The sequence below is a fragment of the Simochromis diagramma genome, unplaced genomic scaffold, assembly GCF_900408965.1.
Source record: "Simochromis diagramma unplaced genomic scaffold, fSimDia1.1 OVJJ01000816.1, whole genome shotgun sequence".
Classification (NCBI taxonomy): domain Eukaryota; kingdom Metazoa; phylum Chordata; class Actinopteri; order Cichliformes; family Cichlidae; genus Simochromis; species Simochromis diagramma.
In genome coordinates this window covers 2,171,745-2,243,833 of record NW_024386908.1, presented here as the reverse complement: position 1 = coordinate 2,243,833, position 72,089 = coordinate 2,171,745, and the positions used below count along the sequence as shown (strand labels likewise).

The window sequence follows — 72,089 nt, the reverse complement described above, 5'->3', positions numbered from 1 at the left end:
ACAGCTGTTAAATGGAATAGTCCAAATCACCAAAGTAAACTGGACCCGGGCTTGTTGCAGGGATCTGAAGTTAATAAATGTGAAGTGCATACACTCACGCTTAGGACCATATAATAATAATAAATATGTGCGTGATGAAAGTTGGGCAGCACGCTAACGTCCTTACTCCACTCTGTATGCTCGTATGGGTCTGACCCTTTCACTCCTTTGATTTTTAACTCGTACTTTTTGTTTGCCTTTTCATCAAGTCTGTCTTTGTACGGACCTGCCGTGTTCTCCGTCGTTTTGTACATAACTTTTTGGGGGGCAAATAAAATTGATGCTTGATGCAGTATTTTGATTTTGTTGCCACGGGTACCCACAAAGCAATGCGCGAAAGTCACGTGGTCTGTCAATCTCTATAGTAATCATCCACAACTATTTTCAGTTGCGTATGATAAAGGATTCAGAAGGTTTATTCATGCGGGCCCATGTGACAGAATATGCATCTTCTTTATGTTTTCATATTTTAATTTATATTTAATTGTGTTGTGGTTTGCAGTGTTTTGTGTTGTTTCACTTTAAATTTGTTTAAAGGGAAAAAGCTGAAAATTTAAATACTTAAAAGTTGAAATGTAAATAGTTGGTTTTTGTATTATATGATTTATTTATTACATTTTACGTGGAGTGAATAAATAAAAGTATATTTACGGTGGCCCCTAGAGACATTGCACGTAAAAACTCCAAAACACGTACAAAACTCAACAGAAGTGCTCCAGGATGCTAGGCGCAGTGTTGAGCTCTTGTTACCTAGTGGCTACATAAGCCAGGAAGTACCAACGACCGGATTTGGTGTGTGGTAGTAACAGGTAAATTAACTTTTTTTTTTTTTTTTTTTAATTATTTGAATATATATCAGTGCTTGTGTATAAATACACAAACAATACACATATGCTTTCAATTGACTAATTTAAGTGATCTAGGTGAGCGGTCCCCAACCTTTTTTGCGCCACGGACCGGTTTATGCCCGACATTATTTTCACAGACTGGCCTTTGAGGTGTCGCGGATAAATACAACAAAATAAAACTAGTACCAGTACCGAAAACAAGATTTATTCATAACACACGTGAAAAGACCCAGGAAAACCGAGTTAACGATAAAAACGATAACGAAATAACGTTGAAAACCGATAAAAACCCTAAAAACCAAACATTTCACACCTGAGCCTCAACCGCCTCAACTCTCGCAGCCCGGCATCAAACGACTCACGGACCGGTACAGGTACGAGGCCCGGGGGTTGGGGACCGCTGATCTAGGTAGCTCTGTTTTGGAAGTTCAGTTAACGCTAGAAATGTGTTTTGGAGTTTGTACGTGCTTTGTCTTTAGGGTCCACCGTATATATTTATATATAAACATATATAAATAAAACCACTTTTTTTTTTTTTTACATTAGTAATTCCTTTTGTGCATAATTTTTTTTTTTTATTGTTGTTAATAATAAACTAATTAAAGCAACAAAACGACCTGAAGAGCCGGTTGGGAGCCGAAAGAGCCGGTTCTCTAAAAAGAGGCGGAAATCCCATCACTAACCTGAATCAAATGATTAGTTCATATTACCAGGCCTCTGGAGAACTTCAAGACATGTTGAAGTTCTTTCTAAATGGAGGTCTGTGGTGTGGCGGGTCGTGTGTGCAGAACAGCTGGCTGTTTTACCTCAGTGAGGGGTTTAATAGTGTCAAACTGCATCACCGCCCCACTCACCTGTGGCTGTTGTGCTGGGTCGCTGGTTGTATTCTCCCCCAGGTCCAGTAGCTGCCCTCAGATCTGCCAGTTTTGCCACAATCTCAGCTTGGGCCTGCTCCAAAGATTCGGGCTGGAGGCGGCGGCCCAGGTTCCTCTTGGCCCAGGACGTCGCTATCTCAATTGGGCCTCTCCAGTCCTGTTTAGGGAACTCAAAATGAGCTTTTACTTCCTCTTCTATGCTCTCAGTATAATGATCATGGAGGATCAGAATGACTGTGTGAGCCCAGTTTCTAGCATTTCCCTCAATCAGGGTCTGTGTCTTTCTGTTGGGGATGGCTGGCTTAAATGTCTCTTGAAACATTCTTCAGATGATGCACTGCTTTAATCAGTCTATGAATAATGCGGACCTTAGCAGAAAAGTCTGGATCATCTGATGGTATTTTGTTAACAGGAGGTCCAGCTCGCTCAATTCGGGTGGGTTTTACATACCAGTTGTTTTGAGCTGGTCTCCTTTCAAACCCGTGTCCGGTCCAACTTCCCTGTCGGGCACCATAGTGGTCTGCAGCCAGCTGCTCTCTCTCCTCCGGCTCTGCTGCCGTGCTTGGAAGAAATCTCCCTCACCGTTTTGTTGTCCTCCTCTGATGACCAACGCATAGGTTCTCCGTCTGTCCTGGGATGGAAAGCTGTTGTGTCGTGGCAATCAACGTCACATTAGAAAGGTATAGAGATTGACAGACCACGTGACTTTCACGCATTGCTTTGTGGGTACCCGTGGCAACAAAATCAAAACACTGCATCAAATGCTAATATTTCCAGCACCGGTAATCATTAATTCTGCGGTTGTAATCCCTACTTGCATTTTATTTGCCCCAAAAACAGTTATGTACAAAACGACGGAGAACAGGACAGGTCCGTACAAAGACAGACTTGACTTGACTTGAGGAAAAAAATCAAAGGAGTGAAAGAGTCAGACCCATACGAGCATACAGAGTGGAGTAAGGACGTTAGCGTGCTGCCCAACTTTCATCACGCACATATTTATTATTATATGGTCCTAAGCGTGAGTGTATGCACTTCACGTTTATGAACTTCAGATCCCTGCAACAAGCCCAGGTCCAGTTTACTTTGGTGATTTGGACTATTCCATTTCACAGCTCTTGTTACATTTTTTCCCTTTATCTCCTGTACAGGCAAACGCAAACCTGTCGTTTCAGGTTGTAGTATTACACAACATTTTCAGATCTAATAGAAATAAAATGAGCATTTCGTAATTCATTCAATTTATTGTCTTTATTTAGAACTGGCATTATTGTTTTGGAGTTTGTACATGTTTTGGAGTTTTTACGTGCACTCTCTGTGATCTTGCGTAAATACAAGTCACCTGCTATAGTGTCAACAAAGGCACTTTGAGGCAACATCTTGTTTCCATTTGCCTTAGACCAGTTGTAACCCAGAGGGGGAGTACCTTGTGAGGATCTACATCTCATCCTGAGGTTGTTTCCTTCCTCTGCTTCACCATCTATGTAGCATACTGGTGTACTTGGCCTCTCCATTACGAACAGGTTAAAATTTTTCATACCAAACTCAGGTAACCTCTTCACCTTGCATTGGTAAGTTCCCATATCTGTCAGCTTCAGGTCAAGGATTCTTAATGATGCGTCACCATCTTGGGGATCAGGAGAGGCAAAGTGGACCCTATTCTTTAACTGCTCATATAGATTACTGTATATCACACCTCCAGTATACCAGATAATGATCTTGTCATCCTGCTGTTTATCTGAAGGCACAATGTTCCACGCTATTTCCGTATATCCCAAGTTCTCAGATTCAAGGACAAACTCACAATTAAGGGTAACACTGGAATCTCTTGCCACATAATGGTTTTTTATGTGTGAGGTTATTTCTAGAGCACAGACTGAGTCTTTGGTCAGGGAGTACAATATTCCCATGAAGATCAAAAGCCATAGCCCAAACTTTATGTTGAAATATCTTGTCCTCAGTGGCATAGATGAGATGCAGCAGTTCTTTTGCTGAAACATCATTCTGTGGTTCACTGCATGGATCAAACTCGAAGTGAGCTGCCAGCGTGATGAAATGTTTCTGCTCAAATGGATTCTGTCAGGGTCCTGAGTCTGTTGACAAAGTGCTTTTGGTTATAGAGTTATATTATCACATGTTTCGGTCTAAGTTTTGTTATGTTTGAGAGATTTTCTAGTTCTCGATTCTGATTCTGTGCTCCTTCTGTTTAGTGTCCAGTCATCCCTGCCTGTGTGTTCCCCTTGTTCTCTGTCAGTGTCGTGTCTCTGAGTTCTGTCAGTGTATTTCCTGTTTTACTTTGAAAGTCTGTCTCATGTTAGTGTATTCTGTTTTGCTTACCTTGTCTCGTCAGCTTTGATTTCTCCCAGCGATGTTTCGCTCCTGTCATCCATTCCCTGATTGCCCCTCTGTGTATTTAAGCCCCGTGTTTTATTGTGCTTGTTGTCGGTCCATCTGCGTTTGTCTGCGTTCTCTGCCGCTCTTTGTGTAACATTGTCCTCATGTTTTCAGGTATCCCAGTGTTTAGCATTTTGTTTTTCAGTTCAAGTGAGGTTAGTTTTCCCAGTTAAGGTTTCGGTAACTCCCCATTAGTTATTGTTTTTGTCACTTTTGCAAATAAACGCTCACTCGCATCACAGCTTTTGCCTGGACTTGGGTCCTTCCTTCCACAAACACCACACGACTGCCGTAGCAGCTGTGACAGTTTCGTTGCCAGTTGCTCTCCCGGACTTCCCCAACTATCACTGAATAATACACCAATGATAATGGATGTGGCAATGATGATCGCCTGTTCCATTCACACCAGATCTCTTCAAAGATGGCTATTTCGTGTGCATCTGGAGAAGGTCGACCTTGGTTGCTACACAATCAGGTGGACGCTTAGTCGAGGGATTCTAGCACAAGCATTTGGGAGCTCTTATCTAGGGAAATTCCTGCAGAGTTTTTCTGTGTAGCTAAACATGCAGAATACAACCAACTAAATGACGATCAGTGGCTGCTAGATTTAGCATTTTTAACCGAACTGACCAACATCTGTCCTCAAAGCTGCAGCGACATGATTTGGCAAACTTGAAGAACAGGAAGGCGTGTGTGCAGCTTGACGGTGCACGCTACACAGAGCAGATCAGGAACTGTCTGTCAGAGTTTAACAAACACTTTCAAGACTTTGTTTTACTGGAGCCAGTTACTACATTCATGTCCTCCCCTTCTCGGGAAGATGCTGAGGTTGATTCACTCGCATCAAAAATTTAAACACTGTTTTATCTGAACTTCTCAGGAGATTTTGACACTACAGGCTGACATTTAACTTAAGGGGTCATGGAAAGTTCTGGAACTTACAGAGGAAAAGTACCCCAACATGAGGAAATGTGTTACCTCCTTGACTGCATCATTCAGTTCCACTTATTTATGTGATTCAGCTTTTTCCCACATGAAGATTATTAAATCCAAACACCGTTCCACCATGATGATGTTAATTAACTGTCCGGACCATGCATCCCTGGCTGAGTCCATTCAGTGCAAGTCATCAGAGTAATGTAATGACAAGAAATGTACAGAGTTGTATTGTTCAATATGGGTTCATACAGTTATGCAAGGTACATCAGCATATATTGTACACATAAAGAATACTCAATATGTTTGCAAATAAATCTATGTTTTGCATTTTTATAGTAGGGTAGGTAATTTTCACTTGGTCATTTTACGAGTAGGTCGCATGCTGAAAAAGTGTGTGCACGTCTGCTGTAGAGGTTGCAAACAAAAGGGCACAGAAATAACACGGTCGGTTATTTGTTGGCCGGATTCAGAGGAGTCTACGAACTGGGACAGCCTTCGTCGCATCGCTGTCACGTAATCAGTCTACAAATGTGTCCTCGGGAGGATGCCTACGTTTTGGGACACAGCTTATACCATGTCTGATGCCATACAGCAAATGCATGCAATTGATTTGATTGCTAATGGGTAATCGCATTAAACATTTTACGTATTTAAATTTAAATAGATGTCAACCTATATAGCCCTCCACCCTTCCAGTGAATGGGTTAAATGCAGAGAGCGATTTTCCCCACGGGGACCAATAAAGTACACTTTCTTCTTCTTCTTTCTTCATTTAATATTACTCCAGATCCATGCCAGTTATTACAGTAGAGTTTAAAAATAAAGAAGTACCAGTTTTGTTATGCCTTACTGTTTATTGTGCCAGTTTTTTATCCTTATTTGTCCTTTGGTATCAATAGGGTATTTCTCATGTGACCTAGTTACTGCAAACCAACACTGATATTTGTTAGTACAATACACACGATACACACTTCTACACTTTTACCACACTTTCATAAACTGAATGATTCTCTTTTTGAAAGGTAAGACACTTGATGTGATGTTTTAGGAAACACTTATTTAATTCACTTCTTCACCAAGAACAAGAAATGGACTTGAATAAAGTTCCTGTCCTCAGAGGACACTAAAAACATTTGTCCATGCAGTATGACCTTGTGGAGGAAGTCACCACACCTCCCTCTGCTGGCTGGATTTATCACACCCATTCGTGGGCTGTCATTAACCATTTGTTGGCAGCTTTCTGCAGTCAGTGTTGCTAAAGGTCACCTAAAAAGTAAAACCTAAAAGGGCACCGACAGCTTGTCACGATTTCTAATGAAAACACATCATGCAGTACACAAATATCAACAAAATATTTTACCAGTATGCAAATGAATGGGGCCAAAAGACACTAATTAAATAACCACAGCGCTTTCTTACTTTATGTACACAGTATTTTGTTGGTTTAATTTTCATTACCATCAACCAAACTTTGTCACTCACATGTTACTCAACACCACAGCTGAAGCTGCAGTAAATCTGGTGATTTTCTTTTTCTCTCTTTAAAAAGTTGTGAAAAGAATCAGTTCAGTGTATTATGATGTATTCCACTATTAATGTTCATGCTCAGAGCTTAAATAGCATAACTGCAGCATTTTCTTTTCTGCGTCACATACTTCTATCTAAAAGCCGACCAGTTAGTTTCAAGCTTCTTTCAAATTGCTTTCAAATTTAGAAAACAAGCCTAAAAGTTAACATCAACCTCAAGAATCCTCTTTTGTTCCCCTTTGGCCTACATTCACACCATGCTTGAGGGTGTTTGATGTTTCTGTTTTGCTTTTGGAAGTGCCGTATCTCCTGTAACCTGAGCTTCCATGTTTTCTTTTTTTTTTTCTTTGTTTTGTTTTTTACGTATGAACCTGTAAACACGGGAGTTTCCACAGACTTTGTTTTGATGAGAAGAAACTTAAGGGAAGTTTCCTCAGTGGAAGGTAAAAAGGGATGTCATGGCAAACTGAGAGAACATAACAATTCTTTGAATAAATGCATACCATGGAGGAAATGATTGTTTTATCCCATGCTGAATTTATAAGTTTGCTGATGTACAAAGAAATGTTTATAGTAATTTCATTTAAATGGAGAAAAAGACAGAATATCAACGAACAATCCAGAAAAATAACACATTTTAAAAGTTATAAATTGATTTGCATTTCACTGAATGAACAAGTGTTTCCAAGAATAACATGTCTTAGTACTTAGTGGAGAGACCCTTGTTGGCAAGCAGAGCAGAGAGATGGTTTTTTAGTTGGTCACACAGCTCAGGAGGGATTTTGGCGCTTTCTCCGAACCCAAACTCTCTTAAATCCTTTAGATTTCCTGGATACCGCTTGGCAACTCGCCGCTTTAGCTCTTTTCACAGATTTTCTATAGAACTGAGGTCTACAGACTGTCTAGGCCACTCAGTGGCCGCAATGTGCTTCTTTAGACACTCCTTTGTTGCCTTGGCCACTGATCCACCCACCACCCGTGTTCTGGCTCAGTTTTTTGGCCAAACCTTTATAGCACCTGTGCCCATCCATTGGCCTCTCAATGTGGCAAAGTTGTCCTGTACTCTTAGCAATAAAATAGCCCAAAGCATCATGTTGCCACCTCCGTGCTTACAGGATGGATTACAGATTACAGTCAATGGAATTAGGGCTGCCACGATTAGTCGACGAGTCATGATTACGTCGACTATCAAAATCGTCGATGACTAACTTAACAGTCGACGCATCGTTTGAAGCTTTGTAAGATCCTGTAAGACGCAGGACTAAGTAGTAGGATTTAAGAGTGTATGAACGGACTGAAACAGAAGATGGCAGCACTGCATGTACAAGGATGCCAGCTGCCGTTAAACGCCGAAGAAGAAAGCAGTATCGAATATCATACCTGTGTCCACATTTCAGGGGCCGCATCCTTCTGAGACTGCATTTCGCATTTCTAGGTCGATTACATCACAGCGATGTGACGAAGGCTGTCCAAATTCAAAAACTCCTCCAAATGCGGCCAACAAATGTGTCCTCCTTTTCGCTGGATTTGAAGGATGGGGCGGGGGTATCCTTCGTGGCCCAACCCTATCCCAGAATTCATAGCGCGGTCCAGCCAATTCCAGTTTCCAATAATGGCGGCAGCTGCTTAGTTTTAATATTAGTCTTTCTGGGTCACAAAACAGACCTTTTAAGATATTTTTGGGCGAGAAAGTAGTCGTGTAAACTTCAAATATCTGCTTGGTTAATCAATACATCATATATTTGGAAAAGTGCTCCGACGTTTTCGGACTAATCGCACAAATAATCGGTGTCTAGTCGACTATCAAAATAATCGTTTGTGGCAGCCCTAAACGGAATATAATCTTGCAGTGCCTTTAAAGCATAGCGTCTTACCAGTAGTTTTCTTGGTGACTGTGGTCCCTACTACTTTCTGATCATTAAGAAGCTCTTAGCTTCTCACCAAGCTTCTTAATGATGGTATTGTAGTCCATTTCAGCCAAGTTTAAAGTCCCTGACAGCCAATCGTGGAACTGAGAATTCTGGCTGGGTTGTAGGGGATCAAACTACTGATTTCACTCAGTGACATGCAGGTCAGTTTATACCTTTTCTTTAATGTGGTTTTTTTTTTGTTCTGGATTTTTGGTTGCTATTCTGTCTCTTTTCATTATAATTATACAATAAAAAAAAAAGAGAGGCTTTATTTCCATTTGTTTGGAAGTGAGCAAGCTTATAAATTCATAAATAAATTCAGCAGGGGATAAACAATAATTCCCAATTTATCACAGCATAAACCAAACCCACTAAAATCCCCAAACCAACTTTTGCCACAGAGCTCCTCTGTTATCCATGCATGATTAAGGCCATGCCAAAACGGACTAGCTGACATTCTCCTTCATTATAATGAACATGACACATTCACCATCATGCTGCCAGAAAAAAAACCTCACCAGAATATCAAATATGTATTAATCCATGACCAAAAATAGTCCTTCAAATGTCCTTTTTCTTTGTTTTTCTTTCTTTTCTTGTTCTTAAAAACTGCAGCACCCAGCTGTTACAGGAAGGCTTTCAATGCTAATACAGGTTAAAAAATAAAGTGTGGACTCTGATTTGCGCTGTAACTTTGCATGCATGAGTGTTTTGCACAGAAAAAAATAATTTATATACAGTATTATGTACTAAAGTAGTCTTCAGGAGTCGTTCTCCAGATGTCTTGAAAAAGCCCACCTTTGAAAGATGGCTGTTCTATTTTCTGTCAAAATGATCCCACACTGCTTCAATAATGTCGTTCCAACCAGCAACGCCTGCAGTTGTGTGCTTTGTGTTTACATTTAAATAAGTGTATTTATGTCAATTCTCTTGGTAAGATTATCGTGGTAGTGCTTCTTTGGACATATCTGGTTGTTTGTCATGTTGGCCTTGTCTCACTTTGACATCAATTTATGCTCCTCTATTTGTAAAAATGTTGTTAAAAATAAATACATTTTATCTCAGGTTGTTCTTCTGTTTGCTTGGGACTTGTGGCCGATGGATGCCTTTAATGATGTTTCTTGGTCACCTCTAGAGGGGGCATAACACAAACAACTGTAAGATTTGTCAGTGGAGTCAGTCAAGAATCACATATTTGCTTGGCCTTGATTATTCTTCCTTTGGCTGAGATTTCTGAGGTTTAGTTATGATATAGATTTTGCTGTGTGAGCAATGACAGAAACCTACTTTCTTAAACTACACTAAAAGTCTGTGGGATGGCTGTCTGATGTATACATTACCTGACTTGACAGGGTTTGAGACAGAAAATATGGGATGAGCTTGTAAAATGTGCAAGAGAAGCATTAATGAATTAAAAATGCTCTCAAACCATTTGTGTGTTCCTTAGTTAACTTACAAAATGGTAAAACTCTGCCTATATTAGCTGTTAAACCAGTTTAAATTTACACATAGTAAATTTAAACAGGTACAGCGGTCCCTCGTTTATCGCGGGAGTAACGTTCGAAAAATAACCCGCGATAGGTGAAATATGTGAAGTAGCCAGCTTTATTTTTTACAGTTATTATAGATGTTTTAAGGCTGTAAAGCCTCTCACTACACATTTTATACAATTTTCTCAGACAGGCATGAACATTTTCACACTTTTCTCTCTTGTTTAAACTCTCAAAGTTCAAACCTTCGTAAAAAAATAAGTCCAGTATTATAGAATGAAACCAAAGATCAAACCCTGTTTTAGGTCCAGAACATGGGAATAGAGCAGCTGCCAGAGAATTCAACATTAGTTAATCAATGGTACGAAAGTAGAGGAAGCTGAGTAAAGTTTGACTTATCTGACTGTTTTGTTTCGCTTAATGCACCTTATAATCCCGAAAAGTAACGTCTACCTTCCTTTAGCATGTCCAGAAGTCCAACTTTTTGTGCGATGGTTATCATCTTCCTCTGCCTTTTGGGAGCTACCGCAGGCGCCTTTGACGGTGCAAAACGTTTCGTCGACATTGTTGTGTTTGTTGGGGAGAAAACTGACAAACATACAGTGCAGCACTTCAGAGTCACACTGCTAGCGATCGAAGAGTTATGTACATTTGACAAGCTGAACGCATTCTGTACTGGACAGAAGACATGGCAGTAGATTGATTGACAATGGTCTACAGCCAATCAGGACGCAGAAAACAATACACTGTTAAAAAAAAACAAACATGCAAAGTTGCACAAAAAAATCCACGAAACAGCGAGGCCGCGAAAGGTGAACCGTGTTATAGCGAAGCACCGCTGTAGGTGTTTAAGAAAACTGCATGTAATCTTCTGCAAAATCCACAGTCACACATTGAGGCATCTAGAGGTCTGTACACATGACAGAGAAAACAATGATTTTGATATAGCTCACAGCTTTTGCCAAACATGAAAGACTTTTGAAAATAAGCATTTTGATAGTTTTCAAAGCGCTCAAGAAGCAAAACTGGTAAAAAGCAGTTTAGATGTTAGATCATTCAAGGCTCCCCCCCTGAAGCCTCTGAAATATTTAGCTCAAAATGGACACACAAAGTGTTTTGTGAGGATTTGGATAAGGCCAGAATGGTGCAGCACTGGGGACAGTTTATTTGCTTTTCATAAAGTCAGAATCAAATCTAAAGTCTCCACTGGTTCAACGTTGTATTTGAAACCACCATAATTGAAGTTTATGTTTATGTTACTTTACTTTAAATAAGGGTCCATGATTAGTGTTTTCATGTCGTCTGGTGATCTCTGGTAAGAAAACAGACTGCAGGGCCCAGAGCTAATGTTGTTGTGTAATCCCTGGAGAGCTGAGTAATGAGCATGGACTTCAGTCAGCCTTTAGTTCTGCTGCTCCTGAAACACTGACTGCAACAATAGCCTGTATATCACAAATGGATGCATGTTTTAGATGTTAACTAAAATGAAGTTGTGTAGTTTAAAAGTTTAAAATATTTAATTGCTATACTTACCGTAGCTATATCACAAATTGAATTTCTCCAACAGGTTTAGCCTTCTGCTGCCTCCTCCACCACCACACACCCTACACTATCCTCACTGGTCTCTCTAATCCCCAGTCACAGACGGCTGGCTACCACAATCTGAAATAGGATAAGATGCTGGTATTATAGAAAACACGCTGTCTAGTTCCTATACCAAACAAGCTGACACCATCTGAGTTTAAGAAACTATCAATCAGTTACTCTCACATTGTATGTGATCAAAGTGCTGGAGAGACTCCAGGTGAAAACATCTCCTGAACCCTTTTCATTTTTTTATACAGAGCAAATCGGTGAATGAATGAAGCAGCCATCCACATCCTGCAGAGAGCTTATGCTTATTTATTTTAGGTAGTAACAGCTGCACGGTCCAGGTCAGCGGTCCCCAACCCCCGGGCCTCGGACCGGTACCGGTCCGTGAGTTGTTTGGTACCGGGCCGCGAGAGTTGAGGCTCAGGTGTGAAATGTATGGTTTTCAGGGTTTTTATCGGTTTTCAGCGTTATTTTGTTATCGTTTTTATCATTGAATGGGTCGTTCCTGGGTCTTTTCAGGTGTGTTATGAATAAATCTTCTTTTTTTGGTACCGGTACTAGTCTTTTTTTGATTTCTTAAGTTATTTTAACTATGTGGGTAACCCCCTCGCTCAGTTTTTTTCTTAAGTGTATTTTACTAGGTGGGACCACATCCTCGTTTTAAAGTTGACAGTATTTGTAGTAGCTAATGGCTGATGGCATGAGTATGAATTGCAGTTGCAGTTTGAGGAAGGCCTCAGAGGGGAATGGTGATGGCTCCTGGCTAAACTATCTCCAATTAACACAAGAGAGAGAAGCAGCAGGAAAACATCAGGAAACACGTTGACCATCTCATGGATCACTGACTACCAGACAGACAGGCTGCACTGTGTGAGATTGGGCTGTTTGATTTGGTGATGTGTAGCTCAGGAGCTACACGGGCAACTGTGGTGTCTCCATTCCTGTTCACCTTGCACACCTCAGACTTTAAGACTCGTACCACTGACAGAAATGAGCAAGGCACTGGTGTGGTTGACGAGTTGACAATGACATTTTTTTTTTTTTTTTTTTTTTTTTTGTAACGTTATTAGCTCATCCAGCAGGCATGTCCATCTTTTAGATACAGTCTGTGGTTTAAAACTACAGAGAATGTGAAAAGCTAGATGAATTAATGACATAAACTGAAGTTATACACACGCCGTTTTTAATCGATCCTTTCCCCCCTTTTTGTTCTGATTTGATCTATAATTGTGCTTTCGTTTGTTTTCACGTGTTTTTACACACTTATTACGAATTTTAATTTCATGCACAGAAAAAAATAACATATTCATCCAACAATTAACTTGTGTAAGTTATAAATCAACAAATCCATTTTTGGATCACATATTTAAATGTGTTCATTCTATGTAAAATCCCATGTGGAAAAGGAACAACGGAGGTTTGTGTTTCATGTGTTTTATATCCTCTTGCATTTAAATGACCTGAGAACAAGTAGATGAATGGATGGATGAATAGACGGATGGATGGGTGAATTTAGTGTTAGAGGTAACGGGGATCTTGATATATTTTCTGGAATGGATAACCCATCATTTGACCAAATGCACTGAATGATGCACTTGGCTCATTTTTAGGTATTCTCTCTCAGTGCCCCATCCAATGACCTCTGGCTGCTTATGGACTTTGAAAATATAATGAGCACCCTCTCGAGCAAACTAAATGCCAGGATCACCTGAGCTGCACTTTAGATTCATTTAATTTGCCAAGTAAAAATGACACATTGTGGAAAAAATGCACAAAGATGAATTAAAATGACCCCAAGACTGAAAGTAATAAATGCAAAGAGAAAATGCCCAAAGAAAAGCAGAACAGAAAAATTCTGTTAAGTTCACAGAATAGAGCCATATCTGTACTTTGAACAAAACTTATTTTGAAAAATAAGCTAATTATGATGTGACTGGTTGCATAAAGGCAACATGTTGCTGTTTGGCAGGTTTGGTTTTTGATCATTTGATTATAGACGAAGGTATGAAATTGAAAATGTCTCATTGCAGCTTGAAGAGACGACTGATGAAATCACTTGAGAAAAAGAACATGCAAAACCTGCAAAAATTGAAAAAGGAATGTTTTTCATTTGTTTTTTATTATTCATTGCATCTTTAAAGTTTCATTGAGCCTTTGCTGTTAAATGTCATCTTTACACGTGCCAAGTCAGCGCTACCATATGTAGAAGCGTCACTGTGCTCCTTTCAGATTAATCCTGTGGATTGAGGTCAAATGACCCAGATCGGGTGTGTTTGATGTCGGCCGTTTTGTACACACAAGAACATTTTAGAGAAAGACTAAAACCCTCACATCACAGAAAAAACAAAGGTCCCTGTATGCAGTAAATCAACCCTCCACTAATTTCAAATTTCAACTTGAGTTATTTAGTCATGTCTTACGTTCTTCTTTTTAGAATAATGGAATTCCAACATTTATCACGAAAAACTAGATATTATTTGATATAAACTTTTACAGATTATTCATAAACTGACATTTTTGGATTCCTTCCTCAGATTTTGGGTATATTTTTGAGGCTTTTCATCAGTACCAACACTTCCACTCCCCTCAGTCGTGACAGATATCAGCTTCTTCAGACACTGCCATTTTTAATGCCCATTGACTCTGGAACTGTTTTTCTATTGTCTCTTCAATTTGATCCACTAGTGTTGCTGATTTCAAGACCTTTGCATGTACATTTTCTGCAGTGAGCATACTTTTGTAACGTTTTGGGATTTTGTTGCAATTCTAGCTTCTATCTGGATTTTGTAAGATTGTCTCTCTTACAGGCTGCACAGAAAAATGAAGGGAACACTAAAACAGCTTCTAGGAGCCTGGTGAAAGCAATGTTAAAGTTGAAAATCTTTACTGATACAGAACAAAATGTTTTAACAAAAGTTCAAATCTGAAATCACAGACCAAGCCTGTTCAGTTGTGTTCATATATGCCTGACAGCCCCTGAGCATGTTTCTGATGAGACAGTGGACGGTGTCCTGGGGAATCTCCCAGAATATTTGGCAGGGTTGACACACTGAGGCCTTTCCCTTAGAGAGAGAGCAAATAGTTCAGTCATTTGGGAGGGTTTTAGAGTAGAGCCGTTATTGGTCCACATTGAAAGGAGGAACCATCTCAACTACCCCTGCGATCTGGCCCCCAGATAAGAGCAAGAAACTCCGGTCACACGAGGCCAGGCATTGCCCTTTGCCAAGAATCCAGGGCCCACTGCATCAGCATAAACTCTCGATGATGGATTCCGTCCCACCACCGTCGAGTACTTTACGGTGGCACAGACCTGTGAGCACTAAATGCCACCCTCATGGATTCCTACTACTACCTGCAGGAACAAAGCATTAAACACACATCTGTGATGTATTTTATTTGTCTGCTAATTTGAAATCCAAAGGTTTGTACATATGTTTAATTTTTGGAAGACCAAAAGCTGCAACAAGCGTGTTTCTAAAAAATGTCATTATTGAGCATGACTTAATTATCTGTGTGCGCACTGCACTGAGCAGAGGGTGAGGACTTGGCAGTGCCTGCAAGACTGTTGGGCACATGACTGCTGTGAAGCCACCTCCCTTATCACGGCCACCACAGACTGCTTTTCTTTATAATCAGCATTTAAGTGTTAGCCTTCAAAGGGCCATAAACTTAGTCAGTTGACAGTTCCCAAAGAAGATCAGCCATAGAGTCAATTGGAATCTATTTACTAGGGGTGCAACGACATTCGTATCGATATTGAACCGTTCGATACAGTGCTTTCGGTTCGGTACGCATATGTATCGAACAATACAACATTTGTAATTTATTTTATCAATTTTCCTTCTGACGATGCTGTCTGTGTTGAGCGCTCAGTGAATCTGTGTTCGACTACTCCGCCTAGGCTGCACTGTCGAGCGCAGATCCACTGAGCGCTCAACACAGACAGCATAGTCAGAAGGAAGAGCGCAGGGCAAGCTAGCGAGACAGAAGTTAAGCTCTACTTGCAACAGGCAAATTGAACCTCATTCAGATCTGGCGTTTGGAATTATTTTGGTTTTCATGTGACGTATGACCCTGAAGGTAAGCGAGTCATGGACTAAAGTAAAACAGTATGTTGGATGTGCCACGCAATGCTCAATTACATTGGTGTGAACTAGTGTGTTAGCGCAGTTAGCTCGTTAACGTGTTTGCCGTCTAGCCCCATGCACGGAGCGATCGGCGGTAGCTCGTTAACGGAGATTTGCCGTGTTGTGGCGTTAAGGTCATTTCAACGAGATTAACCTGAAAGCACTAGTGGGAACACAACGAATATGACTGCACATTTACGCCGACATCATCCTAGTGCAAAGACAAAAACAACAAGCATGCTACTAACTTTAGCCGAGTCATTTAGACAGCTGTTAGCACATGATTCTCCTTATGCTGCTGAGAATATAGCCCAGAAGAAGCGGATAGTATAGCTTTTATTTTGGAAAGAGCCATTTCTCTGTAATAAACTCTCTTTTCCAAAGATGAGTGATTCCTCAATCAGATACAGGGCTTGCAATATCGCTAGCACGACGTCCAGGAGCTAGCGATTTTTTCAGTCGGGCTACCAAAATCTATCTCTGCCCTGCCCATCGGGCTATTGTAGGAAAAATATATGTCAATGCTTTTGCATTCTTTCAGAAATGTAGCTGGGTAATTATGTCATTGGCATCGGTGAGCCACTGTCAATATGTGACATATTGAAGTCGCGTTTGAATTTGCGCTTGTTTTTTTGCTTTCACTTTGCAATCGTGCGAACTGTGTATAGAGAGCGACAGCACTGATCTGTGAGTGATGATAATTTGTGCACCAATTCCTCTGACATCGTCTTATTAATCGTTAGTTTAATATGCAAACATGACAAGTGAAATCTCCCGCAGCAAGCTTAAACATGTGAGAGGTTGATCGCGCAGAGAATCGCTGAGCTTATGTGAGTGAGCGTGTAAAAGCATTTCAGTTCTGCTGAGCCAAATAAGACAGGTCAGGGTGAAGAAGTGACAGCCAAAGAAAAGCTTACCACAAAACAGAGAAGTTATGACAAATCAGACTATAAGGCAAAAAGAAAGTGCAGCTTTATGGTTTCATGGACAAAAGAATTTCTGTGGCTGCAATATGACGAGCTAAATAACCAGGGCTGCACATAAGTGGTCCGCAGGTGCGCATTCGCTGTCAAAATAAAAAACACGCACAAGGGTTAGGGTTAAATTTAAAAACTGTACTTTTGAGTTAAAATATATATTTATAATTTTAATAAATGACAAATTAAAAATGCATGAACATTTTTTTGTATCGAAAAAATATCGAACCGTGACACCAAAGTATCGAACCGAACCGTGAATTTTGTGTATCATTGCACCCCTACTATTTACTCTAGATGATGAGATGAGATAGCCTTTATTTTTCAGTTGCAGGTCTTTTGCCCACAACCGAGATGACAGACCTTGCCGACCGTACATACAATACATAAACATCACATTGGGGAGACAGGTCGGGCTAGGTAGCGAGGAAAAAAACATCAAAATGTGTTAGTAAATACCAGTATGTGTATCATAGGTTAGTACTTACTGTGCTATATCATCATTTTCGAATGCTTGCTTACAGTCAGCTTAAGTTGTATCAGGTAACATCCTCTGGTTTTAAATGTTAAACCATACAGTGGTAAATGGTAAGATAATGAACTGTGCTCATTTGTGTCTTTTTTAAATGATCTGTTCCCAAACTTTCTGTCAGGTCCCTTTCATCACTGCAATTTTTAAAAAAGCCAACCAAACCTAAAAACCACTGTATGCTGTAACTTCTGTTATTGGCTCTACAGTTCACCTGTCGTCATTTTCATTTGCACCTTCATTCAAATGGACATGCACGAGCTTTCTTTTTTAAAATTTTATTTTTAGGATGTAGAGCTCTTCTCTTCTTCATTCCATGTCTCCTCCATCAAAGTGACCTTTAGACTGACACCATCTGTAAGTCTTAAGAAGTCAAAGTCCCAATTCCTAAAATGCGTCTGAAGGAAAGAGGGCGCACTGGTGTTATCCTTAGCAAAACTCTTTTTCAGCACTACCAGTTATAAAAGAGGCGTGACTTGTAGCTAAATGTATAAGTGTATAAGTAATAATTATATAAAATGATTTAACATTTCTGTTACCGGTGGTAGAACAATCCAAATATCGATAGTAGCAATACTGATGGTGTTGGTATTGAATTGATCCAAGCACGATAGGATCAATACTTTGTTTCTGTCCCACTGAATTGTGTTAAGTAAATTATTTTAGGGGGAATTAAAAAATATACCTCACGCATTCATTCTGAAAAATGCCACTTGCATCTTTTTGTGATGTCATGTCTATTTTATTTGTAGCCTGTAGCAGTTTGAACAACAGAGGTTCACCCGAAGTGTTTTAGAGACATGTACATTTACATTCCAGAGCTTCAAAGAAACAAAACCCTGTTTTAGAATACATGAATAACTGGGAGGAGTGTTTTATGCTTTGTTGTGTTGTCTATTGTGGATTTAGTGGTCATTAAAATGTGTTCAGAAACTGATGATAACTCATGTAATAAGTCCTGCCACTCTGATCTCCCCAACACAAGCTGCTTATGATGATTATCAGTATTGGTACTGGCAATACTTACTTCAGTACTTGGCATAGATCATGCCAATATTTGCAGTAACCCACAGCACTACTCTTATCCTTCTTTGTGTGTGTCTGTGTGTGTGTTTGTAATAAACACACCAATGTATAACATCCTCATTTTTTCCTTACATTACACAGAGGAAATATAATTAAAGCTAAATTCATAAGAACAATGCCAAGCTCATCTGACAGAGATAAAGTGCAGCAGTAGACCAGACAGACATTTTCAGAAGCAATCCAAGTTCAAGTTCAAGGTTCTTTATTTGTCACATGCATAGTTATACAAGTATAACACACAGTGAAATGTAGCCTGACACGCTCCTTGACATGTGCAAAAAAAAAATTGGGGGGGGGGGTAGAGGAAGAACATTATATCCATATGAATTTAATATAATTAAATTAAATTATAACTAATTATTAATTATAATTAATTATTAAAATATTATATAACTATTAAATTATTATATTAAAGACATGTACTTTGTTTAAACGCTTAAAACGCCAAAATCTATTGTCTTTTTCTCCGCTGTGGTGTTTCCACGCCACTCCAAATCAGGGTCTAGGGATGGTGACAAAAAACAAAAAAGCAGGCTGCTCGGATCACGATCTAAAACGGAGACGGGGCAGGCAGCGCCGCCCTCCTGTGGTGCGCAACAGCTCAACGTCAGGCAGCGGCTCACTCAGGAAATTCAAATAGCGATCTGTCCACAACACAGCCGCACGCATCTTTATGCTCCAAGGTCATCGCAGCCGGCAGCCCGCGGAGGACACGCACGCACAGCCTCCTTCAGAAGGTAAAGTAACATCCAGTGGCCGGTTGTCATTGACTGCAGTGAAGGACGCGCCGACGTTGCCGGTGAGCCCGAGGATTAACCGAGCGATGCAGGGATGAGTGTGCGCTGCGGTGAATGAGCGCTGTAGCCTGTCAAGACAGCGGCTTGCGGCGCTGCAAGTGTCCCAGTCGGATGGGTGACCGCATTTTATGATGCGTTCAGGAGCCTTTGAAGAGAGGAGAGAAGGGAAACCCATCTGCCGCTTTGCTGTCAGTTGTCGCAGGTGGAAGAGCTGAGGTGCACAGTCCTAAAATATATTTGCACTGATTTTTGGGCTGTTTTGAAGCATCCGGTTTAGTAGGCCGTGAGCATTAAGACTGGCTTCATCCGGTCAATATCCGGTCTCTATCAGCAGCATCATATGATTAGGCTGCAGTGCTGAGGAATCACTCTCCGGTTCCTGCGCCTTTCCAGCTATAGGCATTTCTGATCGAGTCGAACTTTGAAAGAGAAAAAAGTGTATTATTATCTTAGGATGTCACAAGTATTTATGTCCACGTCAGGTCTGGTTCACTCCTGCTCAGTTGGTGATCTGTATGAATAACTTCACATTCTGCATGTGATGAATACCCTATGTGTATTTAGCTTAAATGGCAAAAAGCTTACACGACCCCAGTTTTAGGTTTGAATAGAAGTGAAAAAAATGAAGTCTGTAGTTTGTAATCTATGATCCTGTCGTGCAAGTTGGCTGTGACAGAGCATCTTAGCAGGTTATCAAATATGTGGTTGTAACAGCGCCCTCCGTGGTGAGATGCTAAAATGCTAAAGCACAGGCAGAGTTGTAAACTGAAGATCATTAAGTTCTAGGTGGCTTACAGTAGCTAGTATAAACCGGATTTATCAAACCACTTGTGGCCATAGGAGCAGAACTGAAATGTTCTGAGTCGAGTTTCAGTTTGTTAAATGTCTCATGAGTACAACTTTTCAGTCACAATTTGTTATTAAAAAGTAACGTCATTTTAATGACATTTTGCTAGCAGATAAAAAGGTCTTTTGCATCCATTATTTATTTGCATTAGATTTACAAGGGACTATGCATAAACTTTAAAAAAAAAACTTTAAAAAGCTCACAAGTATTTGGAAATACTGTTTTTAACTTTCTTGCTGAGAGTCTGATAATAATATTGTTACCCGCACCAAAAAAATGAAACTACCATCAGCAGCTAGTTAGCTTAGTATAGCATATAAACTGGTCAGCAGCTAGCTTGCTTTGTACCAAAGGAAAGAAAAATAAAACATGCTTCAGCTCCTCCAAAGCTCACCAGTTAACATGTCAAATCTGTACATCTGTATTGTTTTATGAGGAGATGTGTGGGACAGTTTTTTGACCAGGTGCAAGCACGGCTAACCAGCGAAAACGTATCATTGCTATAAAGTAATACGTGTGATATTAGTCATCTGTGCTCCTTTAACTTACTTTACTGATATGTCCGGAATTTTCTTATGATTAGAATTTCCATTTTAGCTTTTTTTTAATATCCTAAGTTTGTCATATCATGCCCTTCCATCAGAAACTAAGTTAGCATTTTTCTCTATTTAGTCTCCGTCCCATTTTTGTTGCTTTTAATGTTGTCTTGTCTGTAGATTTAACCTAAACAGTCTGCAGTTGACAATGTCCACACTGTTTGTTTCTCCGAAAGCAGTGACCTTTCTGACCATGTGGGCAGAAATCTTAAAATGTGTGTTGTTGTTTGTTTATAACTAAGTTACTCTTTGGCTAGCATTTATGTCTTTGCCCGAGGAGATTGTTGTTGTGGTCAGAAGTTTACATTCACTCTTCATGAGCATGAATGTCATGGTAATTTATTTGAACTGTTCTATTTCCTGGGTGGAATGATTGTACAGCATACATCTTTAATGTCTTTTAAGGAAAACAAGAATCAGGTGAACAAATTTGAATTCATTTTATATTTGTCTCTAATGCACACAGGGCCAGTATTCATAAAGACTCAAATATATAGATTCATTTAAATCAATTAATAATTGAATTGGTTCTAGGGCTAGGTTTCAAAGGCTTATTCAGTTTATCTTTGCGAGCATAAAACATATTTGTTTGACAGCATTCCAATACTCAAGACAATGGGGAAGTCCAGCTAACTCTGAAAATCTAAGGAGAATTGCAAACTGACACAAATTAGGAAAGTCTCTTGAGGTTCATAAGTACAAGTTGTTTTTATGTGTCATCACTTTTCCAAAATCTGCATGAAGACCTAAACCGTCAGTCTAAGGTGAGAGGAAATTGGTTAGGAGAACCAGAAACAATCCAGGAATCACCACGGCTCAGGCTTGCCATGAACTGAAAAGTGCTGAAACCCCACCATCACTGTCCACGTAGAAGTGAGTTTTAGATGGACATGGGCTAAGGGTGCTAACCAGCAAAAGAAACCCTTGCTCCAAAATAAACAACTTCAAGCTCAATTGAAATTTGCAGCTATACACACAAAAAACAAAAATGCCTATTAGAGCTTTTTTTTGGTCACATTAACAAGAGGTACAGTATGTTTGAATGGAGTTAAGGTGAGGCTGTCAAACCTGAGAACACTGTACCAACTGTCAGGCACGGTGGTGGTAGCATCGTGCTCTGGGCCTGTTTTGCACAGTGGATGGAATAATGAAGAAGGACTACCTTCAAATTATTTAACTTCACTTCACATCATCAGCTGGATGATAGAAACTTGGACACAACTGGGTTTTCTAACAGGACAGGACTGTTTTGGAAACCTGCTAAACCTCTGGATTAGGTTTCATTAGTATGACCTCATGAACACTAAACATGGCGTATACTCCACACTGAGAAAATATGTTACTTACTTACTGTTAATCACTTAACATCCAGAATAGTCAAACTACAGCCAGGCCTTGGGTTTCAGCATTGTTATTTTGTCATGTAAAACCCATGTAAATGCACTCTGACAGCAGCTGCCTCCTCAACAGTGTACTGCAAATCACGAAAACACAACAGTTAAGAGTAAGTAAGAGGGTCAAAGATTCCAAGTACGGAGCAAGCCTCCAGACTCCACAGATCAGCTCGATAAAACGTCCACAGGATGTCCCTAAACATGGCCACAGAAGCTTAACCCACAAGACCCAAAGGATCTGGTACCACAGGTCACCCTCAGAAGTTCCATACCTTGATGGATCAGCAGTACAGTTGCAAGGGTTTGAAAAATAGTGATAGTTCACAAATGAAAAAAAGTTAGCTCCCTACATTAAAAAGAGAAAAGAAAGAGCAAAGAGCAGACTCAAACTGATTCTACCTGATTCTTATTTGAAAGATGGAAATCATGCCAGATGTGAACCCACCCATGACACACCATCACAGAACCACTCGGCACTGATCAAAAACTACAAAAACTGTTTCTTTGGACTCTTATGATGGCTAGTTAAGTTTTTTTTGTACCGTATTCGTCAAGTAATAGGGTAAAAAAAAAAGTACAAATATTCTGAGCAACAGAATTAGTATCATTACATAACATTAGTATCCTTCCCCCATACACATTTCTAGACATGACTAACGTTTGCTGTCTGACTATTAAATATAACATGATTACAGTTCTGTGACCTTCATGACATGGTCAGAGGTGTGTAGCGGAGAGGGAGCTCAGGATTGGATGTTTAATGTGGGTGTTGGCAGCCCATATGGAAAAGTGAATAAGCCTCCCAGCATGCTCTTGTGTCCACACATGAAATTTATTTTCTAAATCAAGGCATCCCGGAGTTAGTAAAAGGCCAGAGGCTGAGGAGAAAGGGAACTACAGTGTTAGTGTACTTTATGGGGAGACCCTCTGCCTGATGGCCTTTTTAATCAGAAAGCAGATTTTAATGGAATTATTTCTTTGTGAAAGAATATGGGCGAGTGTGTTTGCCTGACTGCTGAAGTGAGATTAGATTGTTGTTGTGATGATAAGAAGATGGCATGTGTGCTTTAGTCAACATTTAGAGAGGTGTTTATTGGGTTAATAATGAACTTCTATTTTAACAATGGGTGTACTGTTACTTGGAGGTTACCTTAGAGCTAATCTTCCATTGCCATAACTTCAAGTCCCAGCATGAGGCTTTGGCGGAGTCAGGAGGAGGAGGGGGGCATGCTGGCAAGCTGAGTGTAGAGGTCAAGTTTCCTTTTGTACTTACAGGATATGTTCACCTGAATAGCTTTTAAGTGAAGCTTTTGAGTATTTCTTCTGTTCAAGGTCTTCACAAATACAGACAAATCCTACGCTTTAATTTATCTCCTCCAGGTAAAACCGGTGTCCTCTTGCTCCGTAACTCTGATTTAGTTAACCTTCTGTTGTCCTTCATTACAATTCAAGTCTTACAAGGCTCCACAAAAGCCCATTAAAAAACATTAGTAATTGACCACTGCTCAACCTTCCACTATCAGTAAAAGTGGAAAAAGTACTTCAACATATAAGAATTCAAAGAAAACTTTTAATTAGATGTGAACATGAAAATGTGGAATTGTTGCTCTTCTGAAGGATGTCTTTGCTGTTCTTTTCATCCTCCTTTAATGGCCCCTGAAGGCTACCTTTAAAAGGTGTCTGCAATATCTCTCTCAGGAAACTATAATTAACCTCCATCTAAAAATAATAACTGGATGTTGAAGTTGTGTTGGCAGAGTTTGAGAATCATGATTCCCTTAAGGAGATATTAAAGTTTAAACCTGTGGTAATCAGTGTTTTTGTAATAACAATAAATCAAGTTCTCAATGTGTTTTGTACAAGGAGTTGTTGCACTTACTGTTTTAGAGTCTTTAAGCTTTTCTAATGTGATTTTTATGGCCTCTAGCTTTACTGCAGAGCCGATATAGGATATTTAAGCCTGATACAGATATCAATATTAGGTAATCTGATATATGAGACAATATTATTTATTTTTGAGATACATCAAATATAAACAGTTTTCACTTCAATTTGTTATGTTTAGTTATTTATTTACTCGTTTTAGCTCTGCGCCATTCTGCCCGGATCATCTGGTTGTTGTGTTTTTGGTGTGGATGACAAAGTTTTCAATGTCAACACACGTGACGTGGCTGAAGGATGTTTCTCTCGTCTCGTCTGCTTCTTCATCATTCAGTTATCGGGTGTTATAAATTCAGATACTAATAGATTGGCAGAATGCTAATGTCAGATATGGATCTACACATGATCATATGTAGTCATTGATTTGCTGCTACTACCGTTAGCAGGAAATGCAGTAGGTCTGGTGTGCCAGCTCAAAGAGGGCAAAGTTCATTTATTCCTCTTTACTGACATGAAATCCAACACTGAGTCTCAGCTTTGTCCTTGTTGTGAATGAAACCTGACATTCTTCTTCATGTCTTGGCTTCCTACCAAGGCACTAAGTGATGTCTTTCTAGGACACACACATAAACATTCACACAAAAACACAAACACACAGATGTGAGCAGACCTGTTTGCATGGAGAACATTTTTTGTCATAATGCACAGTTACTGTAACCATAACCTGTCACGACTAACCAAACTCTAACCTTACCCTACAAACAAAGACTTGTAGCTCAAACAGCACACACATTCTGTCCAGTATGTAACCCAGCTTATGCTAGTTCTATGATTTGATTATAGAAACTCTATTTTGGTTTCTGCTCCCCTTGCCGTGTCCTTGCTGCCCCCTCCACTGAGCTCTGTTGTCCGGATAAGACTCATCAAGGTGAAGTCAGGTGGTCAATTCAAGTGCACTGACATCACACAGGCCCAAAAAAACTCAGTCTGTTCAGCTTGAGCGACTCTCTGTGCATGGCTCCACACTTGTTGAGAAATGTGGTTTCACAGTCGCTCTGTAGAACACTTTCTAACAAGGTGACTTGTGATGGATTCTTTGGGGGATTTATTATGATGCTTGAAAAATGCGGTTAATCCAAATCAGTGCCAGTTGGCCAATCCTTCCTCTTGGGTCAGAGTGAGATATCTTTAAAAATACTTGGCAGATATTACTGGAAAATAATGCATTCAGCTCATTTTGACTTGTCTTCTATTGCCGTCTTCCAATCAAGATTTCTGTTTACGTTGGTTTCTGCCAAAACACAAAGTAAGCTTCATGTATCCTTTGTGTTATTATTAGATAGCTGTTTCATGTCACTAAGCTAATGCTAGGTAGATAACATAGCAGTCATATATATAAAAAAGCAAAAGAAGAAAAGTGCTAATATGTTTCCTAATCATGTTTCCTGAACTCAGTGGAAAACATTGCTAGGCCAAGAAAACATGCTAAAAAAAAACATATAATAAGAAGACATAAGAACTTCAGGAAAGATAGTGAGTGAATCTTAATTCACTTACATTGGGCCACTAAATAATATGACTGTGGATCTTTCTGACATGGTTCTGCTAGAAAATGGACAATGGGCTTTTCATAGGTTTGGGCTAAATGATCGAAGACCCAGTGAATGTATACGCAGATGGAGGACAGAAGCTGCTCTGTGTCTAACATGCTGCTTTGGAAAGACTTCACAGCTACAGTCATATTTTATGACCACTGTAAACGAGCCCTTATTTATTATGTGAAACATACAAATACTCACCATGGCAATCAGCCCATCAGTGCTGGTACATAGTCAAACTAGCATACTGGTCTGTAACTGCTGACCTCTGTGGAAGACAAATCTGAAAAAAATTCCAGACAGGAGTCAATAAAGTTTTATTAGCACCTTGACAATGAATTATGTTTGGTTGGTGAGTTGGAATGTTTTATTCTAAAAGTGGTCTTTCAGGTGGGTGTGGTTGTACAGTCCTGTTGTTGTCACCTGACTTGTTCCTTGGCACGGTTTTCATAACCCACCAGCTTTGACCAAAGCAGCAGTCAGGGCCGTAGTAGCTGCTCTCATGATCACTGGTGTGAAGGGCACAGGGGAGACGGCACATGACACTGATCTGGAAGGAAGTAAGTGTTGACTTTGTAACGACCGAACAGTGACTTTACTTTGTTTGACTTCTTGTATACTTATATGGTTGATCATAAACCAGATCCATCAAGTTTGTGTGGACAATTCCCTTTTTTACCTACTAGATCTTTTATGGCCAATCTGTTTGGAGCTTCATATTAACAGCCATCAATTTATAAGCTGCTTATGGGTTCTGAGGATCCTTCGTGCTCTGTTGTCACGTTCAATCAATCAAAACTAGTATTTCCACCAATTGCCGCTCTGGACAGTCTGTAATCTGATTAGCACGGATTAGACCTACTATATGAAACTCCGGGAAGAAAGACTAATCTTTAACTTTGATTAAAGGGGCAATACAAGATATATATATATATATATATAGAGGACAGTTTTTAGCACAAGTGATGTTTTGCTTAAATCATTCACTTATTTAAAACACAGTTCCACAACTATTGAATTCCAAAATAAAAGCAAATTTAATCATTCCCCTTTGGCTTTTAATTATTATTATCTGAACTATACAGGATTTTTAAGACCAGTACCAATACGATATCAGTTTGGATATCCAATATATCTGCCAATATGGTAAAGGAAAACAGACAAAAGGAAGGAAAAACACAATATTCCTTTTGCTTGCTAGCCAGGTAGAGTCATTCATCCATCAACACAGTGCCTGTTTTTTATCACTTGAACACAGTGATGCACATTGAAACTAGTCAGTGCCTGTGTGGCTCATTTAGTCACAAAAGTCCATACAACATTGTTAGTATAGTTTACTTGTTATACGAGTTGAAAATCTACTTGGAGGAAATGTTCTAGTTGGCTAAAAGCGAAATGCATCTACTACACAAAATCTCTACAGACTTGCTACAGCTGCACGTCTCAGGGCCCCTGAAGTTTCTTATTTTCTGGTGCGTTCCAGTTGAAGTGGAAAGTTAGAAATCCAGAGACATCCAAGTCGAAATTCCCAAATGAAACACCGCTCCGATTCAGATTTCTTTCTGTGAACTTTTTAAGCACAGAACAGCAGGTATTGTGCTGTCATGCTAATAATGTACGAATGGCTCTACATTGCTAAGAAACAGAACAAATCCTGTTTGAACTTGCTTTTCCAACTTTGCTACTGTAGTTCGTTCGTTTTAAAGCCTTAAAAGTGTTCATTGTGATGTCACTCTCTGGCCTCCTGCCAAGAAATAATCTTGTCTTTTATTTCCTGCTTCCTGACTTTCTTTAGCTTTTCAAAATTATTGACAGTAGCAAATGTATGAGTCTCCACAACAATGCAGTCTGCTCATACCTGAGCTGGAACAAGGAAGCAGAGCGACATCATTTATTTACACTGGTCTTTACGAGTCATTGATGCACTCGGACAGGAGAACCATATGTTTCCTGGTTAAATCCTTTGATGTTCTTAAATGAAACTTGCTCTGGTAAGATGTCGACTCGGGGCCGGTACGTTTGGATCAGCCAGCTGAATATTTTCATGTAAAAGTTAAAAACAGTGATGTTGTATTTCACTTAAAGTTGTGGTTTGAATTTTCCAGTGGTTGCCTGTTGTGTTGTAGAGGAAACTGTCAGAGCTGATGGTCGAGTCGCTCGATCAGATACAAAGCTGGATAGTGAGGTTTCGTATGATGTTTATGTTTAGTCAATTTTCTGCTTGATCAGTCAACTGGCACGGGGAAGATGTTATCATTAAGCGCACAGACAGGTGAAACTTGATATGCACTGTGCGGGTCTGAGTTTTAATCGTGACCATTGTTTTTTTTTTTCTAAATAAATAATAAAACACTGAAAATAATTTAGATGTCTGAGAAATAGCGGGTGACGGCTACCCCAGCAGCAATCTCTTCCCATAAACAATGAATCAAATGCAGAATGCAAAAAACTGCAGTTCCTTTAATGGCCACTGGAGTCTGACTCCAAAAAGAACTCCATCCCCATAAATGCCCAACTTCAGCCACAGTCTACAACAAGAAACATTTTAGCCCTCGGTCAGAGAGGCCTAGAAACTGTCGCTAGGTAAAAATGTGGATTTCTTGGTGTGCAGCTGCTGGAGGTTGCTGGCAGATACCTGTACTGAATGGAAACTCTCTGCCTTATGCAGCATGCTTCAAAACTAGTAAACCTTACCTTGAAGCATGCTGTCCATTTTTGGTTTTGCAGCTTCACTACCACTGGACTGTAGAGGGCCATGGGTGCCAAAATGAATTAGCTAAATACATAATTAAATAATGGATTAAATTACAAATAAAAGTAGAAAATAATTAATAAAATATTAATTAATTTAATTTAAAACATTTAATAATTATGTATTTATTTTTAATTGTAATTCATTATTGACACATTTAATTAATTAATTCCTTCCAGTTTGAAAGAATTATAGACATGTTTTATGGTCTATTCATGACAAGTAGCTGGTAAGTATTAGCAGTACGCAACCAAAGTGCAGCACCACATAGCTCTTTGCAACCAGTTACACCTGCCAGCAACTTCCAGCAACCGCTCACCACATGTAGGAATGCAGCTTCCTCCCTAGAGACTGGTGGTTGCCAAAGGGACGCCAACCGTACTCTCGGCTTGTATGACTGAGACCTGAGGTCTTTATAGCTAATTTCCCCCTTACTAACAACTTCATGGTGGATTTAAACGCTTGGATTGTCTTTAAGCTTACAATGACTGTTCTGACTGGCAGGTATTCTAGCAACCAGCTATTGCTGATACCTGTCTGCTAGGAACAGGTCATCATTAAGCGATCAACAGGGAACCAGTTTGACTTTTAAACCTTAAAATGGGCCTCGCTCTCTAATGAAAACATAATAACACAAAGCTGAAGTGAAATCAGCGTGCCAATTATTTCAGACTCGTACCCGGTAATCCGAGTCTGGCTGTGTTAATCTCAATAATTACTCACTTGTGATTCTGCACCGCTGACATGAGCAAACATGTTGACTCTTCGACAGGTTGCTCATTTCTGTGACGCCACACTAGCTGCCATCATCTCAGTGGGTGCCTCAAATTAATTATACAGCTGTAAATTATACAGCCTCACCTCTGACTGATGACAGAGGTGAGGCTAATGAGCTTAGACAGAGCTAAAAACATAGCAGCTGGCCTTTTTGGTTTATCACGTGTCCGTGAATATAAGTGCATCTTTCTTTACTTGACTTGTAGCATCAGTACAGTGATGTGTGGCAGTAGATAGTTTCCATACTTGTTTTTTTTCCCCTTACGTATAATTAGGTCAGGTTTACTCTGTATACACACCACGTGATTTTAAACTGCCACTACACTTCTGTAAGTCAAGCTCTACCCTTGTTTCATTAATGCCTGTGGGAAGGAGGTGTGCTCAAGGTGAGCAGTGGGCGGGGGAGATCTGGCCTCTCAGGTATAATGAGTGCATGCCCTCTGGAATCTCGTGATCCTGTGTTTGCCCACACCCTATAAAGGATAAGGGCCTCTGGCATGTCCTCCTTGCTCTTGTGTCACATTACTGTTTGCAGCTGCGCATCTGAAAAACAGAGAGAACAAACATTTGAACCTCCTTTGTCATCCCACAGGTGTCTGTATACTGTCAATATGAGCTACAGCTTGTGATTTATCTACAGGATATACTACCCCTAATGATCGATGACATTTTCCTAGAAACAGAACTTCTCGGGTCATTTTTTCCGTAACCTTAAAGTTCTCTGTGAGTTTTGATATCCTCCTTTCTTTCTTTTTCCAGCGTTCAGCAAATCTGCGTTGAGTTGGGCCAGTGATGCCAACCCCAGCCACAAGTCCTGCTGTGCCCCCACCAGATGGTGGGTGGGGGTGGGCTGTGGTACTTGGATCTTTCATCTCCATAGGATTCTCATACGCTTTCCCGAAAGCCATCACAGTCTTCTTCAAAGAAATCCAGAACATTTTCGGCGCCTCCTACAGTCAGATCGCATGGATCTCCTCCATCATGCTCGCCGTCATGTATGCTGCAGGTAAATAACTGGTTAAAACAAAGGAAAAGCTAAATGAAATTTTTCTAACATAGTTAAACCTGTTCATGTTTCGAAAGCCTCTAATAATAATTTGGTATTCTAGAGTGGGGTTGTCATGGGTTGTTGCTACAGCAACTACACGACGTAAAACATAGATCATTTAATTATTGCATAAAAGTATTATGGAAAAGTTACAAATGAATTTTGTATAAGGCGTCGTATTAGTTATGCTAAAGAAGACATAAAAACAGACCTCCCACTATGAAACTGATTGAACTGGTCTCTGTCTGCATTTTCAAAATTTAACCCAGAGAACGTTTAATTAAATCATTGTTAAAGCAGAAAAGAACAGGCTTGTTCTCCATATGTCCATAATCTGCTTTATCGTGGCTGCCTGCAATAACTATTTCTCTTGGATCTAACTAAAGTCCACTTGCTGCTCCGTTAACGATAACTGATGGCTAACACAGCTATGGGTTAATTGCTAATTGTTAAACAGGGAACGTCAACATGTCTGCCAGCCAGATTAACATTTATCATAACTGTTTAATATTTTACTGCTGTTGAAACGAGAGCTTTACTGACCTCTGAAGTTCTTTCTAAAGTGTTGTTCAGTGTAAACTAGCAGCTGTTAGCTAGCAGCCTTGCTTTGGGTTGTTGTGTGTGAGCTGAAGGAGGCAAAGATGCTGTTGTTGGTATTGATACAGTTGCAAATGAGTATTTTTATTCAGTAATAATTTGTTATTAATTAATATCTGAGTACTTGTGTTTTTGTCAATGCTACAACCTAATAATGCTAAATAACTTGAGTCTAGATAGTTGGAGTTAGCAGATGCACCATTAAAGAAATCTGAAAAGCACGATATGAGGAAAGGCACATAGGATGGGACATGGTTTATTCAGTAGTTTCTCTCATCATTGTCACACTGTTTCTACCTGTAAACACAATATGCAGTGACAGAACTAGTTTGTGTCATTGGATCATGACCTGGATTTGAATCCACACGAGATGCTAGCACAGCATCACATGCAGAGCCTGCAGATAACCAGAGAAACTGAAGCCGAACAACAGCAACAACAACAAATTGTAATTCCTTGTGAGTCAGAATCACTTACAGCCTGGAAATTGGAAAAAATAATCTATTAGTTGTTGATTGGATCTTGAAATAAATTGATCTGTCTTCTGACATGGAAACAGGCGAATTTTCATTTCACTGAGGCAGAATTTTTATTTCTGCGTACTAGAATTTCTAATAGTTTTCAGCCTCTAATCAAATTCAGAGCACGATTCGGACAAATCCTTTATCTTCTCAAAATGCTGCCACATTGCTGCAGCTGGCTCTTCATTTTGTTTTGAAAAAAGGAACCTTTGAAGGGTTGGAATTTGTTTTCAGCAGGTCGCCCTCTCCACCATATTGCTCTGATCACCTGCTGTATTTCCCCACTTTGGCTTCAAGCCTGCAGTTTCCTGGCTCGGTAGTGCCATCTGTCCACGCTGTAATCCTCCTGTCACTCTGTCGTGTGCTGTTGTCATCGTCAGACCCGCAAAGCTCATTTCCTATGTTGTGTTCAATTGAAAACAAATTTTCATTCAGTAACTATAAGGTAAAGTCTTCTGCTCAAAATTAAGTATTGTGGTCTCATAAAGTAATTTGGGATTGTGAGTAATTCTGATTATGAGTAAACACCTTATGGACAGGTGGCGTTCATCAGGCTGAAACAAGCTAATGGTTGCTGTTCTGGTAATGACACAACCTCTCTAATGTTCCTAGCGAAACATATTCATCAAACAGTAAAAAACTTGAGTGGTTATTGCTGATTGTCTTGGCTTTTTAACCGATCGCTAACTGCTGCTTTAGCTTAGCAGTGTCTATATGCCGCTATCACGTGGTTACGGCATCAATACATGCGCTTACTGAGCGAGCCGCTCTTGTTTCTCATTCGTTCACATTGATCGCAGCCATTCAGCTATTCATTAAACACCTGCTCTCTTGTTCTGACTCTCACGCTGATGATTCAATCAGAGTTTAACACCTTTCTAATTCCCCACCGCTGCTTTCGTGTGTGTATTGGTGTTTGCATGGCCCTGTCATTACTGTGGAGCTGCCTGGTAATGAGCCGACAGCCCCAGACACCCACAAGTAATAATCTAATTGATCCAAATGACTGAAATGACCTTTTACTTATTACCTCTACCCTGAGCTACCTTGTGTCTCTTCAACCTGCTAAGCTTTTTGATGAACAAAATACTGAAAATGATGGTTTTGGCTCAGTGGATTATATTTTATAAGCCAGTTAGGTCACATTTGTAAAGTCCCACACGACATGAGATGTGTGTGGAAGGTTGCTGGTTTGATCCCTGGCTCCTCCAGTCAAGGGCGAGATACTAACCCCAAGTTGTTCTGCGATGCATCAATCGGCCTATGAATGCTGGTGAATGATACATAGAAAGCAGTTATAGACAATGAGGCAAGTTGGGCTATTATTACATTCACAGAGAGTTGGGGAATGGCTGCAATCACAGAGATATAGGATGGTGACAGATGGACCCTTAGGCCATCTGTCACCTCGATTCAGAGATGGTCTTTCCCTTTAAACGTAAATGGCCTCCTTGACTCCGCCCTCAAACCAGCGTTCCTCCCTGTCCAGGATGTGTCCACTGGCCTGTAGGTGTAAATAGACTGTTTAGTCCTTAGCTCTTCTGTGTTGTGCCATCTGCTTGTTTGGTTTCCTCGATGTGTAAATCCTGCTGGCACTTAACATTGTACACGACATTACTCTGTTTGTGCCACATAAGGGATCACTACAGGTTTTCACTTGGGCAGGAATTATCTTTCTTCTCTCCTGGATCAGCTGGAGCTTTCTTTAGGCGCCTTCCCAGCTTTGACAAATGTCCAGCTGAGATAATCACATTTACTCAGGGACTTCTTGATGTGATGTTCTTCTGCTTCCCTGGCCGCTGTGTCTGTGGGGATGGTGTTCGCTCTGTGTTGTAGCGTCGTGATGACGCCCAGTTTATCATCCACATCATGTCAACCTTAGCATGCTAAGCTATCCTTCTGTCAGAGGAGGTTAGCATTAGGCTTATAGTTCAGTTTCACAGAACCCCGCTCCATATCGCCACTTTGGCTACTTTTTGATATTTGTATTGATCTCTTTTGTTGTTATTTTATAGGAAAAATCTAAAACAATAACTAAAATAATAAATAATAAGCTAACCCATCGCTGCAGGTCTATAGCCCTGAGCATTCAGTTATGGAACCAGACGCTTTGAGTGGCAGTACAACTGTGTAGCTACATTTCAGTTTCAGTTTTTGCATGACAGAGCTTCCTCTACAGAAGCTCTACAGATATTGCTACTAAAAATTTGCATAGTCATTTGCTTGCCCTGATGTGTATATCACCTGGCTGACATGTTTTCCAGAACAAAAGAACTATCGATGCTATTCTTTTGTTTCTCTGTAAGAGAAGAAGGTGTGGTTAAAAGCTGTAAACCCAACATGGGAAATCTTTTGTGACGGCCTTTGGCATACTTCAGCCCTAGAGTGCAATCCTGCCTCGTATTACATCAGGCAGCAGTGAAGCAACTGCCAATGATCCACTCAGCACAGCGAGTGTCGCACTGTGATGATGTGTTTAATCTGCATGCTGTGTGTTTATGTTGGATTAGTGTCGCTAATCCACAGTGAGAGAGAGAGAGCGCTGACCTTGGCTGTGGAAACGCTGCACACTGTATCACACTCACTGTTAGTCTTAAAGACAGGATACAAAGGCTGGTTTCTCATAAGGAAAAAAGCCAAATAGTTTGTTTTTAATGTTTTACCTGGTCATTTTAGAAAAATATTAACAATCATATTGCTTATGATGATGAGTAAATATACTTTTATACATTCATTTACTCTTATTTCTCAGTGGAAAAAGTCAATGGGAACCTTGTTTCTTGAACTTGAGATGTCATTTCCACCTCATTAACACCTTAAGGTTGCTGTATTTGCTGCACGTCAAAGTGATTGAGCAGTCCTTTTTACCACACTGCACAGTAGCTGAAAAGAGAACTGTTGCCAGTGACGTGCATGAATTATCATTAGAAATGTGGATATTGTGAGGAAACATGTAAGTGTTGTCGTCTCTTTAAAAATGAGAACTTATGTAACTTATTCAGAAGCACCTCTGTGGTGAAAACTTTACCCACCCTGACTGATCATGCCGGTGAATTTCAAGCACCTTTAAAAATCTGCATTTATTTTTTTTCCGGCTTAAAGCCACCGTGTTAGCATCATCCAGGATGTTGCTGCTTACTGCTCTACAAGTGTAAACTTTACATCAAAGCCTCTTGTGAGCCCGAAAATTTGGATAAACTTTTATCACATAAATAAACTGGGTTTCGGGCTGGTTCACTCTCCGTTATTTCCCTTAAAACATCCGTGTAATGGGTCGGCGGTGAGTCACTTCAAAAAACCGCAGAACAGCTTTTAAAAGTTGTTTGCCTCCATTTCTGTCAACTCTTTATCCTGTTTGAAGTGTGATGGATAGCCGGCATCTATCGTGAGCTGAACCAGCCTCTTCGCTTGCAGCTCACATTAAAGTCTCGTGGAAAAAAAAAAAAAAAAACAACCTGTTAGACGCGTCTCTATATGTGTCATTCCCTTTTGGGATCTAGGTGCTTATATTTAGTTTGGGTCTTTGTCCACTGTGTAATGAAGTCCACGCTGTGTCTGGCCAGGAGATGATAAGCCCTTTTGCAAGAGAGGTAATGTGCAGGCTCAGGGGCTTCCTCATCTTGGCCGATTCGGGTCCCGCCAAGCCCCCGAGAATACCGATCACTGCTGCGGATGCAAATGAGGGGAACTTTCCTCAAGGTCGAAAAAAGATTCATGCAGAGCAAATTAAGTGAGATGACTCCTCGCCCAGTGTGGCTTTTTAAATTGCATTGGGCCTGGCAGAAATATGATACATCTTCTGCCTGGTAATGAGAGCATTATTCAAAAAAAGAAGAAGAAGAAGAAAAAACATCTTTCATTACTTTTCTCTTTCTGTTCGATTTACACCTCCTGCACTTAAAATTCAGCAAAAAGGTTAGGAGACGGGGTGAGTTAAAAGATGCTTAGATTTCTCAAACAATTCTTATTGCTGCCTCATTATAAGCAGGGTGCTTTGTACAGAGAAAGCAATCAAATGTTCTCACACATCTCAAGTGGAACAAAATGTAAACAATAGAACATAAAGTGCCATAGCAGCAATATAATCTGAGTTTTTGAGTCAACCATTTTTAGCTAAAATCAGTGAAACGAGCAGCAAAGCAGAAAAATGTGAATGAAAATTCATTCCAGGCCCAACGGAGAATAACAAACAGTAAGTCATTAAGTTAGAGGAGATTTTCCCATCACTGTTATTAGAATGGAAATGGACTTTCTCTGCGGTTTTTTTTTTTTTTTTTTTTTGTTAATGCAGGAAGAACTAGATTTTAATGACAGCAAGAAGCACTGCAATAGCTTTGAAGTGCACTTAAAGCAAGTGCAAGATGCAGGCTTTTGTTATATGAATCCCATTTCAACATTCTTGACATCATTTTGTATATAATTGTTATTTGTTTATGTGGATGTAGTACATTTGTAGCATTCATTTCATTGTTTAGTAAAATTATTAGTAATGTTGTTACATGTTGTTGGTTACAAGCTGTTACTGTAAAGTACATAACACCTAACCCCAACCAATCACAGCAGATGGCCCCGCCCCTCCCTGAGCCTGGTTCTGCTGGAGGTTTCTTCCTGTTAAAAGGGAGTTTTTCCTTCCCACTGTCGCCAAAGTGTTCGCTCATAGGGGGTCATGTGATTGTTGGGTTTTTCTCTGTATGTATTACCTTACAATATAAAGCGCCTTGAGGCGACTGTTGTGATTTGGCGCTATATAAATTGAACTGAGTTGAATTAGATAATAATCATAAACAGTGTCATTTCCTATATGTTGCTAATACGAACAAAAAGGCAGAATTTATTTTAAGCATAGTTTTTAAGATAAAAGATATAAACGTTTGACCTTATTTGACCTTGAAGAAGAGTGAGAAGAAGTGAAAGGTCCAAAGTAATGTGATATATAGAATCCCCATATATAATTCCCTGTATGCCCATATGTTCTCAGTACAAATAATGGCACCTTTTTTAAAAAAATTTTAAATTTTTATTTTATTCAAACGAATAATGGCACCCGAGAAACACTTTCTTAAATCGCTCTGTGAAGCATTATAATGATATTGACCTTCAGATCAATCTATCAATCTAGAGATCAGAGGTCAAATGTCATATGATTTTAAATCATATTTCGGTACTTTCTACATGTTGACAATACACACCACCTGCACCAATCATAGTTTATAAGTTACAAGGCTTTTTGTAAATTTTCCACCAATAAATCATTGAGTTTATTTTGAAAACCTTGGCGGATGCAAGCCAAATTTGGATGGATTGTGACCCCACTCTACTCCCCTTCAAAGTTTTATCTGAATTCATTCAAAGATTTTCAAGCTATTGTGTTTAGAGACAGAGTGACATGCACACCAAAAATACAACCTCCTTGGCGGAGATAATAAATACCTGTGGTTATCATCCTTACTAATATTTTAAAATATTTTCATTTTAACCCTGAATAATTTGATGATTTTTTTGTGTTGTTGACCCAACTCCACAGTTTCTATTAGCTTAACAGAGCGATAGCTTCAATTTCCATCTTTCAACTTGTCTTACTTTCTGACTCACAGCTATAGCTTCATGTTTAACTCACGCGTCTCTTATGAGTTTTGCTTCCATTAGCACCAGGCATCTATTTCCATTATGGTAACTAGTAGCATACAATGAAAACTTTGTACTAACAGTTAGGACCCTGATTAAGCTGGCAAAGCGGCGAGATAGCAGTTAGCAGCTAGAGAGCCAGATATTTTCCTTCATGAGTTGCTGAACCAAGGCTGAGGGTTAATATTGGATTCAAATTTACACTACTAGTCTTATTAGATCACTATATGTCAGTAATGTGATTACATGGTGTCCTGTTGACCACAATTGTCCAAATATACTACAGCTTTAAAAATTAAAGCCTGACTGATATGGAATTTTTGAGACTAATGACGATAATGGTGATAAAAAGATAAAAATGATTCTTGTTCTTTCTGACACATGAAACATAATTCGATTTCCCTAACATTTGTTATGTGTAGTTAAGCATTTGCTTGTTTACACTCTTCCCAACTCTGCTGGGATCAACTGCTTGTTACATTTGTAGCAATCTAAACAGTGCTTGAGTGCTTGAAGGGTGTTTCTCCAGTCTCGACTTTTCAAAATTTCTTTGCCCACAATTTTGTTCTACATGTACAACAACAAAAAAAAAACCTATTCTATTCAATTCTCTTCCATTATAACGTTGGCTGATAATATCGATGTGTGAATAAATCAGGCAGGCTCCACTGAAAGTCTTGCTCAGTGCTGGATTTCACATTGGAAGTGCATCCTGGCTGATGAATTCAGTGCTGAGATTCATGGATTTCATAATGAAGGTGCATTCGGAGATTTATTACAAGTCATACATACCTACAGCTCATAGCATAGTAAAACTATGGAAGTGCCTTTGTGAGATCTAATCAGTCTTTTCCTATTAACATTTGTTTAATAATATTCACACAGACCTCTGTTTTTTCTTTTCATTAAGTCATTTAGATAACATGGTTACATTAGGGATTTCTTATAACCTAATTAACCTAATTTAAGACTTTGGCTGTGAGCTTTCAGTGTCATTACATGCTGAAGTTGCATAATTAGTGACCTCACATGCTCGCAGTAGGCGACTCTTTTGTATCCCTTACAAATCTGGATTCAGTGAGTAAACTGAATGTTTTCTTAAGGCTGTTTGTTTGCACAGCCTCTAAATGTGCAGCCGGGAGAATAAAACATTAGTTAATGTATTTCGACACAATGCATTTTTTTACATAACTTAAACTTGTCAAATGGAATTTAAAAAGTAATTTTACATGCAAGTCTATTCTGTTTAATCACACTGTCACTTTACTTAAATTAATTTGACACACGATGGTGGGAGTGCCTCGTTTAAAAATTGAAACAACCTAGTTTCTGCTATTAATAGCTGCTGGGCTCTGGGTGGTGTTCGGCGCTAACAAGATTAAGTCATTATGCGCTCACTTTCAGTGATCCTGACAGCTGTAAACATGCAAACATGTGGTTTGATTTTCTGTCTTCTATATTTTGCAGGTCCCATCAGCAGCATACTGGTGAACACATATGGCTGCAGGCCCATCGTCATGATGGGGGGCTGCCTCTGTGCCCTGGGCATGATCTCAGCTTCCTTCTGCACTAATGTGTTGCAGCTTTACATCTGTATGGGAGTTGTTACTGGTAAGTCCATCTGAATCCGTTTAAATCCATTTTGGGTCAATTTGATTATTCATTGGAATCTGGTTAGAAAAGAAAATAGTTAGTTTGCTGTATATATTTAAGTCATTTTCTTTTATTTAAAATTTTGTAAGATTAATCATTTCCATATTTGGACGTGGCAATTGTTTCATGTTTTCCAGAAATCAGCTACAGTACAGTACAACAGTATCAATACAGAGCATTAAAATGTCACGAATTTACCATCTAATGATCAATATTCACATGTGGGGAACAAACCATTTAGTGTCCTGTTGTACTGTTAAACTATTTAATAGCTTTTTTAAATCATTCGCTCGCAATGCATTGCATTAGGAAGGTTTTTTTTTTCTTACCTCTTTATGAATAAAACTCAAGTGCAACTGAAGAAAACTGTTGCAAAAGCATGAAAAAAACATACAAAAACAACAGAAATACTAAAAACAGCAAAAAAAAAAAAAAAACCCAGCTGCACTTTCCTTATGTTTTGTGATTTGTTTTTTACTTCCACTGTGTTTTATTCATTTTCCATTCTGGTTTTTTTTTTTTTTTTTTTTAAATATATCCAGTGTTTTATTCAAATTGTTGTGCTATTGCAGCATTTTTCTATTTGCTGGTATTTTCTCCGTGCAGGCAGTGTGCACACTGCTAATGCTGTTCCACAGCAGGGATAATGATGACCTTTTTCATTTCGTGCATTAGCCTGCTAATATCAAGCCTCCTAATAAACACTAATAAGCACAAATTATAGTTGTGGCTGACAGGAATGTCCTTAGTTTCATAGATTCAAGCCAAACTGCTGCTGTAGCATAGCTATAAGCACCAAAGCAACATCAACAAAAATCCTTTTTTGCTTAAAGCTATTCTTATAAGTCTTTTTTTTTTTCAAACTTTATTTTAATTTTAGTTCTTATTTAGGTAAACAAAAAAATAAAAGTAGTATTCTGTAGTATTGATTATTGTAACTGCAGTTAAAGCACAGTTGTTTCAAGTTCAATGCCTTTCTTTCAATATAGGACTGGGGCTGGCCTTCAACCTGCAGCCAGCGTTGACTATGATAGGGAAATACTTCTATAAGAAGCGTCCGATTGCTAATGGGCTGGCAATGGCAGGCAGTCCAGTCTTCCTCAGCACCCTGGCTCCTCTCAACCAGTATCTCTACAATCAGTTTGGCTGGAGAGGAAGCTTCCTCATCTTGGGTGGCCTGCTGCTGAATTGCTGTGTGGCAGGTTCGCTCATGAGGCCTTTAGGACCTCCACCTGGCAAGGTCAAGAAGGATGAAGAGTTGGCCGCCATTGCTACCACGAGCAAGGAGAAGCGCAGTTTTTTGCAAATAGTTAACAAGTATCTGGACTTATCTCTGTTCAAGCATCGTGGCTTTCTCATTTACCTGTCGGGCAATGTCATCATGTTCGTAGGCTTCTTCGCACCTATTGTTTTCCTTGCTGCCTATGCAAAGGACATGGGTGTAGATGAGTACTCTGCTGCCTTCCTGCTCTCAATCCTGGCTTTTGTGGACATGGGTGCCAGGCCTTCCATGGGGCTACTGGCCAACTCTCGCTGGGTCAGACCCAAGATCCAGTACTTCTTCAGCTTTGCTGTACTGTACAATGGAGTATGCCATATCCTCTGTCCACTGGTTGAAAGTTACACTGGTTTGGTGGTGTATGCAATATTCTTCGGCTTTGCCTTTGGAATGGTCAGCTCAGTGCTGTTTGAGACCTTGATGGACCTGGTTGGAGCTCAGAGGTTCTCCAGTGCTGTGGGACTGACCACCATTGTGGAGTGCTGCCCAGTTCTCATTGGGCCACCATTAGCAGGTACAGTCTTTCTGTTTTTGAGCATATTTCATTCATTTACCTGTTTCCGTTCAATTTAATGCTGTCCTGAAGAACGAATGATAGCATCTATTTGCAGTCAATAGATCCTGGACTACTGCAGCTAGTTGAAAATGATACCAGTCCCTGAAAAACACTTTAGTATTTTGCCCTCCACAAGTTAACCAGCTGATTGGTGGAATCCCAGAAATGGAAAATTAAATGATTTGGCGACACAACTTTAAGGAAAACACTGACCGAACCCACAATTCAAAATTAAGTGACATTAGCTGACTTTGAAACATGTTTCCTGTATAGTGTACCTCAGTTTTACATGTGATACTCTAAAATGTATATTATTTATATCTTAATATTTTCTGTTGTCTTGCAGGGAAACTGGTCGATGTCACAAAAAATTACAAGTATATGTATTTTTGCTGTGGAGCTATTGTGATTCTGGCCAGTATTTGGCTCTTCATCGGAAACTTCATTAACTACAGACTCTTAGATCGTGAGCGCAGACGTGCAGAGATGTACAAACGGACTGAGACAGAAGATCCGGACCAAACTCTGGATCAAAAGGAGGCTGATGGCGAAGCCCAGGCCACTGAAGAACTGGTCGACGAAAGTCAGAAAGACGAGCAACCTATGCAGCGGGAAACCAACATCTAGATTGTACTACTCTGCCAACACCTCACTGTCACCACTGCTGCAATCTTGCCACACCCTCCACTATGATCAGACTGAGCTCCGAGCTAAGAGGTGCCTCCCGGTGTTCCGCCAGGCTCTATCTGGGGTCCTCTACTTCTCTAAAGCCAAAGCAACAGCAGTGTTGTAGGAGAGGCTGTGAGGGATAAATTCTCTTTGACAAAAAGTAAAGTGTAACATAATGTTTGCATGTGAAGAGGCTAAAAGTCAAAATGTTTGTGGTAGTACTAACTGTATTTTCTTTTTTCCAACATTGAGCTTGTATCGGAAATACTATAAACTGCGGCGTGTGGAGAAACACTCACATGACACAGTGGCTGTTTGAGTCAGTACAAGGGAATATTGTTTCTGTCCTATAAAACTAGGACAAGTGGGAGCAATTGTAGCAGCAAATTAAAAAAATTGGCAGATAATTTTGAAACCTTCATCAAAGATTTATCTGCTGCCGTTTATTAAAATAATAATAGTACTGACTCTGTTTTAAATAGATTTTCTGTGTGACCCAACAGCAGATATCTTTCCATTCTTCCTGCTGCGTCTTCTGACCTGAATGCATCATAATTCCAACAGCACCAGCAACCACATGTTTAAAATAAATAAGCCTCCTTAACAACATAACTGGTAAATAAGATAGGGGTTTTTTTTTTGGCATTCAAAGACATTTCCGTCACTTAAACCAGTCTCCGTTACTTGTGATGTCTTGACCACAGACTGCTGATAAAAGATGGACATAACTTCTGATTCATAAACGCAAAGCCAGTATGGAAGTGCCTTAAATATGCATTTTTTTTAATGGCCACTGGGGGGTGCAAACAGTAGTCCAGTTTAATGAAGGTCAATACAGATCACTAGATCTTATTAAAATGACATAAATTTTCATTAATTATTGTGCATATAAAACTTAAGAGTATCCTTTTGGGCATGCTTTGTGATTGACACATTGTTACATTGCAGGACTTCCTTTTTGTGGGAACCAATCCTTTCAAAGCTCAAAGGTAGCGATGGAAAAAATGCTTAGCTCAAGGCTTCGCATTGGGACTTCTTTAACTGATGCTTAATGACATGGTGGTTAAATCCATCTTTTATATACAGTCTGTTCTTGAAGTTGAACTAATTTCAACCTCTGGCTTCAGCCAACAAGCAATTTCATTGCATTTTTTTCAGCATCTGGGTTGTTTGAGGTTCTACACCCATATTGGACAAGCTAAATGGAGGGTGCTAAATTGCTAGTGCAAATAGCTTACCAGAAAAGGCAGATGAAGGAATCACCTTTGGCCATAGTAATGAACACACCCATTCTACAAGTATCAACATTTAAATTCAAAGTTGTGAAGAATGGGACTGTACCTAATTGCACTGTGCTTTATATGGCAACTGGGTGCCCTAAAATTCCAACTTCCATAAATAAGGTACAGATGTCATCACAGCTGGCGCCTGTGTATTATGCTGTCCATCCGAGAACTCTAACTTTATGCAGTAAAACCTGCCAAAAAGTCCAAGCTCTGATCGGGTCATAAAATGCTACGTTAAATGTCTTGGGTCCCATATTCTTATACTCACATATACCGTGTGCCGCACTAAAAGTGAAATGGCCACACTTCATTCCAGACTTCATTATGAAATTGCTGCAATTCAGTGAATTTAATTATGGTTGAATGTAATTTCCTCTGTGGGCCTTAAGAAGGTATTAATGACCAAAAACCATCGATTACGAGTGGTTTTCTACATATGAAGCCCATAAGCAATATGCTCACATTGTAACACAGCTATACAGGGAAACATATTTATAGTGACCATTGCCTCTCCATACTGTGATACATTGCCTTAAATCTAGTGCAATCAGTGCAGGGGAGACAGTGAAAACTTGATGAATCTTGATAAATCTTTGTGTTAAACGTGGTCCACCTCTTTGGTTTGATTAACTTCCCAACTCATGAGAAATCAATGTAACGTGTGTATACTACGTGATAAAGCTTTAAGTAATTGTATTCTATATGCTGTAGTCATTAACAAGCTAATTCACTAACAACCCGCGCACCAGTATGTTAACAAGATGAAGGAACACGTCACTAATTAACAAATGCTAATCGTGTCCAAGTGTGTCGTGTTCACTCAGATATTTTGGTTGTTATAAATGTCAGTGTTGTTCAGTATGATATCCATTACATGTGTATTTTTGTAAACGTCACCCTGCTGTGCTGCTGATCAGTTTTTGTCTGAAAACCTGGAGCTAAAACTGACCAAATGATATCCTGCCACAGATAAGAAAGCCAAACACATTTGCAAGTAATCATGAACATACACACTGGTCCCTTTATAAATGGTGGGATGTGTATTCAGAACTCTGAAATCCTGATATCAAGCTGTGTATCAGTGGTTCAACCATATCTTGTCTTTATCTAAGACTCATGATAATAGTGCTGTGATATCCTCTGTAGGTGGGTTTGAATCGGCTGCTGTTTTGCTTGTCTGTGTGAACTCTGGAATGAGTATTGACCACTGCTGTGTTCTTTGTTTGTTTTATTTCTTGCAGGTAATATTGTTCAGTTTCTTTGAGCTCTTTTTTTGTCCTGGACTTAGTCTCACATATATTTTCCTTTAAGAATCACTTAATCTGAATCTCCCGTTATGGCCGCTTGTCTCCAGAAATGCACTGTAGTTCATCAGCATTTCATTCCCGTATCACACAGTATTTTTATATACTGTCATGTCTGTACCCTCCTACATTTAAAGTCTGTGAATGTTACTTTATTCAGCCTGCACTTAATTAGTGGAAAGAGGTTCACTATGAATGCTGCAAAATCACTTCTATCAAATAGCACTGCCCCCTGCTGGTTTCAAGCCACATGAAAGGTCAAAAAAAGCCAGGTTGTTGTTTGTTACATTTACCTATTTATAATATCAAAAACAATTTATTTTTCATGGGATAAATGCATGAGCATTTTTCTTTTCTAAACTATATTTTCTTGATATTTATAGGTTGAATTATACACAAATAATAAAGCAAAATCTTGTCATGTGAAAATAAGGGGAATATAAATTAATTTCAGCACAAAGTTTCATTCCTATTTTTTCCAATGCCCAATTTTCCCGGTAATTAAAATGATGCAGTATGGATAATGTTATTTATGCAAAAAAATCATATACCATTAAATTTAATGTGTGGTAAGGTAAATAACATGCTTGGAATGTTCTTATATTTACATATTGACATCCAAAACAAGCATTTTGTGTATTTGTTTAATTACGTTTATTATCAATTATAAGGTGTAGCATCTCAAAGATTGTGTTTATTTTCTTTTTATGTGTGTATATTTAGAAAGAAGACATTTATTTTGAAGTTTGCTTAAAACCAGTTTTAGCAGAGCGATGACATTTAAGCGAATAATAATGACTCCTCCCCCTGTGGCATTATTTTTTTAAACACAGTTAACTATTAAGCAGCTTAATTTATTATCCTGGCGTGTGGAGGAGGTGTCACTTCGCTGTAAGATATATGCAGATGCTAACGTTGTTGGACACTGGACAGCACTTTGCAGCTAACACCCTTAGCTTGTTGAAATGACAGCAGATTGGAGCTTTTCATTCATATACTAAATAATATAAAACAAATCGTGAACTGTTAACTATAATGATCTGTTTTTCTTTGAATAATGTGTATTACATTTCAATAAAATTATTTTCTTTTTATATGAGAATTTGGGGAATTAGAGGTTTATTCTCAGTTAAATTTGTCTTTTTGTGCATTTCAAATTACCTTTAAAAAACACAAGCAAACAAAATTCCAGCTTGCAGGTGGAATCTTCCCACACGTGTATCACACTGCTTTATGTTGATGTGGATATCAGTATGTGTTGCTGCTGATTGTATAGAAGGTCATTTGCTTCTGGGAGGAGGAGGAAATGTAAGCTAACTGTGCCTTATTGTTTTAAACTGACAGATATAAACATGGACAATAGTGCAACTTCTCCCCTTGCTTATGTTGTGTGTATGTTTACACATCACTGCAGTCCTTCTTTTTACTCTAAACGATCAACTTGTGTAAAGGAAAGGAAAAAGAAATTCACTCCATATTTAAACCACATATGAACAAATACGCTGATGATGTGAGAATGTGTACGCACTGAATCTGGAAAAGTATTTTTTGTCATTTGTCTGACAGAACTCACTATGTATTGTGTTTATGGAGCTTTGTACACATAGTCACACATCCAGATATTTCTGTGTATGTACACATGTACGTTTTTTTTGTGCGTGTGGTGTGTTTGGACCTTCATACTGTAGTTTGTCTCAGCAGTAATCTCAGTGTCTTTCATCCTTCGAGTACCAGATGTAATATACGCTTTCAATCAGGGCAACTATCCTGTACAACATGATCCTTTTTCAGATTGCGTCACTTATTTCCACTACCTCTGCAACTGTCATGTCAGAGTGGGGAACAGAACCACACGGGTATAGAAAATTAAATTATGTTTTTGTAACTAATATAAAGATACCACAAATCACATTAGCTAAATAAACTATGTATGTATTCAAATGAACGATTGTCCCTGACTTTGTTTATGATTTTATGTTTTGACTGATAGCTAATGAAAGTTAAACCAAGCCACAGACTGGATATAAAGATGGACATGATGTAGCCTCCACCTGTGAGGTTTTTAGCAGTATTTTACCTGCACTCTCTCTAATGGCCAACAGGAGGCGGCGACTCCTCTATTGTCAGAAAGAAGGCTAGTTGATCTAGAACATAGTTGCCTTTCCACGTGACTTAAATTAGCTCTTTTGTAAGCAAATGCAAAGACATCATTTTATCACAAAGCTATAGATCTGTAGATATATAAAGTCTGGCAAGTGCCGAGTGATGTTAAAGGGAGTGAATGCTGACGCCAGCCGAGCAGCTGAATTCAACAGGTGACAAAAGCAGGAATGAGCAGTCATGTAGCTATAATGCTACATGTAGACATGTAGCATTATAGACTCCATTTCTGTCTGATTCTGTTGATAGAGGAGTTGCTTTTCCTCCTTCTTTGGAATGTTTTTCACCAACTTTTATGTTTACTTTGTTACACTTGAGAATTGTGTGTGGCCTGATTAGGGTAGGAATTATCAGTGATTGGGACTGTAACTATATTATACTGTTAATTTTTGAATTATGCGATTATGTCATATTGCAGGGTGACATAAAAGTAATGTAATGAGTAGTTTAATGAATTAGGCTACGTCCACACGTACATGGGTATTTTTGAAAACGGAGATTTTCCGTTTTCGTTTTAAAAAATAATCCCGTCCACACGTAAATGCAGAAATGAAGGAAAATGCTGCTATGAACATGCCAAAGCAACAGGTGGCGATATATTCCTAACCGTGTAGAAATGTTGGCCAATCAGAAGTCTAGAAGCCTCGGTGGGAAATAGTAAACAAAGATGGGGCATAGAAGCAGAACCGAGTCGTATGTGTGGAGGGACAGTAACTGTGTGTGTATATGTAAGCATTTAAACACTGCAGAGAGTACAAGTAACAGTAACAGTATTGTAGAAATTAATTTCACCGAAACAACAACGTGGCGCACAGTGTGACGTCAAAAAAGGCGCACACCTTTGACGCTGCGTTTTCTCCATTTTTCTCGTCCACACGTAAATGCAAAAACTGAGTTTTCAAAAATCTCCACCCTGGCAGGTGTTTTTTAATAATCTCCATTTTCAGTGACCGAAAACGCCGTTTACGTGTGGACGTAGCCTTAGTGTCTATAGCAGGGCCGGTATCCTGAAACTTTTCCGTGTGCCTCTGCTGCAGCACACCTGAATAAAATTTGTAGGTGATTAGCAAGACTTGACTGCATGCTGAGGTGGCAACACCTAACCTTACTTACACTTTTATTTAAATGTACTTAAGTTTTTTTTGTTGTTTTTTTTAAAAAGTACTTCTAAAACTAGTTTTATTGAACCATATTCATTCATGAGCTGCTGTAACATGAATCAAATGGCTGAATTGCCACCTGCAGTCAAGTTCTATAGAGTCTTGCTAAGGGGCGTTATGGCGTCTAGGGAGGGAACTCAAAACTGGATTATAGATGGCAGACAGTTGGTGTCGTAAACCACCGCCTCTGTTCAAAGATGGTCGCTCACAGTGGACATAGATGGCTTCTTTCACTCCTCTTTCAAACCATCTGTCCTGTCTGTCCAAAATGTGAACATTGGCATCCTCGAAAGAGTGACCTTTGACCTTTAGATGCAGATGGACTGCTGAGTCTTGTCCTTAAAGAAGTCCAGACGCTTTCTTTGCAAGCTCCTTTGACTACGATGACCTGGATGACTGAGAACCTTCACAGACAACAGTATAATATAGTTACAGTCCCAATCACTGATAATTCCTACCCTAATCAGGCCACACACAATCCTTAAGTGTAACAAAGTAAACATAAAAGTTGGTGAAAAACATTCCAAAGAAGGAGGAAAAGCCACCTGTGGTCTGTAGGAAGCAAATAAGTAACATAACCCAGAACTTTTTAAATCAGCATGTCAGTGACATAGTAGTACATCTGCCTCATGATCCAAACCAGTTTCACCCAAACTGTAAAGACCACATGTGTGGCCTTTACAGTTTGGGTGAAGACATATTAGGCAATCATTCATTATATGCACATTTAATTAAGTTCCTTCCAATACTGCAGGAGGACTAATGATTCTCGTGACTTGTGGAAGGATGTAATTCATTACTTTCTGTTAAGTAAAACTTTAAACACTGTCCAACACGTACAGAACATGGCATGAATATCCGCTGCAGCTGGTGGTTGCAAAAATAATAAACTGGAAATGTTAAAAAGCTCAGTAGAGCTTAACAGAGTGACTCTGGACACATGAACACACTGATAATTATATCAAAATATCAATTAGTGCATCTTTAATTTATTAAGTGTTACTTATATGTTTATGATAATGTTGGCTGTGGTTTTCTTTGACAATAACATAGATGTGCACTACCAGTCAAAGGTTTGGACACACTTTCTCCGGTATTGTTTTTTCTTTATTTTTACTACTTTCTATATTGTAGATACAAACTGGAGACATCAAATATATCATGCAAGATATATGGAATTATGTAGCAAAAAAATAAATTCATAAATAACTCTACATATGTCTTATATTTTAGATTTGCACAAAGTGCCACCCTTTGTTGACAGCGCTGCAAACCCTTGGCCTTCTCTCAGTGAGCTTCATGATGTCATCACCTGAAATGGTTTCACTTGACAGGAGCACCTTGTCAGGGGTCAATTGTGAAATTTCTTGCCTTCTTAATGGGGTTGGGACCATCAGTTGTGTTGTGCAGAAGTCAGGTTGTTTCACAGCTGACAGCCCTATTTGACTACTGTTAGAATTCATATTATGGCAAGAACCAAATTCCATCATTACTTTAAAAGCTGAAGGTCAGTCAGTCTGGAAAATTGCTAAAACTTTGAATGTGTCTCCAAGTGCAGTCGCAAAAACCATCAAATGCTACGAGGAAACTGGCACACATGAGGACGCCCCAGGAAAGGAAGACCAAGAGTCACCTCTGCTGCTGAGGATACGTCTGAGTCACCAGCCTCAGAAATCCCAAGTTAAAGGCACCTCAGATTAGAGCCCAGATAAATGTCACAGAGTTCCAGTAGCATACACATTTCTACATCAGCTGTTCAGAGGAGACTGTGTGAATCAGACCTTTATGGTCAAATAGCTGCTAAGAAACCACGACTAAGGAAAAGCAAGAAGCAAAAGAGATTTGTTTGGACCAAGAAACACAAGGAATGCACATTAGACCAGTGGATATCTGTGCTTTGGTCTGATGACTCCAAATTTGGTTCCACCTGCCGTGTCTTTGTGCGACGCAGAAAAAGTGAACGGATGGTCCCTACATGCATGGTTCCCACCGTGAAGCATGGAGGAGGAGGAGTGATGGTGTGGAGGTGCTTTGCTGGTGACACTGTTGGGAATTTATTCAAAATTGAAGGCACACTGAACCAGCATGGCTACCACAGCATCCTGCATTTAGTTGGACCATCATTTCTTTTCCAACAGGACAATGAACCCAAACACACTCCAGGCTGTGTAAGGGCTATGTGACCAAGGAGAGTGATGCGTCAGATGGCCTGGCTTGCAGTCACCTAACCTATGACAATGAACCGTAGACTAACGGCAAAGGTGCCAACAAGTGTTCAGCATCTCTCCTTCAAGACTGTTGGAAAACCATTTCAGGTGACGACCTCGTGAAGCTCATTGAGAAAACGCAGAAAATGAGATGAACAGAATCAACTTTTGGGGATTTACTTACCTGGATGACTGAACATGCATCAAGACATTAATATTCATAATTATATATTGATTCTAAGTTATAATCCACCAGACTCTCTTTGCTATATTAGTTTGATCCCATCAAAAAAATTATCAGTGGTCTCATTAGTCTGATGCCCAGCTTATAAATCGTAAAAGTTTTTCAAATATCAAATTTCCTGCTGACACAGAGGCACAAAAACAAACCGCCAAATGAAAACAGAACCTCCAAGGTGGAGGCAATAATGCTTCAGCAAGTCAGCAGAATGAATAATATCTCAGTGTGTCTTTCCATTAACAGTCAGCACACAAAATCACCTGGATGGGACCAACAACTCTCACCGCACTCACAGTGCAGCTCCTCCTGCATCAAACTCAATAATTAACTCACTAATAATCACGCATCATTCTCATATTAATTCTGGTTAATGGTGACCAATGAAAACTCACACTTCAAAGATGCCCCCACCCCATCCTGTCGCCCACTCCACATGGCCCGCTCCCCGCTGTCTCATTAGTATGCAATGCATCAGCGAGGCTATGCTTGCCGATGATGGCTGAAGACCCTCAGGCAGAGTTTCAGGCTAGATTTTAATGGGGCGGTGAGGGTCACCAAGCAAAGAGAGAACAATACGCCTCTCCAGTTTCCTGTGATCGCCTTTTCAGCAGGATGGGGCACCCCAGGGGGAAGGACCTGTTGGGGTTTGAATGCAGAAGAAGCTGACCTTCAAAACAGTGTCAAACCATATTCCCTGTAAAGCTGCAGAGTTTCAGGTCAGCCTCCTTTGAGTGCTGCCGGTTGGCAATTAGCTGTCATACTAGTGCTCAGGCTAAGCGCACTTCACTAACAATGTTGTGATATTAGGTTAAACACTGAAGGGACACGGGCGGCCCAGCGGATATGTAGCCATTCTTTGATGTTGCATTGAGGCTGTAACCGCAGCACATCCAGCTGCTTCCAATCCTTTTTTTATTCCTACGCTTCTCTTTTCTCTCGCCTTTTAACAGGACTCTATAAACACACTCCAACCACTTTTTTTATAACCTTATGAAAGGTAGATTTTATGCAGCAAATGTAAAATATGCCTCGAATGCGAGCAGCAGCCAAATATTTATGGAAAAATGGGGAAAAGTTAAAGATGTATAAAGCATTCACTGGTTTTATATATTATTCATGACTCTGAATGTTTTTCATGCTTTATGCATGAAAACACCTATTTAAATGCTCATCAGGAACTGTATGCTTGGTACTGTATAAAAATGTGCTCTATAACCGTATTTTTAAGTATCTTTTTACGCTAAAGACATTTTAGCGAAGTAAAATAGTGGAGCAGTGCTTGAAGCAGAGTGCAAACATTGTGCTTTTATTAGCTGATTGGCATCAGCTGTTCCATTCATGCGTTGCAATCACTGGCTCGTTCACAGCTGTGTGGCTACCGGCTTAACTCTGACATCCAGTCGTACTTGCATATTCAAGTGTGGACTGCTGCAGTGGGAATTTACTCTCAGACAGCCCTAATTTGATACACCGAACTGATCTGACACGTTTGTCAAGGAATTGTTCGTTAAAAAAAGGTGCACTAAAAACAAACGCAACTGTAAAGTATGTGACACACACAGCGATTGTGCTCACGAGCAATGTTCCCTCTAATTTTTCATGTGTCTGAGCGAACACACAAACTCCCTGAGCGGACACTTGGACCACAGTGAGCAACATCAGACGTCTGCACTGTGGTGACACCAGCATCGAATCCATCCAAGTTACATGTTTATTAAAATAATCAAATCACAGCATTTACATTTATGTTAGACTACTTTTAATTAACTGCTTTAGCCCACTTACAATGAAAAAAAAAATTTGACCTGTGTAGTGAGTCTGTGGTCTGGGAGAGAGTCTGTAACTCTCTGTCTGCAAAATACAGTAAATAATGACCAATGTTGGACAATTAATTATATAGTTACTTCTTCAAAAAAGTAACTGAGTTATGCAAACAACAAAGTTTTTTTGCAGCTGTTTACCTAAAAATGCAGCCAAGGCGTTTCTTAAATAAACATTTCAAACTATTTACAGAACAATCAGCTGTTCTGCATCAAATCTGATGCCACACAAATTATTTGTGCCACTCCAAAAAATAATTTCTGTCCACTATGAGATAAAGGAGAACAACAGCCTGATACCTGCAGGCCTGACAACAGGAGACGTATCACTCCTGTAACACCTGTAATATTCAGCAGTCGCCTCATTGTTCTGACACACACAACAACACTATTGACTACACTACACACTAACTACACACTATCTGTGCTAAACGTCGCAAATCTCTCACATGTCAAAACACGGTGTCACTCCTAAAACTTCCCCCTCCCTAAACAACTAAATGCCATGTTGCCATATCATTTTTTTGATTGGTTGACATGGTACATTTTTCGACCAATAGGAAAGGGTGGGGTTTTTTTGGTGTTGTTTTTGCTCACAGCGGAGCTTTGGATCGTTTTCCTTATAAAACACAGTTTTTAGTTTCTTCCCGCAGTAAATATAAACAACGATAGTATTCAGGAAGAAAAACAAACATTGCATATATTTTTATCATAACTCTGGTTTTACGTGGCCGATCAACACAATTTAAAAACTGGTATAAAGTCCACACTGTGGTGGGGGCCGGTTTGCAGCATAATTTGCATAGTACAGTTTTCTGGTCCGTGTCCTACTTTTCATAACCAAACCATGTCCATGCTGCAGAGGTAGCCCCACGTTTAGGAATAAGGTCCTCAATGTATTTGGACTGGTCCTTCTGTTTGGACCTAACTGGTTCTGCCTCATCTTTACTGGCCATGCTGGTATTCTCTGTGCCTGCATCCACGTGGTGACCATCCAAACGATGAAAAAATATTTCCGTAAACAGTGTATTTTGTGACAAACAATAGCCTATAATATGAAACAATAGATCTTTTAATTTTGTCATCGAATATATTTCGTCATATCGAACAGCCCGACCGAAATCTCAAAACTTTGTGATAAACTGATAAAGTCACACAAAAAAAGATGACTTCACATTACTGCTGCTAAAGGCTACAAGCTACTGAACGATAGTGTACTTGGTTTTTTACAGCGCTGTAGTTCTTAGTAAGACAAAAGCATCCAACTGTGCTCATTCCTGCCCCCTCCTCTCGTCTTTACTCGCCTCATTCAAATGTTTGTTTAGGTTGTAGGAAAACATATTCATTGTTAAAGATGAGGTAGCCTTCTGTCCATGAAACAGAGAATCCAACAGCACTGAACAACTAGCACGGTGTGCAGATGTGAGAGGGACTGTTTAGAAAAGATATGAACAGTTTATCCTTCATAACTACTAGAACAACAAGTCCTTGTTTAATCAAAAATATCAGTATTTCACAAAGTCCACTGGATCATGCACACACTGAAATATCACATAAAATTTAGTATAAAATGAACCTTGATACCATTCACATGCACATCCATTAAATGTAAGGCTTTAACCAGATGCTGTTAGCTTAGCATAATGGAAGCTAGCTATTTGCCCAGAAGCAGTGGCGTACTCTATTCAGAAATGGGAAACACATTTCCTGATTTGTCATACTTAAACCTACATACCACCAAATAAATCCTTACTTATCATGTAAAGCAGAACTAGAAACCCCTCTTTTAAAAACGGAAGCTTTACTGCAGCGTTTCCAATCAGTTTCTTTGCGTCAGCGATCCCTGAGGGGCTCACATTGTATTAGATGTGGTTGATAGCAGCTGCCTGATATCTAATGCATATAAAGCCAATATTGTCTGCCCCTCATATCACAGTCTATGCATTGATGCTATATCAGAGGAAAATGTCTCTCAAAGCATCAGCTACGGAGCAAACCAAACCAATAAAAAGATGGCCCGGAGGCGTTCTGACCCAAACTGGACCTCAAACCGATATGGCCAAAAGCTACAAGCTGCTCTGGTGTCTCAACAAGACACACATTAACCTTTCCTCCGTTATTTTTTCTGTGGAGATCTCCCACTTTGAAGTGCTTCCATTTAACCTTCATTTAACTTTTGTGTCATGCACTCCCAGGCGCCCCATTTTGACAGCGGAAGCCTTTAGAAGTCAGAAAAGGCCTGCGGCTATAGATGGCATATCAGCACATCTGTCTGCTGCAGTGCCAGGTTGGGGAGTGAGGAACTGGCTGTTCGTTCTTCCACAAGTGGTCTGTCATTTTCTGGCTAGATCCCTCTTTAGCTCAGTGTCAGAAAGACACTTTAAAAAGGCATAATCCTGATCTTACACTACCAAGGAGTCAGAATTTTCTAGGGCTTATTCAGACAGCATGAAGCCAGGCGAATATGAACTAAAACTGGTCTATTTTAGTTTGAAACATATTTTTAAAAAGAAAACCTTTTCTGACTTGTCTGCTTGGGGGACACGACTCTAGAGTCGGCCACAGAAGGAGCAACATTAGCACATTTGACACTGTGTTTTTAATCAAGGTCAAAAGTCACTCTCGTTTTAACTCTGTTTTGGTCTCCACCGATTTCCAAGGGTAAAATATTTAACTGTTGCTCACTGAGTGTTGAACAGTTAGTCAGTGACTTTTGGGGTTAGTACAAATTGTTGTATTTAGCAACTTTATCTAAAAAGGAAGACTAAAAGGCTACAAACAACGAAAGACAATCAAATGCTTTTTTAAAACTGCAGAGTGCGGTTGTAATTTTCTGAAGGCTTATTGCAATAAAGAGCTGTTTTCCGTTACACACAGTCATTAGATAACATAATTACTGACAGGTGGAGCTTTAAAAGAAGAAGAAGAAGAAGAAAATTCACTCCCCCCATTTTCATATATTTTGGGAAACTGACACAAGTTTTAGAGCAGGAAGGTACTATTAATCCTTTAGCTTGACAATATCAGTAACCACTTTATTAGGTACACTTATCAAATCAGCTCTAATTCAGCAATTTTCCAGTATGTATTTTTATTTTGGGTTAACAAACCTGCGGTCCATGCATAGATGGCACAGTGGTGAAGTGTTTAGCACTGTCATCTCACAGGAGAAAGGTTCCTGGTTTGAACTCCAACTCGTGAGTCTGCATGCTCTGTGCCTGTGCAGGTTCATTCAGTTTTCCAGCTTCCTCCTGCAGTCCAAAGGCATGCATGTGAGGTTAACTGGTGATTCAAAATTGTCCAGCACTGAAAGGTAAATAAAGTGCTTCAAGTGTAAAGAATGAAGCATTTTACAAAGTATGAGAACAAGACACTTTTAGCCAAAGCACTTTGTGTGGTCAGTAATACTAGACAAACACTATATATATATTTACTTATGTCTGTGTTGTTTTCTGCATGAGGACACTTGTACTGTGCCAGTATCTGTCAGTTTGACGAAGGTCATTTGCCTGAACTGAATTTGGTAAAAAAGCTTTTGTCCATTTAGCACCGTCGGCTTGGAACAAACTGCAGAACGAAAATGACTGAATTCATTTCATGAAGTGCTTTTAAATCTAAACTACGAATCTTTGAGGCCAAGTCCAACATGCAACTGTTTCAATTCGATTGATTTTAACTGATTTTTTATTTGAACTTTATTGAATTTTATTTTTTATTTTTTCATTTATTTTCGCATGTGTGCTGTTGCTGCCTGTGTTTAATTGAGTAATTTCTGTAACTGTGAGACACTTGCTGCCTATCTTGGCCAGGTTTTTAATCTCAATGGGATCTTCCTGGTTAAATAAAGGTTAACAAATAAATAAATAAATAATAAAATGAAACATTTAACTCCAAATACTTTGATAATTTATAGTAATAATAATAATTTTAATAAAATGGTTTCTTTGCATTTCTTTGTTCATTTTGAAGGCATTTAAAATTTCACACATTTTTTTTATTACCTCACAAATGTCTGTTTTTTCTTGTGATTGTCTCATTAGCATGGGGCTAGTAGCCCATACAACCAGGCACTCACATAAAATACATTATGTAGGCAATTATATAGTATTTGTATAGAGTATGAGCCAGTCGTGGGGGACGAAGGGAGAGGAACACTATTTCTACAAAAATGGCAATAATACAATTGCCTGTAGCGCCAGTCTTTAACTTGGCTTTAGTACAGCCAATAAATGACTGCATGTTCAGACCATTTGATTTTATTCAGCCAGCACACAGCTGTGTGACTTGGTCTGTGGCTGGTTGTACAATTCCAAAGGACACATAGTATGGTCCAACCACATCTTTAAAGACAAACAGATAATCACAAATAATATTTGATTTTTATATTCAGGAACTGAGCAGAACACACAGGTACAGGTGCATTGTTCAAAAAGTGGATTTTATTTGAAGAATACCAAACAACTGCAGGTAAAATAACCAGAACGCTGCTTTAAACAGACCGTGAACTTAAACTGACCAAACCAAAGCAAGAACTCAGCCTATGTAGCAGAGCAAACCACTGTAAACACAAAGTGATTACACCACAGTGCGAATAAGTAAACCAGGCACAAAGAACCCTCCTTCCCTCTGTCATGTCAGCTCCACCCTCACGCCCTCTTTTGTTCAGCCAGGACAGACCGGAGCATCAGGTACATAATAGCACATAGAGATAAGAGTAATGGTGACAAACCAATATAAATTTAGCACCATCACTGTGCATCCACTCGCTTCTGCCTGGACCTATCCCAGCTGTCTTAGGGCGAGAGGCAGGGTACACCGTGGACAGGTCACCAGTCTGTCGCAGGGCTGACACATGGACAGAGACAACCATCGCACTCACATTCATCCCCACTTTCACACCAGTGGGCAATTAAGTGTTTCCAATTAACCTGTCCCCACTAACTGCATGTCTTTGGAGGAAAAATATTTTTTATTTACAAATATCAATGTTGTTGTTATCAAAATGATAGATATCACTTATTTACTAACAAGCAAACAAACAAGATTTCTATTGATTTATTCAGTACATGTGAGGTTTTTTGTTTTTGTCATTTTACATTTTCCTGTTTTTCTATACCTGGTTCATTTATTTTTAATTAATCAACTTATTTGTTTGTAACCAGGTTAAGACTGTCATTTATTAAAATGTGTTGAAATATTAAAACCGTTGAAATCCATGTTAAAATGTAAACTAATAATGGTTAAAGTATTTAGTAAACCTTTAAGAGGAGTACAACATAGTTTAAAAGAACATTTACATTAAATATGGCTCGTTTTTATTTTAGTGAGGTTTGTATCCTGTTTTATTGTGAAGAGGAAGTCAATGTGGTTGTGATCGGTAGTTGTGCGTATGCATGAACTGGACTATCTGCTCGACAGTCTTTATCGATGCACACATTTTGCAGACTGCCTATGAGAAGCTGGGGACGTCCACCGTGCATCTGCTCACTTGGAGATGTCCGCTGATCAGTCTGCATTCCTTCACACATAACTGTTTCTACAGAGCATATACATGTAGAAGCATTATAAAAATGAGTCTGAGTTTGACATTGAAAAGATATTCACAGCAACCACATCTGGACAATAAATAGCCCGCCCACTGAGCTCCTATGGATGTCAACACTAGAAGTTCAATAGACGTCAAAATCCAGTCTTCAAGTCTCACATCATTATCCGTTTCCATGTCCAAACTCTGTTTCAGGTCCCAAAGTCAAACAAACGCTGCAGCTTCACTGAGAGTTAAACACTGTTATGTGAAAATGTAGTTTAAACAGCAACTTAGTGACAAATACAGCAGAACAAGATGGAGCAGAAGACTACCCGCTCTTTAAGTCTGATGTCATTAGCTGTTTCTAGGTAAAAACTTTAACCTTAAACATCTGCAGCAATAATATTGATCCACATAAAACTGACAGGGAAGATTTTTTTCTGCAGAACAAATAGTTTTATTTTTGATACTTTGATAGAGTTGTGATTTATATAATTAGCCAATAATACGGTTAATTTACGGTTAGTTTAATTGCTACTGTTGCTAAAGCCACCACTTGTCATTGTCAGATTTAGTACTAGATAAGCAGTAGTGCAGGACTGTCTGGATCAGGAGCATATCGTGACACTTCCCTGCCCAACTGCACTCATCTAGTAATGGAGAGCCATTCCTGAACAAGAGATCTGGATACATGTGCAGAGGACATCGTACCTCATAATAAAGAAGTTGTACATACAGATATTATACTGCCAAATACACTAATTATTACTATGTAACTCCAACAAATGCAGCAAAATTAAAGTTAAATGTGGTATAAATGTGTGATAGTGTGACATATCAGCCTTTACATATGATTGAAACGTTGAGTGTGAAATGAATGAATATAATAATTATCATGACTGTGAATAGAGAAACGTATCCATGTAAAACAAAGGTAAAGAAAATTTTAATCTCTGTTCATATTTGATTCATTTCAGTGTTGAAATGAAGTAAACAGGATGCTTACTGACTGTGAAATCCTTTAGCCTCCTTCTGTTATCAATCATTACTTTTTGGTGCATTTCATTCACATTTTTGTGGTTAGAGCGCTTTCTCACAGTTTTACATTTTTATATCAACACAATTAATTTATCTAGTGAAGCCACAGCTATGCTATAACCACTCTATACCCTTCTTAATTGAATCTACACTTAAACAGACAGCTTACTCTCTTAAATTTGCTCTTGAAAAGGCACATCTCATGATTTCTTTTGCTAGTGCACCTGTTTCCTTGATATTTATAGCTTCTTTTCATGCGGCTCTTAATTGAAACGGTTTGTCTGCGGTTGACAAACCCTGTCTTCATCTGGCTGGAAGGAATCAGCTGGGATTTTGACACGAGTCCAGATTTTCTGTCTAATTGCAGTTTTTCTGGCCTTGTAATTGACTTATTAAGCGTTCTTCAAACGGAGCACTGATTTGAGTTACACAAGCGTGACTAGTGTGTGTACCATCATCTGGTGCTGGAGGGAATAATTAGTCCGGAAGGAAAATCGTTTTTTGAGCATCTGAGGTTGTGACAGGGTTTCTTGGGCTTTAGCAGAGATAAACTCAGACAGTGAAGATCTGCCTCGCCTCTTTGATCTGGCCTGCCTTCCACTTAACTTGTGATGACACTGCACTTAGAGAGGGCACAGTGAATGTGAAGATTTCCCTCTGACTTTTACCTCAGGTGCGCTTAATATTGAGCCCACATGGAAAAAAAGGTGCAGGGTCTCAGCTGCTTAAGAGTCCGGTAGAAAGGAAAGCATTAATATACATCAATATTTGAGCCAAGTCATGGTGCAGCAAATAAAGCTCAATATCTGGGAGACGAGCCTTATTCCTTATAGTCACTGTATATTTTGCAGCAGCTCTGCATGACTGTGTGACACATTTGTAGTCATAAAGCTTCAGCCTGCACATAGAGGGCACTCTTAGCTCGGTTTTCTCTGCAGCCCCTCTATGCAATACCACTGGGAAGTTATTTATAGAGGCTGGCTTCAAAGGAAGAGAGAGCAAGTTTTTATTGAGGTGATTTTGCTTTTGTGTTAGGGAGAAAGGACGGCTTGATGTCTTTTGTCTTCAACTTTACAGACTGCCACCACATTTCCTAATCTGTGTAATTTAGCAAATTGAAATCATGCATTGCTAATTTTTGATGGCTCCATAAGTTGTGAAATGTGTCCCATTGCAGCGAAAGCCCAGGCAGTGGAAGTCCAAGCTGATTTGCTGTTGGACAGTTCAGTTAAGATGAAGAGACTCCAAAATGTGCTGTCATCACGCACATGCTTTCTTTGGCTTTATTGACAGTGAGTGGGAGACCAAAATTGTGGACTCTTGTCAACGCTGAGGATGAATTTTCTGGTTTATGGGCAGATTCTGTGCTGCAGGACTGACAGCCTGACTATGAATTCAGATGGGGGCGTAGAGGCTCTCAAAAAAGCAAAAAGTAAATGAACTGTCATGAATCTACCACAGTTGGGCTTTATGAGCAGTATTTTTCAGTCACTAATTACAGTATGATCTTTATCAAATCAACTAATGTTCCTATTTTCGGCACCACCACAGAATCACAAACCAGCACAAGGTCTGGCAGCTTCTCCCTGAATATCGCCAAAATTTCTCTCTCAGAAATGTGCCTTCCCTTGGCAGCAAGTCCTTGTTTCGTCCTCGGTGTGCGCCGTCTCTCAGCTTCACAAGGAGATTTTGAACTTTAATAACGAACAAGCAGAGCATACAACAAAGTATGACACATTTGTTATAAAGTTATTAGTGCCGTGGGCTGGGAGAAAGAAAGATTATGCTGGAGTTTGTTGTTTATATAGAAACAAACTTTTCTTTTTTCCCAGATAAAGGTTTTTTTTTCAGTGCATAATATACGTATATATTCCAGTACAAAGTTTTATCTTTGTGTTTATCTTGTGCCATAGAACAAGATGCACTCCCCCAATATTATACGTTTGTACAATATTTAACTAACTGTCCCTTCTTTATTTAAACTGTTTTTGTTTCCATTTTAGAGACACACATTGTCTTGAACACAGAGAGTCCTTTCCACCCAAGCTGAATGGAAGTGCAGACAAAACCCAAACAACAATATGTAGTTATGAAACTTAGAGAAGTCCAGTCGATTTCTTTCCAGGCTTCCTGGCCAAATAGAAATAGAAATGTCTTTATTTAACTTAAAAGGAAGACAAGACATTATTCATTCACTGGGGTGAAGGGAGCTGTTAAGGCCACGGTCTGGAGATAGGTCCACTATAAGAGAGGAGAGCGGAGTTAATAATGCTGAACTAGACAACTTTTCACCTGGGCTAAAAGTGCGAGGCTCTACATTTCGAATTAGCTCTATAAACCAGGAAACTCTGTGAAACAACGTCACTTCCTTGTTACCCAGAACCCGAAGCTCGAAGGCATCAGCTGTCAGTTTGACATGAACATATTCTTTTCTTTCTTTTTATACAGTTATTACTTGCTAGAAGGCATCCAAAGCTGAAGAACCTAACACTAGTTTGCTCAAGTTTGCTATACATTGGTGGCTCACTGATCCTGCCATCTACATCCAGGTAACAAGGAAATGATGTATTTCACAGACCCTAATGATTGGCAGAGCTAACATTGCTAAGTTAGCTAACTTACTAACTGAGAAGATAAACAGAAACTTTGGCATATTAACAAAATATTTTGATATATATATATATATAACTCGAAATTTCAAGTTATGGATGCAGATTTTTTCTTTTTTTAGTGTCAGAAACATAAGTGACTCCTGCGTGGAAGTAGGTGGCTGGTTTGTTGGGTTAAAGGCAGGTATGTGCTTGGAATGGAGTTGCTAGGACCAGGAGGAGAGAAGCATTAGAACACATGTGCAAGAAGATTGCAGAAGAAACATTGGAGAGCTCGTTTACTATTCTGATAGAGCTGAGTGTCTGGTGAAGACTCAGGGGCCCATGCAGGTCCTTAAATACAGCTGATGAGTTCTGATGAGTCCTGATGGGAAACGGGTCAGAGCGGCTGTGGAGCAGGAATCCACACTCTGCCTCAGAGAGTGGAGGAAAACCAGTCCAAGCACACCTGGTCTCAAGAGAGATAAACACAGCAACCAGCAACTTCCATGTCTGAAAAGTGAAGTCAATGTAAATAGCATTAAAACTATATTACTTGTAAAATCCACCAGGGGGGAATAACTGTGGGTGCAAAAACATTTCCAGACCTTTCAGCCACCATCTTAGTGACTTTCATTGAGGTTATAGGCCTGGTGCTAGCTCTGAGTCATATCACATAAAATGAGTCCATGTTGAACGTTTTGTCCATTTTAAGTCTCATACAGAAGCAACATCTCCAGTGTTAAATTAACACTATATGGGTCCACTCCTCTGAGTGTTAACCCCCTAAGATCTGAACTCTTCCACAGCAGCATTTTTAATTTCTCTTTGATATTTGGGCTGATTGGGACCTGATGAATGTAAAAACAAAGAATCACAAGATTTTTTTTTTTTTTTTTACCCGATTCTTGTTTCTAAGAGAAATGAGAGCCACATATGATGATATTCATTTTAAATTTTCATAAAACAGAGGCAGTATGTCCTCATAAGTGGATATCAGGCCCTTGTAGAGCAAAATTCAGTATATTGGTCTAAATAACCCAAAATGTGATGTCCACATACGTGGACGGCAGGTCCTAGGAGGTTAAATATAACACTGTTGAGTGTTAAATGAACACTTTTGACAGTGTTATATTTTTAAAAGTAAAAAGTAACCTAACACTGGAACATTTCTAGCATTTTGAGTTATTTTCCAGTGATAGCAAATCAGCACTGCTCAGTGTCAGTCATTGTTAATCTTCAAAATTGACTAGGTTACGTTTAAAAATATAACACTGTCAAAAGTGTTCATTTAACACTCAGTGTTATATTTAAGACTCAGGGGCGTGGACCCATATAGACACTCTCTAGTGTTAATTTAACACTGGAGATTTTGCTGTGTATTATTTTTAATCTGAGGAAAGATTATTCTTTGCTGAGACTTAGCTTGTTGGCTAATAACTAGTGACATGTTGTTAGCAATGAGCATATGGATTCACAGCCAGATTCACCCTTCTCTTGTCACAGCCAGTATCAAAGCATCAAGATGATCATCTCAAGGCTTCCTAACACTTCACAAATCAATGGGTGACATCATGGTAGCTACATCTATCTTTTATACCGTCTACAGAGCTAATAGCTCCTTTACCACCTAAGACTTTACATGCAATATATTTGAACGGCTTCCTCTTCAATATCTCTTGAATGTGATGGGGGTGAAAAAAAATCTCTCCACATCTGAATCTGAGTAACTCAGAATTGTGTAATAAAATAAATATGTAACCAGTATGTAACCATATTACATTTTTTCTGTTCTTGTAGTGAGTGACTGGTGGACAGAACAGAGAATCCATTACCTGGATGTTCACTGGCTGCACTGGAAGCCACAAAAAGAAAAACGTAAGGAAAGAAAATCAAAACGATTCAAATCAAAACTTAGAAACAGAAATGATCTGAAAACTGGAACAAAATCAGGAAGACAGCCCAGCAACACTTGCTGACAGTATAATAAAATTAATGTTAATATTGAAAGAGATGGTAAAGTAGGACACGCAGAAGCTGGCGGGACACACACCAGGAAGTGTAGCGAGCAAACAGCATAACAAATAAGACCAGAAACAACAAGGACACCATGAGCACCCGATTAAGCATAAACTATCTGCTGACGCTGAAGCGAAGGGGGAAACAGAACAATCTCGACAGGTTTTGGCAGTGGAAATTCTTTTTTTTTTTTCAAAGCACTGACTCTGCAGCTCACAAGACTTCTTCAAAACTCCATCAAACCTCTTTTTAGCGCCGTAACAGTCAATCACAGGTGTTGGAGCAAACGGGGGTTGATAGTTTTGTTTTCAGTATTTTACCACCTGATCCACGGTGGCTGACCGGTGGATTTTAAAAAAATAATATATCATTTTATTTTAGACTATAGTGATAAAGACACACACAGCTGGGAATAAATCACAGTGGAGACAGTGACTGTGTTTTTTGGAAAAAAAAACAAAAACGTCCTGACACACAGTAGAAGGAAGAAGGAGGCGTAAATAAGAAAAAAAAAGTCAACAAACAGAAACAATAGATGACATAGACTTTTGTCTTCGCTTCACGCTGGGATATCATTAATCACATCCTTCAGCTCAGCTGTGCTGAGATTATTTGCCAGAGTTGGGCAGAAGTAGGCCACCAGTTTCTGTATTTAATTACAATCAAACTGCTGATGTTCAAAATATTATACTGTAAGTCGCAGCAGTTTCTCTGATGCCTGATTCTAACTTTAATTCATTTCTCAACGTGACCTTGAAAAGACACCCTGACCTAACAAAACCTTAACTCCAATTATTGTTCTTCGCAATGCTAGCAGAACATCTCGATCTTAATTGGGAGCCGCTGTACAAACACTGAAGAACATGAAGATCTGAGCTGCCTGTCATATAATTAGAGCGGTGTGCTCTGCGGGGACGTCACGACGGGATATTTGAAACTACGGGAAGAGTTCACTTCAGGCTCAGGTGCCAGCACGTCTCCTGCCCTTTCCCCATCGCTCCTCTGCACCTCTCAGCTTGCTAAAACCCATCCGGCTTCACTTAACGTCACTTCGCATCATCGTGGGGTTTCCTGACCGGACGCTTTTTGCATGAATTCAAAATGTTCTTTTATACTGATGGTATGCAAACAGAGGTTTGAGCAGGAGATGATGATACACTTTAATCACAGAGTTGTGATTTTCTTTCTGAGGAGCAGGCCTCGTTCTGACCTATAGCTCTGTGGGCTGCTATACTCGGGCATATCCTGTCCACGGGGGCAAGGTTACCCAGAATTCATGCAGCAGCAGGGTGTATCTTTCATGCCATGACGTGAGGTAAAAAGGTCACCTGTCTGGGCACCTGGTCAGACTGCGGATGAACACACACGCACACACACAGGCTCTTTCTAGTTTCATGAAGTGAAGCAGCACTGTATGCTTGTGATTTATCACACGCCTGTTTTATTTTCATTCCTGAGTAAAGCAGCTGTAGTTGTTTATTTTAAAAAATCCTTTTGACTTCAATCAGTTGCAGCAAGTATTTAATAAAAGGCCAGAAATCTTTTTATTCTTGTTTTTAACTTTCATCAACTAGTAATAGGTTAATTTCAAATTTCACCCTTTTGCAGATTCAACAACCAATTTAGTATTTCACACCTGCTGGAGCGTGAAGATGCTACGAGGGTGAAGTAAGCAGATTTAACTGGCGAAGAGGAAGAAACTTTCAGAAAGATGAGAGAAGCTTATCAGACTGTATCTGAAGATTATTAACAAACACAAAAAGATGACACTGACAACACACAGTTCCATGTGCAAATTTTCTTTAGTTGAAAAGATTTTGTGATATTATAAAACGATTGCTTTGTAACTTAAATCACAGACTCAGAGATGCATGATGGATGCATGAGATGGAAAAAGTTGCAGTTCTTCAATTGGCCATCACTGGTAGTGAGCTGTTGTTATGGTCCATGCTGGTTGGTTGGTCGGTTGGTTTGAGTTTGGGTTCCCGCTTTACCGTTCAGATCAGCTGTTTCCCATCAGAGTCATCAGTCTCCTGTTTCTGACTCCCCCTATTTTCGGTGTCTTCCTCTTGAATTACTCAAATTTACCTCCTTCTATGACTCTGATTCCTCTCTTCTGGTAAACCTACCCACCAGCCTGCCTGCCCTCCTGGAATCCATCTAGTCCAAAAACCAGTGGACCAGCCACTCTCCTCCACTAAGGACCACTCTCCGAGGAAGTCTCTCAGTCAGCTCATATTCTAACTGTGGACACAATTTGACCAGCTTAGTTTCACTAAACCCGCTCTCGTCTCTCCTAGTGGATCCGTCTCCCGGCCATGGCCAAGGCAACTCTCTTCACTCAAGTGAAGAAGTTCAGCCCTGCTGTCCCTTTGAGCTACACAGAGAACTCAAAACTGCTATTGCTGTTCAGATTTTGTCTGTACTTGAGTCTTGATGTCCAATAAAGACCACGTGGTTTTTATTGGACATCAAGACTGGAAGGAGGACCAATAAACACCTTGATCCATGGTCCCCCCCACCACGCAGGCTAGCATTCAAATGTGGTCACTTCTTGCTAAAAAATATTTTCAATGTACAAAGTGACTCTGAAGCAGTGAGTAAGTGTGACTAATGTGCTTCAGTACATTTGTGCTTTAAGATATGATGACAAAAGGAAACCAGCCAATCACAGAACATTTCCAATTTTCAAGTTGATCTTGCATTTTTTGACAAAAATTAAACATTTTTGTCCAAAAATTCAAGATCATTGAAACTACATGATAAATGTGTAAACGTACAGAAAAAGCTTTGTTAGTTCATTGACCAAACTGTCCCGTAATTACAAAATATAAAGGTTTTGTTAATTCAAAGAAATTGTCCTTTTCTTCTCTAAACTCACTGTTCACTTATTTATTAGAAAAACAGGAACTTTCTGTCATTTAATTGTTTACCTACAACTTAATTAATTTTGTGCAGTATGAATGAAGGCTTCTTTTTCAATAAGAAGAGCTGCTAAACTTAAGAAAATACAGCTAAAAGTTCAAAATCAGAGTGGAGTCTTTGCCAGAGAGATTCTGTGATTGTTAATTTAAACACACCTCGTGTTTTTTCATCTTATAAAAATGCTCTTTCTTGTCTCTTTGCATAGAGTGAGCATTACTTCTTGCAGCAGCACTGAAAGTAGTTACTGCATCTAAATCACGAGCATAATTACTGGGCTGGTGTCCAGCAAGTAGTCCTGAGAGGAGGAATAACATCAAAGCTAAAGCTTAAGGTAAGCTCAGTCTGTGGGGAAAAAAACGACTTCAAGGACAAATGTTGGCACGGGACTCGTACTCGCGAGGAGCACCATCAATACACTTCCCGTCTCAACAAGAATTGAATTTGCAGTTTAAGTGCATCTCTTTGCTAATCATATAGCCCTAATTGGCAAAAGTAGAAGCCATTTCTCTGTAATGAACACCTCTCTGCTCGTTATATAGAGAACAATAGTGTGTAAAAATAAATCACTTTCACTGTGCTCTCCAAATTACCTCACAGCACTTTCCATCTTCCACAGCCTACAGCAGGTTCTAATGGCAGAGTCGCCGCGGTGCTTCTTCGCGAGGTCAGATGGCATCAATGACTTTCTTCTCTCAAGTTTACACTCTGAGAGGAGCACCAATCTTTGCTTGAACCTTTCTGCCTTCATGGATCTGACATGGCCTCCCTACAGACTGGTTCACACTCTACTTGGCTCAGAGAGGCCAGCTGTGGAGCGTTTGGTGCTGGTGGGAAAACTTCACCCACAGTCTGTTAAACGTGAAGGCAGTGTAAGAGCTCATTCAAAGGGTAAAATACTGACAAATACATCACACAATCCACCATTATTTGGATTCCGAATACCATAAAGTGTTTAATAAAGACCACCTGTCATAAAAACAAGACAGCTCTAATATTTTAGAACAGGGGTCTCCAATCCCAGTCCACGAGGGCCGGTGTCCCTGCAGGTTTTAGATCTCACCCTGGGTCAACACACCTGAATCACATGATTAGTTCATTACCAGGCCTCTGGAGAACTTCAAGACATGTTGAGGAGGTAATTTTTCCATTTAAATCAGCTGTGATGGATCAAAGACACATCTAAAACCTGCAGGGACACCGGCCCTCGTGCACTGGGATTGGGGACCCCTGTTTTAGAAAGTTGATCTGGCACAATCTTGGCAATATGCTCTCTTAAAAAATGAATAGAGGATAAATTTCAACCACTAAAACACTTTTTAGGAATCCAAGTAAATTATTTTTCATTTGGCACCTTAATCAAAAAAAATAGAATTTTTGACATTAAAAATATAATTTTGCTTAAAGAGCTTGTGCATTAAAGAAACAATTACATAACAGAAACAAAAACAATTATAATGGTAATTACTATATATATTTATAGATATCCTAGCATTACAAAAATAGCTACTACTGACATGTACTAATTGTACTAACTTACAGCAACTAACAATAACTGGCCCAGCCACTAACCTTCTGCCCCCAAATCCAGGTTGTTCTCTGCATTTTCTCAAAGAAATCCTTTTCTTGCTGGGACTGAACATTACGTAACATGATATTGGAGTTGTTCTCAAATGCACAAATGAATAAAATAAAGCTTAAATTTAAAACCACATTTAATTTGTTGTTAATTGGTAAATATCTTTAGACATGCACAGTGATAAAAATATGTTTACTATGATTTTTACAGTATTATAAAACTAATATTACACCCTCCTGTATGTCACAATTTTATGAACAGTAATGTAAAGGTAATCTTTTTGTAACCAACACATTTTTGGGGTTTTGTTTGTTAGATGACGAGATCAGTTTCATATCCTTTACCAAAGAAGTTTATTTCATCTTTCATCAAGTTTAGTCATCTCCCTGTCAGTCATGTCCCCTTGTGAAGTCTGCATTGTCCGCACCTGTCCTGTGTTTCCTGTTTTATTTTGATAGTCTTTGTCCTATGTGCAGCTTATCTAGTTTTGCTTGTCTCTTTATGTCTAATTAGTCCCGCCTGTGTTTCCCTCCTGTTTCCCATCCCCTCGTGTATTTAAGCCTTTTGTTTTCCTCTGTCCATTATTGCGTCTTACCTCCTTGTGTACTGTGAGTCTCTTTGTGTTTCTGGTTTCCCAGTGATTTGGTTTGTTTTTCTGAAATCTTATGCAATGAAGGATGTTCCTCCAGCAACAATAAAGCTGCCGTTCTCAGTTTATTTCCGTGCATGAGTGTCTGCATTTCCACTTTCTTCCTTCCACAGCAGTACATAACCGTTAATTTTGTATGAAGAAATAAGACAGTTTCAATACCAAATATATTTCAGCTGCTCCTTCACTTCCTAATGGATGGCACAGATTTTAGCACTGAATACCCACCCTGGCTCAGCCTTTCCATTTATCCAGGCTTGGGACCATCAGCAGGAGTACACAAGCTTGTGACCACCTGAGGTTGGGTTTGTGCCTTTCGTGTGTTCAACTTCAAGGAATTTTATTGTGAAAGGAAGGAACAGGAAGAAGCCCTTTTTCACAAACAAATAGATTTTCTGATAAAAATCTCCAGCAGAGCCATAGACTATTATAGATGGATTATAGACATCTGGAGTGCAACCTATGTGAATGTGTTGGACACAGTAGCTAACACCCAGTTAGCATATGTATATGATTACACCAGACTCACGCAAATTATTTTCATTATTTGCTTTTTTTTTTTTCTTTCTCATCCATTTATGTCTTTAAGCTGCACTGTTAGACACATGTGCTGCACCATACACTGGAAACAAGTAAAAAAGTGTGATTCAACAGATTCAAGCTCAGGTAAGGACGCTGCTGCTGTTGGTTCCAGTCTATTTGCAATATGTGACAGTGAAGTAAATACAGTGTGACCAAAGACCACAGCGGTGAGCCTTGTTAGTGCCGTAGCCTGGGGATGTGAAAAAAACTCAAAGGACAGCAAACACAGGAGGTGAAAGCAGCAAAAGAAGACATTTAATATATGCTGTTTGAAAGCCGCCTCTCTCCTCCTCTCACACAAGTCTTCTTTTGTTGTGGCAGAACTCGACGTGTCCGCAGGCCCGAATAACATTACACTACAAACTGTTTCCTCAAAGCGAGCCAAAGCTGAGGTCTCACTCTTCCTCCGAAAATGTTTCTCCACTCTGAAAGGCTTTACCTCTGTGACAGCATGGATACATACTTTCCTTACTCTTTAGCTGCCAATTTCCATCTTACTAAAAGATGCTCACTTTGTAATAGAGTTCCATCTCCTCATCTCCCTTTTCACTAAGTCCCGTGCTCATCGACAAACTCTCTGTCCTCTTATTATATCTCATGAATAATTTAAGGGCAACTGTGCTTTGTTTCCAACACACGACTGTAGCTGTGCATCTGGGCAATAAATCATCTTCAGGAGTTGATTCATGCTAATATTATGCTGGTGTTGTTTGAGCGAGATTCGTGTTAACACGCGTCCGCACTTCTTAAAGTCTCGTCTGATGCATGGGTTACTTTAATCCACAAACCAGTCGGTTTTAATGTCTCTTTGTCGTGCTTTTCATAAAAGCTTTTCACCAAGAACTCTTTTAATACATCAACTAGTGATGTCTTGTGCACATATGTAAATAAATATTAATAAATGCTTTAATTAAACTTTCAGAACCGTTATATTATTCTCATGTGTTTTTGTTATGATCTCAAAAAATTCCAATTAAATATGCCGATAGTCTCGGTCCTGCACATTGCTGCATACTTCTTTAGGAATCATCAAAATATTTACTATTAAATGACAATAACTGCTGATGGAAGAATCATTCAGACGTTTTTCTTTAGCAAAGCTTTAGTAGAAGTAGCCAGACCACTCTATGGAAAAGCTCCGCTACATGTGAAACTGTGTTTCTAACTAAAAATATAAACAATAAAACAATAATTCAATTCAGTTCAATTCAATCTTATTTTCATAGCACCAAATCACAGCAATTCTTGCCTCGAGACAGATTATACTGTAGGATAAAGACCCCACAATAATAGAAAGAAAACACAGAAAAACGCAACAGTCACATGACCTCTTATGAACACCCACTTGGTGATTGTGGAAGGAAAAACACCTTTTTAACAGACAGAAACCTCCAACCAGACTCATGAAGGGGAAACCTGTGAGCAGTTGGAGGTAAAGGGAAGACGGGACAAGTAATACATCATATTCTATTAAAACATATGTTTGAACAGAACAAATATTCAATAAAAACTGCTTGTTGTGAACTTAGAAGAGCATATATTTAAATGAGCTCAAATATATATCAATTTTTTAAAAATCACTTTTGAATTAAAAGCCTTAAGCAGTGTGTGATATGCAGAATGAAGGTGGGACTGAGCAAATAGCTGTTTAATCAGCAAAGTGATTTCCTAGAGATGCTAATCCAGAAACGCTGGTGGACTCCTGTTCAGAATCAGAATCGACTTTATTGGCCAAGTACGTGCACACACAAGAGAATTAGGTTCAAGTTTTTTTCTTTACTCTCAATGTCCTTAAGACAAAATACAGACGATAGCGATATGATGCAGGCAATAACAGCATTATAGGATATATATATATATATATATATATAAAAAACTTGCCTGTGAAGCCTTTTCTTACTTCTGTACTTTCTTCACCTTCTGCTCTAACAATTAGCAAGAGAAAACCTACCTGTTGAAAAATATGATAATGATAAATATCACAATTAAATGATGAATATCATTTATTCTGAGTCTGACAGTGTAAAAGATGGATGCAGTCATGGTAACATCATCCACCGGTTTTTCAAGTCGTGTTTTGAATTCTCAAAATTAGTGTTTCTGCTGTTGTCATCTGTTTAAAAATGATAAAATAAAAGGACTGTGAATCCACACACTGACTAATAACTCGGTCTGGCCATCAGTTCTGTTGGTTATGATAAAACCGTATTCAGGAAGGATATTCTTTATATATTTGAAGATCTGAAGCTTGAATGAATATCCTGGTTCAAAGCCAGATTAGCTACTACATTATTAAAACATAGAACAGAGAGATTGAGGGCACACCTAATGTTGCTTGTCATTTATCACTAGAAACTCTTGCTCACAAAGCTGAAGCCGGTTATAATAATACGGCTTGAAAATATATGATACACGAACAACTTCCAGAAAAAATGACAGCATCCTAATACATTAAGCTCTTCACATAGATATTTCCATTCTTGAACTCTTCTATAGTATCTTTACATAATAATGTTAACAATAATACCACCCTTCATCCACATTCTGAAACAAAAATTCTTCTTTAGGAAAATAAATGTAAAGTCCTATACAACCAAAACAAAGCTTTTTTCCCCTGTTTTTGAGAAACATCCTTATTACTGTAGAAAAACAGCTTGGTGGGGGCTGCTGTGCTGACAGCTAGAGCTGTGGTGTGTCTGAGATGTGATTCACAGCTCAAAAATAGTCCTTATACACTCTGTGGACAAAAGTACTGGGCCACCTTCAGCAGCTGCTCGGCCATGAAGTTCCCAGTGCACAGTTTTGGTGCTGATGTTGATGCCAGAGGAGGTTTAGACGTCTGCAGGTATTGAGTTGGCACAGCGGTTGTGACTTTTACCCATGATGTGCCACAGCTCAGCACTTTGCGTTAAAATACAGTGAGAACAATCAATTCTTGCACAAATAAGACTGCATGGAGATTCAGAGGTGTGGCTGAGTGCTGTTGTCCATTTACTGTACAGTATGTTCCACAAGTATGACTGTAGCCCTTGAGTTCATACACTTAGCTCCCTCTGCCTTTCATTTAAGCCAACTTTACCCTTATTGGCTGCCACTGGCAAATGGAAGGTTTGACCAGCAAGTGGGTGGGGCTTCAGTGCTGGCAGACAGAGCTGTGTATTTGAACATTTAGAACAGTAAGAATCTGAGCTTTTGGCCATGCAGTATTGTAACAGTATACACATAAGACATAAAGTGAGGAAAAACATAATCCACTATGAGGCTTGATCCTGGATGGATAAGCTATTAAGAAATGGATGGATGGATACTTTTCACTGTGGCAGCACCTCTGTGGTATTTACAGCAGCTTTATGCTAACACAATGCTACGTTGCTGCAGGGTTTCAAGTGTTCAGTTTTGCAGATATCCTCAATCCAACACCAGTGCAATAACTGGAAATGTCAGCGTATATATAAACAACACCATCAGGTACAGATAGGCATATCTGCACACCCATCATTTAATAACATTACCCCTGGTGTAACTTCACTTTGTGCGTTGCTTTGTCTGTCTCCACTCTGCATTTTTCATGCCATATTAGCTCCCTCGCTTTTGTTTTCTTCCACCGCTCGCCAAACCAGACATCAATCAGCATGGTTTAACGGGCGCTGAAACACAGAAAGAACCTCTCTTCATTAAGGGATCCAATTTAAAGCATGCAAATGGACTTTAGTGAAGAGCCAACATAGCAATCAGATAAATAAGGTGACTTTTTCATGTCCTCATAATTAGTGCTGTGGGTTTGTAATAAACTTTTACCTGATGGAAGGCATTTCTTCCCCGTGGTCGTAGTTAATTTTGCTTCCACTGCATTTAAAAAGAACTTTTTGTTGAAGCTGCTCCTACTATTTCTACCTCTGACACGTTTAACAACCTAAGTTAAAAAGAGGTTTGTGGAGCTGCATGTCAGGGAGCAGTTATGCCCTTGACAAGCTTCAGGCAACAGATTTCCTCACAACTGGAACAGGGCACTGGGGGCAGCACTGTCACAGGGCAGCTGAACCACTGAAGTGAAGGGACAGCTGGCAGTAACAGAGTAAATGC

The 72,089-nt window shown here is 39.4% G+C and overlaps 1 protein-coding gene across 2 annotated transcripts; it reads left to right on the top strand.

Annotated features, from left to right (window-relative positions):
- Window positions 1-18,874: 18,874 nt before the first annotated feature.
- Window positions 18,875-45,459, top strand: zgc:165507 (uncharacterized protein LOC561188 homolog). Of its 2 annotated transcripts, none has more exons than XM_040035750.1 (5): window positions 18,875-19,071; window positions 29,736-29,982; window positions 38,235-38,378; window positions 39,410-40,213; window positions 40,602-45,459. In XM_040035750.1, exons 2-5 carry the CDS (start codon window positions 29,769-29,771, stop codon window positions 40,880-40,882), a joined length of 1,443 nt encoding a protein of 480 aa, XP_039891684.1. In that variant the 5' UTR covers window positions 18,875-19,071; window positions 29,736-29,768; the 3' UTR covers window positions 40,883-45,459. The 2 variants fall into 2 exon arrangements, with proteins under 2 accessions (XP_039891684.1, XP_039891685.1); XM_040035751.1 differs by lacking the exon at window positions 18,875-19,071 and adding an exon at window positions 28,361-29,568.
- Window positions 45,460-72,089: the final 26,630 nt, after the last annotated feature.

Bases quoted from the DNA above. Each gene is read 5' to 3' on its own strand.
- zgc:165507 (XM_040035750.1), top strand. From the start codon at position 29,769: ATGCCAACCCCAGCCACAAGTCCTGCTGTGCCCCCACCAGATGGTGGG. The intron at 29,983-38,234 runs GTAAATAACTGG...TATATTTTGCAG, and splicing joins CGCCGTCATGTATGCTGCAG to GTCCCATCAGCAGCATACTG. The intron at 38,379-39,409 runs GTAAGTCCATCT...CTTTCAATATAG, and splicing joins CTGTATGGGAGTTGTTACTG to GACTGGGGCTGGCCTTCAAC.